We start from the raw sequence: 67957 nt of genomic DNA, 5'->3' as shown, positions 1-67957 counted from the left end.
GAGCACTGTATAATACACAAATGATCAAAATATAGTGCAATCACAATCCAAGCAGTTTTCTAAAGTACTTTGTACAAAAACCCGTAAAACAGAAATAAATGTATCTAAACAAACAATTCATCCATGTGAATAAGTTTCAGCTACCTGACTGATGACACTTTATGGCAGTTCTCTTCACAAGTGTGTAAATCAAGAATGCTTTAGGCATGAGGTACAAATCAAGTTGACATGACCCCAACCTAACTGACAGAAAAAAAGAAATTGAAAGTAAGGATCTCCAAAAATGCCATGTGCAGCCAGAAAAGAAATTCTAAAAGAACCTAACAAGTCCTTTAACATGTCAATAAAGCTAATAGCTCTATAATAACCAAACTTCTATAACACACAAACTGTAATAAGATGTTGTTGATGTTAGTATTATAACTAACTTAGTAGCAATATTTAAAGTGTGTATAAAGGAAAAATATCATTGGCTGATTAGTAGGTGTTTCATCAGTATTGACCAATGAAAAGGGAACTAAAACCAAGTAACTTACTTTAAAAACTTCACGTGGTTAATGTAATTTCTGCATTAATTTACAAAATATTGATTTTTTGCCATTTAAGGCCCCAAAGAAATCTGTACTCCATACTGGAAGATGGCAATGCAAAGTCATAACCACAAAACCTTGATGCTTTTCTATCAGATATGATCCTAGTCATCTAAAATGTATGCCTTAAATCAATGGAACAATGGATATGGGACATTTTCTGTTATCTTGAAACATCAAATATCCAAAAGATGCTCAGAAGGCATCTGGCCAAAGCCCCAACGACTTGCTACATCACCAAGTGATGTCTCCCCTGTCATCTATAAAATTGCTCTTCTTCCTCACTGTGTCTCTTTCTGAAGGCCAGCTTTATTATAGCTTGCAGTATTAGTAAGGATTGGGCGATACACTGTCTTTGCATATAGGGTTCAAGTCAGACACAGACTCCTTTGGTGAAATGTCATTTTAGATTGTTGACTGCAAAGCTCCATGGCAAAAACCTATCACCAGTTTCGCAATAGACTGTTAGAATTTTAACCAAATAACTGCAAATTTTTAGATAGCAATCTGACAACACGAGTTTAGATATATCTGAAACTATTAGGAAACCACCTTTTGATTTCTGGATCAGACTAGCATCAAGCCTGACTCTAACCTAAGCTGATGTAGTTAGAGAAGTTTGATATTACTTTTTCTTTGCCGCTATGGATTGATCTCTCCAAAAGCAACAGGAATATTTCTGATTTTTGTTAATGGTTTAAATGATGGCATTTTGTGAAGTCTATTATCTTTTAATTCCTATTTATTGCAAAAAGAGAAAAGTACATTTCAGGTAGTTCAGCTATCTGGGAGGAGGTTTCATGATTTGCAGCTGTTTGCATGTACCTTGGTTAGGTCACACTTTAAGCTGGGATGCATTAACACACAGAGTGTAGATTTTGCTTTGCTATCCAGAGAGATCTGATTGGATCTGTAGCCACAGCAATTTCATTCTGGAATCTCTATAACTCAACGGTTTGTGGGTAAATACATTGATAATTGCATAGCACAAAAGTGATGATTCTAGCAAGAGGAGGGGCTTAATTTGAGCATGCCTTCTACCAGAGGTGAAATAATATTGGTTTGTCCACCAAATTGTACTCACCTCAACATTAGTATTTGGATTGTTCTTGCAAATGCAGCAAGACCAGGAATTGAAAACACAATTGGATTGATGTCCTTGCACGAAGGGCAGGAATTTTAAACTTAGTGTTTAAACTGCAAACACTAGTCAGTCATTTTAATTATCTTTTGAACTTCAGTACATCATTAAAATAACTGACATTTCTACAGTTAATGCCGCTTAGACATGAAGACAATGAAGGTGTTTAATGGGCAAGAGTACAATTAACATCAGACACATCTAAATGCCAGCTGCCAGGAAAAAAAAACAATTAACCTTCTGGTTTTTAAAAGAAACATGCTCCTGAAATTTCTAAAACTGCTCCAAGTACAAGGTTGAACTCATATGTCTTGAGATTTTGTGAAAGAGTATTAACTGCCCCAGTTGTTAGAAACTCAAATAACAAATCTTCTCCAAGTAACAAATGCCACCATAATACATCGTTAGCCCCTTTCTCAAGCTTAAAAAGAGAAAATATTATGTAAAATTGAGATTTAGCTTGATGTCTTCAAATTGCTGTTTTCCATCCATAAAAATACAACGAAAGTCAAAACTAAAATTCCAACTTTTAAATTGGTCAATATCAAAGTATTGCACAGCATAAATCTGGTAGATATGTTTTTCCTATCTGGAATAGTTTGAAATGAAATTTAAGTGGCATTCTACAATCCTCCTCCCATTTCAGGAAAAAATAAAGTCACTCAAACCCTATACAACCAAAAGTCTGTTTCAAAATATTCTGGTCAATCGGCACAACAGCAAAGGCGCAAAGCTTCCAGTCTCTGCATCATTGAAGACTGGATATACGAGTAAGATGTGGACTGGACATTGGATCTCCTGACTTATTAACCCACATGGAAATTGACTGGAATCCTGTATTTGGCGATGATGCAAACTTTAACAGTCCATAAGAATGTCTCCAACTTTAAACTGGAGTCAGAGCCTTTGGGCCATTACATCTCTTGGGTAACCTTTTGGGTGAATTCACTAGAAGACTGATTAGAACTTTAGACTAAATTTCTGGGTTAGTCCTGAATGGACACCCACAACATGGCTTCTGACATTAATGCTTCCTCCCACTAACCTGACTGCCACTTCAGTCGCTTATTCACCCAACGCTCTATCCACCGAAGCAAGTGTTTTTGCTGTTGAGTACTTTGAGCTACTAACGTCTTACAGTACCAACTTAAAATTATTTTAAATATAAATCACAGAAAATAGGCCAAAAATCATTCAGCCCTTCAAGCTTGCTCTACCATTCAAAAAGATCATGGTTGACCATCTAACTCAGTCCTGTTTATGTTCTCTCCCCATATCCTTACTCCTGAGGGGGAGAGGGATCAATCTACAACACCGACTCTACTCTGCTTCAGAGCACTTAGGGATACTGCACTCCACACTTCTGGAGAGGATGGGCTCAGATGGTGGCATCAAGACTGGACAAAACTGAATGCTGCAGCAATCCAATTCTGACTGAACATCCCTGAAACTTCTGAGCCAGAGAAAAAACAAAACAAACATTTTATGTACCATAAACAAGAATTACAGCAAGTTTTGATCGGTAGAGCAAAACGATCTCCAGGTGACAGGATCGATCTATACAGATTAACACGGAGTGAGGAAACAAAGGAGTCATCAATAGATTTTTTAAAAATCAGCAATGGGTTGAAGGGTTACAGGGAGTGGGCAGGAAAGCAGAGGAATTCAGTAATGACCAGAATGGTGGAGTAGGCTCAAGGGGCTAAATGCTCTATTTCTTATTAACATTTCAACTCCAATAGCATGGGTTAGTTTCCCTGCAAATATGAACTTGCACTAGGATGGCAAAAGCTTCAAAAATAGGACCAAGTGTGCAGCAAATTGTTAATTTTCAAGTCAAGCAAGATCAAATCCCAGTCTTTGTATGTGCATACAAAGGTGAGTCTGATCCTGTCCAGACAGCATTGACAATCAGCCTAACTGATGCTATACACTCCCCTCCAAAAAGCCAAATGGAACATTTTTCAGCCATTTTGCAAAAAAACAAGTTATGACATTTAGTCGGAGTGAAGGAAAACATTGTGTTGTGTTATAACCTTATTGCACTTCGCATTCGCACAAGAGATCACGGAAATAAGGCGAGTACAGGAGAAGACAAACTTTCCCCAGGGTCATCAGAACAGCTGAACGCAAACAGTCAAAACGGTTTGTATGCAACAAAATGAAAGAAAAAACATGGAGTTGCATGCAAGGTTGGAGAAAAGATTGTGAATAATTTCAACAATCTACATTTATATAACACTTAAGGTAATTGAGCATTCCCAGGTGTTTCACAGTATTATCAAACAGAATGGGACACACAGAGCCACAACCCAAACGTTTGAAGCAATTTTACTGTTAGAAGACTAGGGTGGGGGAGGGGGGGTAAAAAAAAGAGGGGGAAGAAGAAAGAGAACAAGAGATCAAATTGAGGTATTCAAGATGATTAAAAAAAGGTGTGGATAAAATAGATGTGGAGCAGATGCTTTCTCTAGTGGGTCATTTTAGGACGAGAGATCATAGTCTTAGGATAAGGGGCAGCAAATTTAAAACAGTTAAGGAGAAACTACTTCTCCCAAAAAAAAAAGAGTTGTGAATCGGTGAAATCCAAAGTGCAGCAGATGCTAGGACAGTGTGTAAACTTGAGGAGGAGTTAGACAGACTTTTAAATTGTTAATGGGTTGAAAGGTTATGGAGAGAAAGCAGGAAAATGGGGGTGACGAGCATATCAGCCATGATCGAATGGCAGAGCAGATTTGATGGGCCAAATGGCCTAATTCTGGTCCTAATGTCTTATGTACTTTTTTAAAAAAAAGTTATCAGCATGTGCAGCCATCCAGAGTCAGAGAATAAACAGAGAACCTGGAGATTGAGAGGGGGTTAACATCATACATTAATTTGGATTCAAAGATGGGAATAAGAAAGGCCACAAGTTAAACAAAACTTGGTGAAAGTTATACAATACAGACAGGGATTTAGATGGCCATTAGATTTATGGGGGGGGGGGGGGGAAAGAAGGTGTGTAATGGAATGTCTACAAGGAGAAGATTAGAATCAAGTTCATTTTCAGTAGATTTGCCTACCGTCAAGTCAGCGCCTGAATGACTGGATCCTGTGGTGAGATTATCAAAGATGTGCGAACTGATCGGATTTATCAGCCATGATTGAATGGTGCAGCAGACTCAACGGGCTGAATGGCCTCTGGTCTTATTGGGAGGGGAGAGCAACAGTTGATTGGGATTATTAATCTAGAGATCCAGATAATTCTTGGGGACTGGGTTTAAATGCTCCAAAGGTGGAAGTTAGATTTATGTTTAGAACAAAATCTGGAGTTAAAGGTCTAACAATGATAATGAGACAGTTGTCAATTGTCAGGAAAAACCCATCTGGTTCACTAATATCCTTTTCATTAAATATCCTTTAGAGACATTCTTACCTTGCCTGACCTACATGTTACGCCAAAGCCTTGAACACTTAACTGCCCCACCCCTTAGAGATAGACTCTCAGTGTTGGCCTAGTCAGTGGTGGTGCCCACATCCTGTGAACAAATTAAAATCTCCTCCAAAAACTGCTACTTATATCATAACTTTCAGCCATTCCCATAACACCCCTGTGCTTACTGACCAATATTAATTTCTGATCAAATAACATTTTGATTTTTGAATTCTCATCTTTGTTTTTAAATGCTTCAATCTGCTCAGATTCCAAGAAAGCCATCTTACAGGATGGTGTATGCTCCTATAATTCTGGCCTCTTCTGTACCAGACATTTTTAAAAATCACTGCACCTTCTCGTAGTCAGTTACCCAGCAGCCAAATCTCTGGATTATTCTTGCTTCTTTCCTTTAACAACTGCTGACAAAGACCTTGCTTATTTGGCCCAAGTCAGAATTCAGGGCAAACACAAGGGTGTTCCAGAACCTAGGGTCACAAAAGGATATAGGGTCAGCCATTTAGGACTGAGATGAGGAGAAATCTCTTCCCCGAGGAAATGAGGAGCCTGTGGCATTCTCTGCCACAGAAAGCAGTTGATGGCAAAACATTGAACGTTTTCAGGAAGAAGTTGGATTTGGTTCTTAGGGCTACAGGGAGAAAAAGGTAGGAGCAGAATGTAGAGTTGGATAATCAGACATGATCATATCAAATGGCAGAGAATGGTCAGTGGGCTGAATGGCCTACTCCCGCTCCTGCTCTATGTTTAAAGGTGTTTTATATTGTTGGTATTGTAGAGAGGTTAGCAATTCAAAATACTCAAAACAAAAAAACTTCCTATACAATTTACAATGGTTTCTGGGTGATATTTTACCAAAGAAGATGCTGTAGCTTTTGTTATTGGTATTAGTCGGCTCACTACCAGAATCAATCCACTACCACACACGATAGTCATTAGAAATAGATTCAAAATGCAAATTCTTGTCAAATTGATTTTAAATTGCACAGTGTAGCATAAACTGGGTTTGCAGTGGATTTCAAACCTTTCCCAAGAGTACAGTGAAAAAGTTGAAGATTAAATTTCAAAATTAAAAAAAAAGCTTGTCGACATGGCATTTACACACATCTTTAATGAATCTAAAACGTCTAAATTTCAATTCATGAAACAAAAACCCACTAAGCACAATTGAACTGAAAGCATCTTGCAACACCTCAAAAGCACCATCATGCTGCACAGGACTTCTGTTGCAAGCTACTTCAAAGAAAATTACAGTCCAATGGAGATGAATTATAAGTCAACTGACATTTCAATTTTTTGTTTCAATCCTACTATACAGAGCTCAAGAGAAACAATCATGCCAGCGTGTGGTGTACTGCAGTCCAACTTAAACATCCCGTTAATCTTTAGATCAGTCTGTAAACAATTTGACAATTATTAGAACTACATTACCATCCAATTAAAGCATAGTTTGCCAATTCTACTTCAAAAAAAAAGGTGATCACAATGTTAGAAAGTGGAATGGTAATGGGAGGTAGTTTTGGTTCACATTTCGGTAGATTTGGGAGTTTAAATATTAAGAGCATCGTATGACTTCAGTAGAACCAGTTTGCAGTAAATGGAGCAGAAAAAGGACAATTTGATTTGAAGTTTTGAGAGCAGTATGAAAATCTTCATAAGATGATCAGGGAAAGGGATTGGGAATTGGAGTTGGAAAATCAGCAATTTCACGATCATTTAAATGAATAAACCAAACAAATACATAACAAACATGCTGAACAGCAGAGGTCCCATTGTGAATATACTAGACAATATAATTAAAATCGCAGTTAAAGAAATTTTACACCTCCCGCAATCCATGACGGATGGAGTGTTATATGCTAAGTCCTGTGATGGTGGCCTCGCATTAAACAGATTGTCAACCTTCATTCCAATTCCGATTATGAGGAAGTACGGGATGCTACATAAATCAGAGGATGAAATTTTGCATGCCTCGTTTCGGTTCAAGGGTGAAAATGTGGCAGTGAAAATGAATAAGTTGAGCAAACTAAAAGTGTTGGAAAAGATCTGGAACCCGAATATTAATCGGCAATTGGGTGAAGACGGTATTATCGTGGAAGATAATGAGGATGAAATGGGAATTTACTCGTATTAACTACGCCAATTGGAGAGCCACAGAGGTACAGAGGTGGATGGCCCTCCCCGGTCAAGGGGCAGGTATTCATTATTATAAAAACGATAATATATCTAACAACTGGTTGACGAAATTACAATTTATGAAGACGTCCAAAGTTGTTAAGTCGATCTTGTTGAGAACAAATTTATTTCCAACACGGGCATCGTTGTCCTACGCAAGGCCGTTCAATATCAAAAGTTGCAGAAGGTGTAATGATATTTTGGAGATGTTTGCACATATTTCTGGGTGGTGCCCATACGTTAAAAACATGAGAATTAAAAGGCATAATAGGATAACAGAAGAATTAGTCAAGTTTGTTAGGAAGAATGGGCATACAATATACGTAGAACCGCGAATTAAAGATGACACCGGAAATCTTTGGATATCAGATTTAATTTTTAAGAAAGAACATCAGAGTGTCGTGGCGGATGTAACTATTAGAACAGACCTACAGATCAACTCTCTTGAATTGGCTTGGGAAGAAAAGAAACAAATATAAACATCTAGAAAAAGAGATAATGGACCTCACTGGTGGAGGAAATATATCTTTTTACAGTTTTGTGATAGATGCCCGCGGGAAGTGGTTTGAAAAGAACACAGTTAATGAAAGACCTAGGGATCTTGAAATTTAAATCCTTTGCACAGAATATCACAACCCTGGTTTTACCTTTGACCCTTGAACTTTTACCGATTTTAATGGACTCTTAATATTTCCTATTGATATAATTTAATAAGATTTTAGGTATTTTAATGATTTTTGATTTTAATTAGTTTTAAATTTTAAGTATTTTATTAATAATAATTGTATTATTTTAGATCACATAGTTAACTGGTGGTGGGTAATTTGGGTGATAAATAATTAAAGTGCATGCTTCACACAACAGGTGATGAGCAGCAACCTAGTCTAACAGTCAAAAAACCCAGCTCATCCCTCGCCTCGCTGAAATTCGGATTCATGTTGTTTTATACCGTCCCCTTAAGATCATCTGGCTGTGGTTTTGCTAGACAGGGGTATTCATTCGTCGACGAGTGACGTTAAAATCTCAAAAAGGACACGATCCATTGTGTATGGCGAGTGCATAAAATAGCCGAATGCCTTGTCATCTAATTAGTGACGCGCATGAATGGATGAAGGAGATTCCCACTGTCCCTACCTACTATCTAGCGAAACCACAGCCAAGGGAACGGGCTTGGCAGAATTAGCGGGGAAAAGATGATCCTGTTGAGCTTAACTATGGTCTGGCACTGTGAAGAGACATGAGAGGTGTAGAGTAAGTGGGAGGTGTAGAATAAGTGGGAGGCTTCGGCCGCCAGTGAAATACCACTACTCTTATCGTTTTTTCACTTTCCCAGTGAGGAGAGCCCTGAGGGGCTCTCGCTTCTGGTTGGAAGTGCCCCGGCGCGACCCGCTCCGGGGACAGTGTCAGGTGGGGAGTTTGACTGGGGCGGTATACCTGTCACACCGTAATGCAGGTGTCCTAAGGAGAGCTCAGGGAGGACAGAAACCTTCCATGGAGCAGAAGGGCAAAAACTCACTTGATCTTGATTTTCAGTATGAGTGCAGACCGTGAATGTGGGGCCTCACGATCCTTCTGACCTTTTGGGTTAAGCAGGTGTCAGAAAAATTACCAGAGATAACTGGCTTTTGGCGGTCAAGTGTTCATAGCAATGTCGCTTTTTGCTCCTTCGATGTTGGCTCTTCCCATCATTGTGAAGCAGAATTCACCAAGCATTGGATTGTTCACCCACTAATAGGGAACGTGAGCTGGGTTTAGACCGCCGTGAGACAGGTTAGTTTTACCCTACTGATGTTGTGTTGTTGCAATAGTAATCCTGCTCAGTACGAGAGGAACCGCAGATTCAGACATTTGGTGTATGTACTTGGCTGAGGAGCCAATGGTGCGAAGCTACCATCTGTGGGATTATGACTGAATGCCTCTAAGTTAGAATCCCGCCTAAATGTAACGATACCCTAGCGCCGTGGATCACTGGTTGGCCGAGGATAATTGACTTCGGTCAGTGCGTATCACCATTCGATTCTGGTCTGGAGTGAGGCCGTATGGATGCCACCTCTCTCTTTTACTTGCACCTCATGTTCATGGGGAACCTGGTGCTAAATCATTCATAGACGACCTGATTCTGGCTCAGGGTTTCATGTAAGTGTACTGGTAACATTAAATGGGACTTGCTAGCATACAGGAGTATGGTACATAAATTTCACTCTTCCAAATAATTTCTAAATGCACTGATTCTTAAAACTCTTTAGAATTATATCGGTCTGATCATCTTTACTGTTCTCAGAGCTTCACACAAACTTTCAGAAACCAGTATAAAGTGACATTTCATCTCAGAAGTGAATTAAACATTTACACATTTAGATCTTGAACCAAAAAAAAAAATCTCAAAAAGCCAAAAACAACTAAACAGGCTCTGCATCAAGATCTTTTATTGAAAAAAAAAGATGCCACTATAGTCTGGCCCATAAAAAGCACCAAACTATTAACAAGATCTTTTCACTTGATCTCTGTATACAAATATCATCTCAATACAGTGCTACTGAGGGTCATAGCACAGAACATCAGTCCTGGATGTTCTCTCGTATTTGTAGCCAATTCAATCCACCACGTCAAAGGCAAACAGAATCTTAAATCTCCTCCACTATAATGCAATATAAACGTGGCATTAGTGAAGACAGCTTCATTTAATAGTGTTTGCTGGGAAGTGAGCAGATTTATTTTGGCCACTTCAAAGCCATTCTTTCCATCCTTGTGATTATATCCTATTCCAACAGAAGAGATTTGTTTTAATTCAGCAAAACACATATCACAGCAGTGAAATATCTTAACATTATACACAATACTTTTGAAATAAAGACACAGCATTCTTTGCCTGTTGTTCAAAATTTAAATTTATAAAAACATACCCCAATCTTTAAAAAGTTCTCCAACTTCAGTATTAAACAATTACAGTATTCCCCCACCCCATCCTTCCAGACTGCTCTCGACTGGGAATACACTGAAAGCAATAGTTGTTACTGTGAATCCAAAAAAATGTCAATTACTAATCTACTAAATTTGCAAATATGAAATACAGCAGAAGTAAATCAGAAGGTCATACCAAATTTCAAGTGAAGTACATGGTAATTATTTCTGTGTAATTACTTTAGCTCCTTCTACAAACGTAGAGGGGCTCTGTTGGGAATAGGCGATGAACTGACATTATTAATACAACTTTATGACCGCCATCATGGGTGTTCAGCCTCAACTTTGTTAAACATCAGGCCAGCTGATCATACTTTGCTCGACTTGTGATTCGGCAATGAACTGGCTTTAAACAAATTTCTTCATGGAGAAATGGAGGGCTTCATGGAGTGCTCTATATTACTGGGAAAGAGGGTACGTGAGTCAGGGAGAAAGTGAACAGAAGGATTACAAAATGATAATGAAGCCAAAGGGGGAGGGCAACAGCTGAAATGTAAATTAAGGGATGGGCCTCAAATGGGCGTTGCTGAATGTCCAATTACAGAACTCTGGGGGCAACCATGGGCAAGCAAAATGGAAGTGCTGGGTTTGTTAGCACTGCTCACACCCCATCAGCAAATAAAATGATGACACAACTGGTGAAAGTGGAACAAGCAAGTCATCTTATGTTAGAAGAGGCAGTGTGAGTCACTAGTAGAATTTGTTGTAATTCCAAAACTAATTTGATATAGAAACATTCCAATTTAGCAATAAGCTAAATGTTCTGCTCGCTATCCCCAGTGAGTCATTAATTGGTCATCACTGATTTAAAGCTTTACATAAGGACTGTAAAATTGAACACTTATTTCTTCATTTTTCTGTCTTTATATTCTATGTTTTGGTTTACCTTTCTGTTTTTAAGACAGTACTAGTGTGGCAACACTACAAAATACATTGAAAAGGTTGTATCAAAATACACATGATAATAAAAAGTAGATTGGATTGGAAAGCATTGCCTGATAGTGGACATGTTTTTGGTGTCCAAAAAAAAAGGAACTTGAAGGAGAAACAAAAATAGGAGGATGCACTATGTATTTTCAAAAAAGAACCACAAATGGCTAAATTGCCTCCTCCATGAACCCTTAAGTGTACAGGCAGAAACAGTACATACTGTTCTATTGTGTTAACATTCTATATTTTGCTTCAAAAGTAACTCTTTTCTAGCTGTCATTTACCAGACTAGGTATTGCTCAACAAGAGCAGATAATGTTACTTCAAACCGCTCAATGCAAAATGCGAAGAGTACACAGTGTTTTAAAATATTTTAACATTGACAACAGGAGATGGCAGGAATGACAATTGCATTCTCACGTTACGCTGTAGCTGGATTTGATGATGGCATGATAATAGAATTACCACACTTAGTGACAAATGCAAAATAAGCTGACCACTTAGGACCTGGAATGGAGGGAGAGCTGGCCAATTTAATACAAAAATTGGCTCAACAGCAGGAAACAGAGGGTGCTGGTGTGGTGTTTTTTGGACAGGAATCCTGTGACCAGTGGTGTTCCATGGGGATCGGTACTTAATCCATTTTGCCATTTACAATTATGATTTAGAGGAGATTATAGGAGGTATGGTTAGTAAGTGTGCAGATGACACCAAAATTGGTAGTATAGTGAAGAAGGTTTAGATTTCAAAAAGATCTTGATCAATTGGGTCAATGGGCTGAGGAGTGACAGATAGTGTTTAATTTGGATAAATGCAGTTCAGTTTCATAATGTTGAAATTTGCATCACATACAGACAGTTAGTTCAGGCAGTGTTTAGCACACTTGTCTTCATTGTTCAAACCGTGGGGTATTGGAGTTGGGATGTCATATTGAGGTTGTACAGGACATTGAGGCCCCTTCTAGAGTACTGTATCCAATTCTGGTCAGCCTCCCACTAGGAAGGATATTATGAAGCTGGAGAGGGTCAGAGATTTACCAGAATGTTGCTGGGAATGGAGGGATGGAGTTATAACAAAAAAATAGGCTGGGATGATTTTCACTTCATAGGTGGTCGAGGAGAGACCTTTGAGGTTTATAATGTAAAGGGGTATAAATAAGGTGAATAGCAAAAAAGGTTTGTTCCCTGAGGTAGGTGGGGGGTGCTCATATACAGGGAGCATATTTTTAAAGGCAGAGGAGAAAGACTTAAAGTTATTTTAAAAAGACAATTTTTTCTTTAGTCGGAGAGTGGGGCGTGCGGAAATGAGCTTCCAGAGGAAGTGATGGATGCAGGTATGGATACAACATTTAAAAGATATTAATTCAAAATGATTGGAGGGATATGGGCCTTGCATGGGCAGGTGGGACTAGTTTAGTTAGGGATTACGTTTGGCACAGACTGGTTGGACTGAAGGGTCTGTTTCTGTTCTGTATGACCTGCTTAATTCAGTGACTGTAAAGATCAAAGTGGAATGACATGGTTTCTGACAAATTCTCCCCACCACACAACAGTATACCTGGTTTGCACAGTTTAAAATCTGATTGAGATGTTACCCAACACCCCCAAATACACAACTGTCAGGAACGAAAAGAACGAGCAAGAGATGCTCTACAAAGGTCCGTTGACAGATTATGCTAATCTCTGCACAGACCGTGGCAAGGTATACTGGTCGGAGTAATACTTTCAGAAAAACAGAATCACAATATTAAAATAATTTCACTCCTCACACTGCTACTTAGAACAATCATCTTTCAAACTATGATTCTTATCATTTAATAGATCAAGGCATTCTTCAAAAAAACAAAACCACAATACAGGTTTGAATAACCGGCTGCTTGAACCATATTAAAAATGCTGTTTCTTTAAGTTATATTTGAACAATGTGTGCAAACAAAGAAGGCATAAATCAAAAAAATTGGGTTGCTGATCACTACTGTCTGCAACACATCACTTTTAGACAGTTCAAAGCCAACAATCTAAATGTTCAGAGTCCAATACCATCTGTGCTTATCAAAAAAAGAGAAAGCATATGGGTTAATGGTGTGATGAGACATGCATTTGCATCAAAAACTTCATCAGGGTGCAGACTACATTAGAAAGACACAAAGTAAAGACAGGACTCTGTTCTATCGAGAGACTATATTGAAGCACACTGCAGACAGATAACAGCAACACTGGTGATGCATCCACACGAGCTCATGAGCAATAATTAAAACACTGGACAGGAGTCTATTCTCTTTTCATTGACAACATTTAGACAAAAAAAAAGAGGAAGCTCTCAGGCTTTTGCTGGGTCATAGGTGCCAAACATTGCCAACATCAATTATTGTAGTTTACTAGTACAAAGGTCAGGCCACTATTGGCACAGTTGATAGTTACTGCAAAAAAAGACTGTACCAAATTGTAGAAAACTAGAGTTATTATGAATCTAGATATACAAAGCTCTCATCCTCTGGCTAGCAGGGTCAGACTTTAGGGTTAGCAAGCTAGATTTTACAAGAGACAGATAGGAACATATTGAATCCAAAAAAACAAAAATATCCCAAACATCTTCAAACTCAATGCTCAGAATTACCTCCTGGTTATCTCCCAGTGTAAGTTTTGAACCCAACTCAAGCAATAGAATAGAGAAAGGAATCTTGGGGAGGCGGGTGGGAGAAGAGACGGGGGAAATCTAATTTATATATTCATCCCAGTTTCATTTTACTGAGTGACTCAAAAAGATATCAGAAAAATTAAACTTTTATGCCGACAACTTGGAGAGTTCTCATTTCACAGTTCCAATCAAGACATCAGGAATAAAAACGCAGATTTTTAAAAAATTACATATTAACAGGACATCACCTTTTTACTAGTCTAACATTGGAGCAATTAGCAGTATCCAAAATGTATGATCTCTCCCTGCATTTATTAAAATCTCTCAAATTTAAATGGTGAATCATTGTAAACAGAATCGTGACAAATGCACAACACACAAGTAAAAATGCACTGAAGTGCATGTTATAAAGACATTAAAAGCAAATGAAATTTTGTTTTCTTGTTCATGTGAAGGGCAAGCTATTACTTCCTTTATAGGCGAGTCATGTTGTAGCCAGACCTTACACAATCTACTGTGGCTCCTCACTATTTGCAGCATGTGTTAAGATGAAACAAAACAAAAAAGACAAAATGAAGCAGACAATGCAAACCAACAAACAAACTGTAGCAGTACCTTTACATTACAAGCATTTCTTGTTAAAGATGTTAATCTTGGCATCAATGAAGGAATGAAGGGCAGCACAGTGGCTCAATGGTTGGCACTGCTGCCTCAGTGCCAGGAATCTGGGTTCGATTCCAGCCTTGGGCAACTGTCTATGTGGAATTTGCACATCACATTCTCCCAGTGTCTGCATGGGTTTCCTCCCACAGTCCAAAGATATGCAGGTTAGAGGAACTGGCCATGCTAAATTGCCCATAGTGTTAGGTGGATTAGTCAGATAGGTTGATCTTTGGAGGGTCGATGTGGACTTGTTGGGCCGAAAGGCCTGGTTCCACACTGTAGGGAATCTAATCTAAATCTTTGAATTAATGAACTGAATTGCTCATTGCTCAAGTAGTGAGAACCAATCTCACCCCCAACTGTCTAGTAAAGATTTGATAAATGCCGCCCAATGGAAACAGAACTGGATAAAGTAAGATTTCTTCATATTTCCCCACCCCTCCCCGTTGAAATGGTAGTCAGGTAGCAATTTTTTAAGCATTAAAATAAAAATAAAAGCCCACATCACCCTATGCATGCATCCCTCCTACTCCACTCCCATGGAATTTAAAAATAGAAGAACACATTTTTAAAAACAAATCTTGTCAGGGAAAGTTATCAAGGGGTTTTGAGCAATTTAAAAAAAAAGGGGTGGGGATTGGGGGAAAAGTGTGGAGTACTTGGGGTTGGGCTAGAAATCAGCCAAAGTGGAAGGATCACCTCCTAATACCATGTGGGAGCCAAAAGCCAGTGATCATTATTGGAGTCTCGGACAAGCCATTAAAGAGGAGTTGCAAGTGTAAATGGCCATTTTTAACCTGTGGTCCAAGAGCATATTTCTAAGGAAGTGGCTGAACAACACTCTGTCCACCTATCCTTTACTCCTGACCCATTATCTTCTGCATAAAGGAAACCCAAATTTTTCCTAGTTAACAGGAGATCTGAGGAAGGGTCACAACCTGAAATGTTAACTTTGATATCCCTCCACAGATGCTGCAAGACCTGCTGAGCTTTTCCAGCTATTTCTGTTTTTGTTTCCAATTTCTAGCATCCGCAGTTCTTTCGGTTTTTTGAATGACTCTGGTAGATTGGAACCAAATACTAGCAAGTTGGAACTCGCAAAGATATTGAGTATTTCTTCAACTAGCTTATGAGCATCATCACACACACACACACACACACACACACAAAACAATTCAACAGGTAACTAGCTGGCAAATAACAAGAGGGAATTCCACACATTTGGCAATGGTCTTCAGAATGAGGGGAGCAAACCACACAAACATGCGAGAAGGTACACAGGTGAAGGCAACTTTCAATTAAAGTAACCAGAGTTGTTCAAACCCACAGGCTCCTGACAGTCTCCCAGTCAAAACAAAGTGGTGGGCAATACTCAAGATTTAGCAGTGCAGGTGCAAACTCAATCTTAGGCGACTGTTTTTTGTTGCAATTATCTTTGCACTGAAGATTTTTTGGATTGAATGAATAAGCCCAATGCATAACACGGTGCACAGAAGCAATACGGCACATTAGGGAACTGCGAGATAACACTGTTTAACTAGTTTATTAATCAGGAGGCAAAAGTGAGGAGGACTGCAGCTGCTGGAGATCAGAGTCAAGAATGGGGTGCTGGAAAAGCACAGCAGGTCAGACAGCATCCGAGGAACAGGAGAATTGATGTTTCGGGCATAAGCCCTTCATCAGGAATACCCTGATGCCCTTCATGAAGAAGGGCTCCTACCCGAAACATCGACTCTCCTGCTCCTCAGATGCTGCCTGACCTGCTGTGCTTTTCCAGCACCCCATTCTTGACTCTAGTTTATTCATTAGATTGTCTAGATGTCAATCTGAAGCTATGGAAATGGATGGTAGAAGCCACTTGTGCTGATCAAATTCTTAACACTGCATTCGAAGGACCCACCAGATAATAACAAAGGGCTTTTAGTACATTTGCAATGCCTCAATGTAATAGGACCCTCCAGTCTCATCACAGCAGTTCTATTTCACTTCTTTCCAAATTTCAGAGGGACCCCACCATACTGCGTTTACGAAAGGCTCTTTCAAATGCTCATTCCAAATTTTCCTTTTCTTTCTTTAAAGCGGTGCTGTTTTTGATCGAGTCCAGTGTCCCTTAATCAGGGTCATTTCCTGAATTTGAAACATTCACTGTTTCTCTCTCCACAGATGTTGCCAGACTTGAGTTTCTCCAGCAATTGCTATTTTTAATTCCAATCTTTGGAACACGAATACCTGCAGTTGTCCTGTTGTGTTAGAGATTTCTCTTGCAAATGAAGAGGTTGTGCTGTGTTTACTAAAACGTCATTACCCACTGAAACCCGAGTGGAGAGAGTTAACACTTCACAACTGCATTGGTGTCACATTTAAAATTAGTCATCTACATTTTTTTGGTTGACTTAAATTCTATACCTTCCAAACCCTGACCTCCTATTCTATCTCCTCTCAGTTTAGCCTGGTGTATAAAAACAGTTTTCCTAACATAAAATTTGAAGGTAAAGGATTAATTCCTCATGTCCCACTCACTTTTAGGCATCTCCAACTGTTCTGATCAATTCCAAGAGAGCTTTATCCTGAATTCTCACCAAAGATTATAAAATATTAAAACTTTCTTGCTGTTTAAAAAAAATACAGAACATAAGTCAAGTAGAAGGGATTCTTCAGGAGGAAAATCTTTCAATATAAGAAACTTTAACAGCTGCACTATTTTTTCTGACACCGACTGTAAGCCTATTTATAACCTGCTCTTTTCTGCACCTAATGAGTGATTCAATACGTTTGAACAGAAGACAAGTGACAACATTAAAGCTTTAGCCGTCAGCAAACAAAGCATGCAGGAGGGGGCACATGCAACATGAACATTGGAAGAAATGGCAAACAAGGGGTTGGGGGTAAAACAAGGTCCACAGCAAGACAACAATGATCGGCACGCCACATTCAGAAGGCAGATTAAATGCTTACAGAGTTTGGTAGGTTCCATCTCGTGCCTTGAAGAACTTGACTGCAAAGAAAAATGCTGCCTCAGCTCCCAGAACCAAGACAATTCCTCCAATGAAACTGGCTGGGTCAAAGCTGGAGGGTGAATACACAGGAGTAGTTGTTGGAATCTCAGTGGTGATATCAGATTCTGTAATGAAAGGAAAACATCCACCTTTTAAAAAACACAAAAGAGCTCCACAAACAGTTTGCCCAATTGAAGCCCCTGCGGTCTTTTCCCCCATCCCTGGTCATCTCCACCAGACTATCACCAGGAGGTATTTCACAGTGACCAATCCTCCTGGGTCCTGGAACCAAAAAAAAAAGAGAAAATGCTGGAAAATCTCAGCAAGTCTGGCAGCATCTGTAAGGAGAGAAAAAGGGCTGATGTTTCGATTCTAACTGACCCTTTGTCAAAGCTCCTGGGTCCATTTAGTGATTAATGGTACACCACCGTCTAGTGAAGATACACTGTTCTTAGATAAAAAGAGGACATGTTGCATGACAGCAGTAATAGGTTTGTTCCAGCATAACTACTAGGATCTTAGCAAGCTGTTACACATACACCTGCTCCATTGGAAACAATAGGGCTCCCTGTCATGTCTCGCACCACCTGCATGTGGGCTATCAGTAGGGTGGTTGGAGCCAATGTAATAAAAGTTGCTCACTTCAGAGTCAAATCATTGCCTTATACAAGAACCTCTCAATTCACATGTCACAGTATTGTATTGAAGGAGTGAGCAATTGATTATGCAAATGAACCTCTTTTCCAGAGACGTCGAGTGAGTGTGGAGCAGATAGCTGAGCTCAGGGACAGGTGCCCTTCTGAAATCTGGCAATTCCCTGCTCTAGGAAAGCCCTGGCTCAAAGTTTGCCAGATTACAGAGGTACGGCCTGGACAGGCTTATAACAAAAGCATTTTGAAGATGGCTACCCTTCCAGTGAGTCCATGTGGAGTGTCTTTTCTCAGCACAGTAGATCAGAGTCACCTTGGTCTGGCTTACAAGTTTAATTTGTGCATGGACAAAAACAAAGCTCAAATCATTCCTTCCTATCAAAATTATTAAATAAATGTTACACAAAAGCATGCATCTGAAAAAAAAAGTTTCCTAGTGTCCACCCCTGAACTAGATTAGATTAGATTAGATTAGATTACTTTACAGTGTGGAAACAGGCCCTTCGGCCCAACAAGTCCACACCGCCCCGCCGAAGCGTAACCCACCCATACCCCTACATCTACATTTACCCCTTACCTAACACTATGGGCAATTTAGCATGGCCAATTCACCTGGCCTGCACATTTTTGGACTGTGGGAGGAAACTGGAGCACCCGGAGGAAACCCACACAGACACGGGGAGAACGTGCAAACTCCACACAGTCAGTCGCCTGAGGCAGGAATTGAACCCGGGTCTCAGGCGCTGTGAGGCAGCAGTGCTAACCACTGTGCCACCGTGCCGCCCAACTAAACCCTTTTCCTTTCAGTACTCCCACATAACAATAAAGCAAGTAAATAGCTAGTCAGGTATGGGTTCCAACAAGTTGAGTTAATTAAATCAAATCAGTGGAGAGATGGATTGCCCAAGGCTGCTTCCAGTATTTACAACAGAAACCAACACAGAGCCACTCTCCTCCAGTCTTTATCACCTCCTGCAGGCTCAAAATCTTCATGAAAAATGCATATTAAAAGACAATATAATTCAAAAAAAAAGGGGGAAAAAAAAAGGATGAAGGCTAATGTAAAGAAGGATTTCCAAAAGCAAAACATAGGGGATAAAAGCAACATTTCTCTAAAAACATCTAACAGTCTATACAGCACGTGTGAACTTTGTAAAAACCTGCCTTCGAGATTAAAAGTGTCAACGAGAAATAGATTTGTGTAAAGACTTAGTGTCAAGTTCCACAATTCAGCATCCAGTTTGCATTAAAGAGCATGGTCACTACCTATTCTGCAGAATAGACAGATTAGAAGATTACATTAAAGAAAAAGAACGAACTGCAGATGCTGGAAATCAGATATTGCTAGAAAAGCTCAGCAGGTCTGGCAGCATCTGGAGAGAAGGCATGTTTCAGGTCCAGTGACCTTTCTTCAAAACATACTCAATTGTGCAACTGCTGCAATAGCCACAGTGAGAGGGCTGCTCTCAATAGAGAGGGGTGACTAGTGGTGGTTTAACCAGAGGGTCACCACACCTCAGGGGCAAGGAGACGTTAGAAGGCAAGGACCTTAGTGTACAACAGCTACAGTTGGCAGGATGAGCTGAGATTGGAGGCTGAAAAACTAGAACTTATTAAAACCCTTGAATATCTTAAAGCAAAATTATTCTATCCTAAACACCTCAGACCATTTGCCTCTAAAATTTGAATCAAACCTGGATTACAGAATGTTTAGACTCGGATTTCCATGCAACCTAGTTACTCTGAAAGCTTAATCAAAAGATCACCAGGCGTGCCCACAGAGTCCATGATGCTCATTTTTGATCACTACTTAGGAATATGGAGTACTCAAGATTTGGCCATTTCAGTAACCTGATGCAGACAAATTAATGAAAGTCATCTTAAGTGGTAACCAGTATCCAGTTTATATCAGATTGTCAGGGAAACGGAGATAAACTCCTGCTCTCAAACGTTTAGAAAGGAGGGAAGGGTGGCAGAGAAATGGGGAGCAAAGTGGAAGAAAAGTGAACCAAAATGGAATCAAGACAACTGTCCATCCTAGCCAGGAGAAAGAAGAGAAAAGTCAGTGTAAAATGCACTACTTAATAACCCCAAGCAAGGTTTCTAGAATAGGCCTGTTGTTCTGGTGCTTCAGATCCCAGTATCTCAGGGGTCATCCTGCCCATGTGGCCCACCTGGAGATTGGACAGTACTGGCCTATCCAGACAGATCTACAGCAGAATCCAGTGATCCTTAGCAGACAGCAACTCTGAATCAAAGGCAAACAATAACGGGTATACTAGATCCAATTTATTTTAATTAACTGTATCAACTTGAGAGAGAGAGAGAGAGAGAGAGACAAAGATCCTAAAACCAGCAATTGCCATAACTGGGGAATTCTTTGCATTCAGTCAAAAGACTGACTGATTTTAAGGCCATTTTGACCCAGAATGGTTGAACATTTCCTCAATACAGTGTTAAAAGGCTACACAGTTCAATAGTTAGATTTACTAAAACATTGTGCAATTGAAGTGATTCCCAACTCTAAGCCAAGCCATGTTAATTTCTTTAAAAATGGAGTCAATACATAGCAACAATTTCTTAATTATGGTACCTTCAAATTACTGCCAGTGAATAAAAGGGTATTCAATTTAAACTTCTAGAATTGAGTGATTTTATACATCTTAGGTCTTTTCTCAATTAAAGAAGAAGTTTCTCAGAGTGGAAAATATCTTTCTCAATGCAGTTTAAAGCTGTGAAGATTAGTTAGGGCTGTGGTTAGGTATTCCTTTTACCTCTTTCAAGAACAGAGGATCAGATGAGTTGGGGATGCAACATTGAGGGCGTGAGCAAAGAACGAACCTCCACCTGGCTCATTTAAAAAGTGAGAGAGGTTTCTGGTATTCTCCACAAGAACATGAAATGAACGATACTATTTTATCCAACATGCAATGCATTGGCAAATATACCTGCATTAAAATTACAAAAGCTGTCCTAATTGGTGATAGAAGCCCCTTCTTTCCACACCCATCCCCAGAGAAGCAATATCTGGATTTGACTACACAACTTCACACAATTAGTTTAAATTGTCCACTAAACTATTGATTAGCAGGTGGTTAACACCATGGAAAGAAGAGGTTACCAATACAGTACAGCCTAAATTTTAAAAAGTAAAAGGCTCGTCCATTCTAAAGGCAAAAAACCCTTTATGAAATTTGCAGCTTTCTGAGCAGCATAACCATTTACAGGTTTAGGGGATGCTATTCCATCCAGCTATTACATTTGCATCTGAATGGTGAAAATTTAAATAAGCATTTTTCCTAAAAATGAACAATAATACTTTTTTACAAAGACAATGCAAGCACTCTTTATGCAGTCGGTTTTCACCCATCAACAAGATGAAAGGTCAACTTCTCCCAACTGTGCATCCAGCAATAGGATGAAGTGAAAGGATTACAATTCCTCAAAGTTAAAATATCTATCCTGATGAAAACAGTTCAATAATACGTTTACAGCATAAAACAAAAATGCAAAAAACAAGCTAGTGTTTCCAGTGGAGAGTTAGTCATACATCATGCAAAGTACCTCCTATTGTCAATAGCAGAACATATCACTGTTAGTGAATATACTGTACCTGCAGTGGATGAAGCTTCTTTAGCAGTAGTGGCAGCTGTTAATGCAGCAGGAACAGAAAAAGTAAAAAAGTCTGATTAATGTAAAAATTAAATCTCAATGATTAATACACATTTCTATTTTCACGATTGAAAAAAAAAGGTGCATACACCTTTAACCCAGCTATTTTGTTGAAAAACTAGAGAATCAGATGTACATGGTGGAAGCGAAAGGAATAGAATAAAAATGGCACTACAATTCTTCAAATAATTTCCAGATATTTTACATCAGATCAAAATCACTGGGGCAGCTGAAGCCCATCACTCAGACCGCGTGATCCTAATGTTGTTTACAGGACACAGTATGAAATATTGAGCCACTGCTGCCTAAAAGGGGATTGATAAATCACCAGCTCTCACATTCTGCAGCGCACAATAATCAAATACAAAATGATTCCAAACATTAACAGGTTAGAGAAGTGCGGGATTCAACAGGAGGGTAGATGAAATAGAATATATCGGTTCATACTAATAACCCAGCTGATCAAGAGGTAAAGTCATTATAGTGCCACTCGGACAGGGGGACACAGGGGAGGGTAATGTTGAGAAGACATGATGTTCACCAAGTTCAGCTGGTATAGGAGTTGAACCAGTGCCATTGGAATCCCACTGCATTGCAAAGGGGCAGTCCAGTTAATGGATCCCCCCCTTCCCACAGCCAACGATGAACCATTACACCATACAGAAACTGACTACCAATTTTAAGGAAGAAAAAAGAAACTTTCACTGCTCTTACAATACAACCAAGCACATTGAAATGGATTCAGAGAGCAGAGAGAAACAGAAAATTTAGTCAAGTCTTTGACTGAGGTTGATACCTCTGCTCACCCAAGTTCAAACCACATTGCAGTGTATTGGAACCAGTTTGTGACCAGAGCGTTATCATCTCTATTATTTTGTTAATCAATTATCTCAGTGTATGGAGTTTGGGACCAAGAATGTATTTCAGCTCCAATATGAAAAATTCTTGAAGCCCTTGCCATGAATACTTTAAAACCCTCCCACACACTAACATTGCATCTCGGACACAGAACAGTACAGCACAGGAACAGGCTCTTTATCCCACAATGTTGTGCCAAACATGACAAATTAAACTAATCCCTTCTGCCTGCCCTCAGTCCATATCCCTCCATTCCTTGCAATAATCATGTGCTTATCTAAAAGTCTCTTAAATGCCCTGATTGTATCTGCCTTCATCGCCACCCCTGGTGTTCCAGACACCTACCACTCTTCATGTAGGAAATGTGTCCCTCATCTCTTTTCAACTCTCCCCTCATCTTAAATGCAGGTCTCCTTTGTAAATTGTGTCAATGGGATGCGGAATAACAAAATTGCTAACGCCACCACCCCCCCCAACCCCCACCCCCCACGGAACAAGTTCTCACAGCAAACTGATAAGTTGTGTGCCGTTGCATTAGAGTTTTACTACTTCACACAAACAGACTGCACTGTACAGCCTGAAATCTGCACTCAATACTTACCCTATGGGCATGAGCAGAAATGATAGGTAATGGAATTCAAAACTCAGTCCTTCAGTGTTAAATTGCATGGTACAAGAGTTCAAGGACTGAAAAACACAGTCGTAACCATCAAAATTAAACTTTAAAAGGAAACCATCTAATACTGTAGTTGATCCCACAGAGTGTGTGTGTTTTAGTGAATAATTGCTTTCATTTTACCTGCAGAAATGGAGGTAGTCACAGCATTAGTGGCATTGAAGATAGGAGTAGCAGCAAGGAAAGATAGAGCTGAGGAGACAGAACAGTAACATTTACAGGCTTATTTCAAAACTGAGTGGACAACGTTCAAGTTGAAATCACATTTCCTTGAAGGAGCATGCCTCTACCAATCATTCCTGCTTAAAAAAGGCTTGTGTAACAAATCAAAACCTAACTAAAATAAAAAAAATACACTAACATTTTTGCACCATCTAGTCCACCTCTTGCAAAATCCTCCTTTTCTTTTTAATTCCTTACCATTATAAACCATTCCGACTGACAGTAACTCAGTGTGGAGGTGTGTCACTGACTTATTTTATCATCTCAGAAAGCCAACATTCTAACACTATTCCATTCTTGGCGAACCATTCACTCGGACTTCACAGCATCAATAAAAGAGATGACCAGCTAATCCTTTTAGGAACATTTACTAAGAAAACAACTGTACAAGAACGTTTTCTGAAAATGAAGCCATTTTGAGCTATTGTAGTACAAGAGCATTCTGATCCTTTTTCAGATGCAAGGGTGACTTTTATTGAAAAAAGGATTCTTCTCGGACTTAAATGATAGGATATGTATGGAAGGAGCTGCCAGAGGAAATGATGGAGGCTAGTACAATTGCAACATTTAAAAGGCATCTGGATGGGTATACGAATCGGAAAAGGTTTGGAGGGATATGGGTCAGGTGCTGGCAGGTGGGACTAGATTGGGTTGAGATATCTGGTCAGCATGGACAGGTTGGACCGAAGTTGTACATCTATGACTCTATGTGGAGAGATTATTGATTTCCCCGTGTGGGGAGCCTGGACAGGAAGACTTACTCTCAGAATAACAGGTTGCACATTTATAAACAGACAAGGAACAACTTCTTTCAGAAGGTAGTGAATCTGTGGAGTTCTTCACCACAGAAAGCTGTAGAGACAGAGTCATTAAAGTATATTCAAGATGGAGATTTTTTTAAATCAGGAAAGGATTGAAGGGTTTTAGGGAAAGGCAGGAAAAGTGGAGTTGAGGATTAACAAATCAGCAATGATCTTACTGAACGGGGGAGTAGATTTGATATAACAGCAGGTCACTCAGCCCACGTCTTATGTGCATCATAGGACATTACAGCACAGTACAGGCCCTTTAGCCCTCAATGTTGCATTGACCTGTGGAACCAATCTGAAGCCTATCTACACAATTCCATTTTCATCCATGTGTTCATCCAACGGTCATTTAAATGCCCATAAAGTTGGTGAGACTACTACTGTTGCAGGCAGGGTGTTCCACACTCCCACTACTGAGTAAAGAAGCTACCTCAGACATTCGTCCTACATCCATCACCCCTCAATTTAAAGGCTATGCCCCCTTGTGCTGGCCGTCACCATTCAAGGAAAAAAAGCTCTCACCGTAAACCCGGTCTAAGCCGCTGGTTATCTTATGTCTCAATTAGGTTCTCTCTCAACTTTCGTGTCTTTAATGAAAGCAGCCTCAAGTCCCTCAGCCTTTCCTCGTAAGACCTTCCTACCATACTAGGGGAGAAAGTGAGGACTGCTGATGCTGGAGATCAGAGCTGAAAATGTGTTGCTGGAAAAGCGCAGCAGGTCAGGCAGCATCCAAGGCACTGGAGAATCGACGTTTCGGGCATAAACCCTTCTTCAGGAATGAGGAAAGTGTGTCCAGCAGGCTAAGACAAAAAGGTAGGGAGGAGAGACTTGGGGGAGGGGTGTTGGGGATGCGATAGGTGGAGGGAGGTCAAGGTGAGGGTGATAGGCCGGAGTGGGGTGAGGGCGGAGAGGTCAGGAAGAAGATTGCAGGTTAGGAAGATGGTGCTGAGTTCGAGGGATTTGACTGAGACAAGGTGGGGGGGGGGGGGGGGGGGGGGGGGATAAAAGAGTGGAAATGAGGAAACTGGAGAAATCAGAGTTACCATACTAGGCGACACCCTAGTAAATCTCTTCTGAACCCTTTCCGAGGCTTCCACATCCTTCCTATAATGCAGTGACTAGAACTGCAGCCATACCTGAGTTTTGTACAGCTGCAAAATGACTTCATGGCTCTGAAACTTAATCCATCTACCAATAAAAGCTAACACATTGTGTGCCTTCTTAACAACGCTATCAGTCTTGGTGGCAACTTTCAGGGATCTAGGTACATGGACACAGATCTCTCTGCTCATCTGCACTACCAAGAATCTTACCATTAATCCAATACAGGTGTTCCTGTTTCTCCTTCCAAAGTGAACACCTCACACATTTCCACATTAAATTCCATTTGCCACCGTTCAGCCCAGCTCTGCAGCTTATCTATGTCCCTCTGAAACCTACAACATCCTTCAGCACTATCCACAACTCTACCAAACTTTGTATTATCGGTAAATTTACCAACCCATCCTTCTGTGGCCTCATCTAGGTCATTTATAAAAATGACCAACAGCAGTGGCTCCAAAACAGATCTTTGCAGAACACCACTAATAACTGAACTCCAGGATGATCATTTCCCACGAACCATCCTGTCTTCTTTCAGCTAGCCAATTTCTGATACAAACTTAAATCACCCTCAACCCCATGCCTCTGTATTTTGTGCAACAGCCTACTTGGGGGGGGGGGGGGGGGGGGGGGAGAAGAACCCTTATGAAAAAGGTCTTACTGAAATCAATATGCACCGCATCAACCACTTTACCCTCATCCACCTGCTTGGCCACCATCTCAAAAGAACTCAGTAAGGTTTGTGAGGCACATCCTACCCTTCACAAAACCTTGTTGACTATTCCTAATCAACGTATTCCTCTTGAGATTATTACAAATCCCATCTTTAATAACATTTTCCAACTCTTTACCCACAACCAAAGGAAGGCTCACTGGTCTATAATTACCAGGGTTTCCTCTACTCCCCTTCTTGAAGTGGACTACATTTGCTATCTTCCAGTCTTCTGGTACTATTCCTGTAGACAATGATGACACAATGATCAAAGCCAAAGGCTCTGCAATCTCCTATCTAGCTTCCCAGAGAATCCTAGAATAAATCCCATCTGGCCCTGGGGACTAACCTATTTTCACACTTCCCAGAATTGCTAACACATCCTCCTGGTGAACCTCAATCCTGTCTAGTCTAGTAGCGTGCATCTCAGTATTCTTCTTGACAACATTGTCTTTTTTCAGTGTGAATACTGACAAAAAATATTTAGTGCTTCCTCTATTTCTGCAGACTCCATGCACAACTTCCCATTACTGTCTTTGATTAGCCCTAATCTTACTCTAGTCATTCTTTTATTCCTGATATAGGTATAGAAAGCTTTTGGGTTTCCTTGACCCTACCTGCCAACAACTTCTCATGTCCTCTCCTGGCTCTTCTTAGCTCCCTCTTTAGGTCTTTCTGGTTAATTAGTAACTCTCAAGTGCCCTAACTGAGCTTTCACGTCTCATCTGAACATACATCTTCTTCCTATTGACAAGAGAGTCTACTTCTTTAGTAAAAGACTGTATCCTCAAACACTTCCTCCTTGCTCGACAGGTACATACTTATCAAGGACACACAGTCGTGTTCCTTGAACAAGCTCCACATTTTAATTTTGCCCATCTCCTGCACTTTCCTTCCCATCCTATGCATACTAAATCTTGCCGAATCCTATCAATTGCCTTTCCCCCCACCTATAACTCTTGTCCTGGTTGTAAATACCTATCCCTTTCCATCGCTTAAGTAAACATAGCCAAATTGTGGTCACTATTACCAAAGTGCTCACCTACCTCCAAATCGAACACCTGGCCTGGTTCATTACCCAATACCAAATCCAATATGGCCTCGCCTCTTATCAGCCTACTGGGTCAGGAAACCCTCCTGTACACATTGGAACTGACCCATCTAAAGTATTGGAACTATAGTATTAACTTTCAAAATATTGACTGGAAAAAGCCCCATAACTCCTTGTTACTCTCACTCCTATCCAGGATCATCTTTGCTATCTTCCTCTCTACATCTCTGGAGCTATTCAGAGGCCTATAGAAGTTTGACCTCTCCTTTCCTGTTTCTAACCACACCTCCCCCACTTTTACCATCTCCTCTGTTCTTACTGAAACATCTAAATCCAGAAACGTCCAACCTGCTCCACCCATGGCTCCGAAATGGCCACAACATTGAAGTCCCAGGTACCAACCCATGCTGCAAGTTCACCCACCTTATTCTGGATTCTCATTGCATTGAAGTAGATACCCTTCGAACCAACTTCTTGCATACCGGTGCCTACTTGTGACCCTGAAACCTTATTTCTGACCTCTATACTCTCAACCGCCTGTATACTCTAACTACAATCCAGGTTGCCTTCCCCCTGCTGAATTAGTTTAAACCAACCTGAAGAACATTAGCAAATTTCTCCCCCAGGAGACTGGTAACCCTCTAGTTCAGGTGTAGACCATCCGGTTTGTAGAGTTCCTACCTACCTCAGAATGAGCCTCAATTATCCAGGTATCAATCCCTCCCTCCTGCACCATCCTTGAAACCAGATGTTCAACTCCTCTCTAATCGCTATTCCACACCTTGCTAGGACATGGCACAGGTAACAAACCAGAGATAACAACTGTTTGTTCTAGCTCTAAGCTTCCACCCTCGCTCTGTGAATTTCTGCCTTAAATCCCCATCCCTTTTCTTATGTAATTCGTGCCTACGTGGACCATCACAATGATGTCAGTGATCACCTGATAATTGCTTCATCCTTAGCCTTTGAAGACAGGCACGTCTTAAGTACCTTGTGAAAATATTTGTAAATATCAACAATTCAACAAAACCAATAAACCCCACATAGCTGTTTAAAATACAATCTGAACAGTAGATAGAAACAGTTTCTATTGGCTGAAGGACCTAGAACCTGAGGAAACATACTTAGAGCAACTGACAAAAGGATTAAAAAGAGGAACATGAAAAATTGTACATTAAAAAATAAATCAGTGTGAGGTTTGAATATGGAATACACAGATGACCATTAGACAGATTCAATTGTTGCTTTTAAAAGGGATTTGGATAAATGGATTCAGTGTGTCAGATCCTTCGGTCCAACCAGTTCATGCTGACCCTAATCCCAAACTAAATTACTCCCACCTGCCTGCTCCTGGGCCAGATCCCTCCAAACCTTTCCTATTCACATACTTAGCCAAATGTCTCAAACGTTGTAAGTGTATCTGCATCCACCACTTCCTCTGGAAGTTCATTCCATACACGAACACTTTTCTAAGAAACAAATAATGCCTTTCATGTCTTTTAAACCTTTCTCCTCTTACTTTAAAAATATGCCCCTATAGTCTGGAAATCTTTCACCCTTGACACGTGCCCATTCACCTTTCCTTCACTGAGGTATAGATAAGAAATTTGCAGTCTAATGGAAAAAAAGAGGCAGGAGAGTGGAATAATTAACTGCAGAAGCTAGAGGCACTAAATGGCATCCTCCTGCAACGTAACTAATCTTATCCTTCTATAACCAATACCTCCTGGACTCCAGGGAGGGTGTGAGGAAGTCCAACCAATTGCTCCATTCCTAAAACATTGGCCATTAAGTAATTCCTAGTGCTGAGAGATTTATGGGTTATATCAAATGGAAAGAAAAAGTAAGTACCGCTATGAATGAGTAAATTAGAAAAGAACACAGCTCACTCTCATTGTCTGTGATACTAGAAGTAAGACATTTGGTGCCGTGCGATGATAAGAGCCTGGGAACAATTAGAAACAAAGCAATGGCAAAATTGAGAGAAAGCACTTTGTATTGGTCTCACTGAATCATTTCTAGATTAGTAGAAAAGGGCAAACAAGTGAGGGAAGAAAAGGTCCTGGGAAATCTAACAGAACCAAAAACTCTGGAGTCTCTTTGACAGAGGCTCCCTATATTTTAAAATTCCTGCAGAGATGCTGGATGCAATTGTTGGACTGCCAAAATAAAGTCAGAGATGTACAGCATGGAAACAGACCCTTCTATCCAATCCGTCCATGCCGACCAGATATCCCAAACCAATCTAGTCCCACCTGCCAGCATCCAGCCCATATCCCTCCAAACCTTTCCTATTCATGTACCCATTCAAATGCCTCTTAAATGTTGTAATTGTACCAGCTTCCACCACATCCTCTGGCAGCTCATTCCATACATGTACCACCCTCTGAAAAAGTTGCCCCTTAGGTCTCATATCTTTGCTCTCTACTTCTAGACTCCTTGACCCCAGGGAAAAGACTTTGCCTTTTGATCCTATCCATGCCCCTCAATTTTGTAAATCTCTAAGGTCACTCAGCCTCCGACGCTGCAGGGAAAACAGCCCCAGCCTGTTCAGCCTCTCCCTGTAGCTCAGATCCTCCAACCCTGGCAACATCCTTGTAAAATCTTTTCTGAACCCTTTCAAGTTTCACAACATCTTTCAGATAGGAAGGAGTCAAACTATGTACAACAAAAGAGGAAGGGAGGGAGACAGAATCAAGAAACCAGTCTAACATCTGTTTTTGGACAAATGCTGGAATCCAATGTTTTAGGAATGGAGCAATTGGTTGGACTTCCTCACACCCTCCCTGGAGTCCAGGAGGTGTTGGTTATAGAAGGATACGATTAGTTACGTTGCAGGAGGATGCCATTTAGTGCCTCTAGCTTCTGCAGTTAATTATTCCACTCTCCTGCCTCTTTTTTCCATTAGACAAATAGCAGGGCATTAAGAGTCAACATGGTTTCGTGAAAGAGAAATCACGCTGGACTAATTTATTGGAGTTTGAGGATGTAGCAAACAGGATGGATAAGGGGAACCAGAAGATGTACTGTATTTGGGATTTCTAAAGAGCATTTGAAAAGAAGTCACATAGAAAGTTAAATACATTAGAGTTGGCAGCATCAGGGCAAGAGATTCATGAAGATGGTTTACTAACTAAGAGGGAAACAGAAGGTCAGGATCATTGGCCATCTTCAGATTAACAAGCCTTAACTTAATGGGATAGTGTAGGGATCAGTGTAGTGAGCATCTATTTACAATCTATATTGTAAACTTGGATGAAGGGGTTGACTGCCCTGTAGCCAAATGTGTCAAAAAGGTATAAGATAAGTATGAAGGTAAGTTGAGGAGAGAATACAGAGGCTGCAAAGGAATATAGATAGGTTGAGAGAATGGGTAGACAAACAGCCACTTCCATCTAGAAAGACAAGGGCAGCAGATACATGAAAACACCTCCCCCTGCAAGTTCCCCTCCAAACCACTCACCATCCTGACTTGGAAATATATTGCTGTCCCTTCACTGTCACTGGGTCAAAGTCCTGAAATTCCCTTCCCATTGTTCGTCAATCTATAGCAATTCAAGGATAGAGCTTTTCACCACCTTCTCATGGGAAACTAGGGATGGGCAATAAATGCTGGCCAGCAACACTCAAACCCCAATTTTAAATAAAAAAAGCAGTTTCAAAATAACAGCCTCCAATTTAAGACTGGAGAAGGAAGCATTTTGTCAACTAGAAAGTTGTGTCTTTAGAATTCTTTCCTCCAAGGATCAAGGTGGGAGTGAAGTGGGGAGTAATGTTTCTACATCACAAAAAAAAACCTTGCTCACAAATCTATTGTCAGGATACAGTGACACAAGGAGCAAAGTTGAAAATTAAACAATACTCCACAACTATACGCTGGCATCACCACATCACCAAAACAAGACATCAGGAATCCCCCCACTGAGACAGTGTGGAGCTCCCACTGTACAACACAGTCTTCCAGTCTAGCAAACACAACAGATTGTTCTGCAGAAAGCATGGCTTTCCACAGCAATTCACTGCATCCAGCCATCCCAGGGCAGAATCACTCAACACAGGCAACTACTGATGAATCCAAATCACACAATGTTCAAGTAGTCCCGTGCTGGTTCTGTGTCCCTTGATGGAATCCAATTCCAAAGCCTGTCCCCCAGTCAGACAGACAGGATATTGCTTTGAACCAGTCTCTCAAATAAACATACAAAACAAAAGCCAACTTTCAAACAATTTTGAACTGGAAACAAATCAACCTGTGAACCCAAGGTACAGAAAACCAAAATGTTCTTTTTCATTGAAGAACAGGTGTAATACCTACAGTTAAAATTCCAGGATCATCCATAAGTTCAAAATGGAAGCAATACTGAATTATTAGTCAGGATTCACACTGAAATAGAATTAGACAGCAATCTGACAGGTTGCGCTCCCTGGGACTAAAATAATTGCTTCCTTCTAGTTGAGCATTTTGAATGTTGCGCATTAGAACGTAAAGGGATGATTTTCAGGTTCTCTAAACAATGCACGAGTACACTTTCTTTACAGAATTAGTTACAAGGTCGGTCTCAAATCCGGAACACTGACGTAATGTGGAGAAACATGTCAGAGAGAATTAGCACAACAGCAGCAGCGTTACATTCTGCTGACAGGAGGCAGTGAGCAATTCACATTTTGGGAACAGTAAGACATGAGTCAGGCAGTTACAAAGTCAAATCATTTCTCGTACCTTCACACATTGAAACTTCATCATGTGTAGTGCAGTCAGTGAGATTTTCAGATGTCTTTGCAACACAAAAGATTTCTGAAAAGAAAAACAAAGAAGAGTCCAGTTTTGGTACTTTCCTGGGGTGTACAGATTTAAGAGATGCTCCTTCCAACATGTATAAATTCAGAGTAATGGTTATTCCAAAACAGTAATTACAGCTACTTTTCAGAATGAAAAAGAAATGCAAGAACCCTTCCGAAGTAGGGTCACTAGAATTGAAATGTTAACTGTTTTCTCTCCAAGCTGCCAGACCAGAGTTTCTTTGAACAGAAAATGTATTTGGAGCTTAAAAAAAAATTACTGCAAGAACTATATGAGTCAGATCTGCAGCACAGAAAAAGGCCCTTTGGTATATCATGTCTGCACTGGTCACAAACAACCACCTAACTATTCTAATCCCAATTCTAGCACTTGACCTGTAGTCTTGTATAGAAAGGAAAAAATGGTTCAGAAATTCGCAGTGAATATTTCATATGCCCCTTGTCAAGATACAGAGATGGGGGCAAAACACGTTTCCCAAGTTTATGACAATAGGAGGAGATCCACTGCACTGGTTAGCTTCCAGGGAGCTGTTTACATATTGACCAATTGGCTTCCATTCCTAATTCTTCTTTCCATAAATCAGGGGCCAGGGAGGACAATGATCCAAGGGACAGAATTAGGTTGACCTTTCAAAAAAAAACAAACAATTAAAATTTTCACTGGGCAAAATTTGTCAACCTGGCTCAATGCCCCCAAGGGAGCAGCTTAATTTTAGCACAAACCTCCCAGGATCAATGGTCTGGAAGACCTTTTGGTCAGAGAGCTTCATACTGGTCAGTAGTAGACAAGAGCCTTCTCTGGCATGGAATCGCTAAAGTTAAACAAGGGACCTAAGAATCAATGTTTTTCCCTTCTACATAGTGTGATGGGATGAGCTGCTAGAAGAAATGGTATAGACAGGTACAATTTATAACATTAAAAGACATTGGGACAGTTACATGATTAAGAAAAGGTTCAGAGGGATATGGACCAAACGCAGACAAAAGGGACTAGTTCAGTTTGGAAAACCTGGAAGAGTTAGATTAAAAAGAGTCTGTTTCTGTGCTAAGCTGACTTTTTTTCTTTCAAACCATAACTGTAAATAAATTAAGACATGAACCTCAGATACAGAAAACTCAATATTCTGTATTGAGGGGGTGGAGATCCGCCAGGTAGAATTCCAGAATCATCCTAAAGCTCAAAACAGAAATAAATGCTGAATCATTGGACAGGATTCAGTGAAACAATGTCAACAGCAACCTCAGGTTACACTCACTGGGAGTGGAATCACCTTTTTTTTGTTTAAAGTTCAATACATCTCATTCAAAATGATCAACCAGAATCCAGAACAAAAAGGATTCTAGCTGAGCAAGTTCCATATTTCACAGGGTCAGTAGCATTAATTCCTACATCCAGCTCCACCCGTACGCACCCTTGTCCATTCCTTTTGCTACATATAGAATTGACCACTAATGCTTTCCTGCTTGGCATCCCATTTTGCACTCTACATAAAGAGAAGCTCAGACTCTATTTGAACCCCAACTCTCACCAGGTGGATAATAAGCACCCATACCAGTGAGATCACTGACCCAGTGAGAGCTGACACCTCTTGGTTTTAAATTTCTTTGCCTGTTTCGCGCCCTGTATCCCTATTTTGGATTCCCCTTTCATCCAGATGTTTTTATTACTTATTAAGCACTGCCTTCATTGAATAAGTTAAGCTTTTTGTCTTAGGACTTTATACCCAAGGTTTTCGTACCTAGGTACCTTTGTAGCAAAGATAGTGCCTTTTATGGCGATATTATACACTTTCCACTGGACTGGAGTACACATTACAATATCCAAGATCTGCATTTCACCAATTAGGGTTAAAAGAGACATTAACTGCTGGAGATTTTTTTTAATATCTGAAGAGAGACTCCACACTTGGAGGGTGTTATGTTGCAGTGCTAGATGCAATAACAAACAAGATTCAACCATTTAAAAAAAGGTTATCACAAAACCTTCGACCCCAGCTTGTTTTTTTGAGAACAGTGTTTACTGTGGTCATTGAGCAATAACTAGCAGCTTATGCTTTGCATTGGTTTTTCTTCAGAGTCTCTTGGCAAGCTACTGCTTTGTACAACATTGGAGGAACTGCAGATAGCAACTTCTGACCTGTGTGCTTAACTACATGTATAGATGCTAGATTTAATCTATAGTGACAGTGTGCAATAGCAGTTCAGTTGTTATTCTTTGTGCAAAATTTGGAACCATTATAAATACAGAGTTGGCTGCACTGCTGTTCTGGAGCAGAGAACAATCAGCCACTTCCATTACAAACTTTGAAACAAGCTTTTTTGGACTGTGCATGCTGCAACTCAAGAAATCAAAGCTGGTTACATCGCTGCATTTGTTTGCAAAAAAATGTTAAGCACTAGGATTACATTACTGAACAAACAATGGTTTGCCTGTGTGCCTGCTGACTGAAAAACAAATTAGACTAAGTCAGATTTACAAAAGATCTTTCAGACATAACATTTCAGTTAACGTAAAGCATTGTGTGTTAAATTCCTATAAATCAGGGGTTAACAAATATACAAATTGGCAGGGAAAGACATCAGCAACGGACAGTTGCAACTTATCATGAAGTTAGGATTTTGGAAGGAAGCTCTCAAAAAGGGCTTCCTTTTCCAAACGGAGGCACCTACAATTTGAAAAAAAATTTGTATTGTGGTAATTTGTAACATCGTGACCAAAGGCAGAAATGACCAACCATTCAGTTCCTCCTGAAGCAAATCAAGCAAGTCTCTTTTGAGACAAGCTGAAAAATGTGTTGCTGGAAAAGCGCAGCAGGTCAGGCAGCATTGACATTTCGGGCATAAGCCTTTCTGAAACAATCCTTGCCATACTTGCAATACAATACTTGCAGATTCAACTCTATTGAACCTCAGGAGATGGGAGAGATACTAAATGAATATTTCATGTCGGTTTTTACTGTGGAGAAAGAAATGGAGGCTAGAGAACCCTGGGAAATAAATATTGATGTTTTGAAAACACTGTTCAGATTACAGAAAAGGAATTGCTGGAAGGGCTTAGAAAGCAAAAGGTGGATAAATCTCCAGGATCTGGTCAAGTGTATCCCAGGACATTGTGAGAAGTTAGGGAGGAAACTGCAGGGTCTCCAGAAGAAATACTTGCTTCATCTATAACTATTGGTGAAGTGCCAGAGGACTAGTGAGTGGCTAATGTTGGCTTTTTATTTAAAGCAAGGCTGTAGGGATACGTGCTAGTCTGACATCAGTGGTGGACAGGTTGGAGGAGGGATTCTGAAAGATAGATTTCTATGTATTTGAAGAGGCAAGGATTGATTAGGGATAGGCAATATAGTTTTGTATGAGGAAAATAAGTGTGTCACAAACTTGATTGAGTTTTTAAAATGAAGTAACCAACATTGGGGGGGGGCGCGGAGAGCACAGAGCTGTAGCCATTGTTTACTTGGACTTCAGTAAAACCTTTGACAAGGTTCCTCAAGGTAGGTTAATTGTTAAAGTTAGATCACATGGGATTCAGCGAGAACTTGCCAATTAGATACAAAATTGGCTTGACGGTAAGATACAGAGGGTGTTATAGTGGAGGGTTGTTTATCAGACTGGAGACCAGTGACCAGCAGTGTTTCATAGCATGGTACACTGCTTTGTCATTTTAATAAATGATTTGGATGAAAATTTAGGAGGCACGGTTCATGAATTTCTGGATAACACCAAGATTGGTGGCATACGTGGACAGTGAAGAAGGTTATCCACGATTAGAGACTTGATCACTGGAGTCAGTGGGCTGAGGAGTGGCAGATGGAGTTTAACTTGGGTAATGTGAGGTATTGCATTTTGGTAAAACAAACAAGGGCAGTTTTATACAGTAATGGGAGGGCCCTGGGTAGTGTCGTAGAATAGAAAGACCCAGGTGTTCGGACATCTAATTCTTTGGAAGTTGCATCACAGGTAGACAGTGGCATTCAGCATGCTTGCCTTCATTGCTCAGACCTTTGAGTATTAGAGTTGGGATGTAATGTTGTGGTTATACAGGATGTTGGTAAGGCCTCTTCCAAAGTATTGTGTGCACATCTAGTTATCCTGTCATAGGAAGGATATTATTAAATTGGACAGGGTTCAGAAAAGATTTACCAGGATGTTGACAGGAATGGAGGGTTGAGTTAAAATAAAAGAGGCTGCGACTTTTCTTTTCAGCGCAGCATAAGAGATGAAGGGAAAGGGTGACCTTACAATGGCCTATGGCCTTCATGATTTTGAGGTGAATAGCATGGATCTTTTCAAAAGGTGGAGAGTAAAAAAAAAATGCCCTGAGTTTTGAAAAGGAGAGAGGAGAATTTTTTTTTTTAAAAAAAAAGGACAGGAGGGCAATTTTCCTTTTTTTAAAAAAGGAAATGGTTAGTTTGCAGAATGACCTGTCAGAAGTAGTGGTGGATGCAGGCACAGTTATCAAATGTGTTTAATATTATAAGTAGGAAAGATTTGAAGGGATATGGGCCAAAGCAGGCAGGTGAGTCTAGTTTAGTTTGGGAACATGGTTAGACGGAAGGGTCTATTTATGTGCAATATGATTCCTGCTTCATAAATTCAGTGCACAGACTCGTGAACACTGTTGGAGGTGCGCTCTCTTGATTAAAACAGGAAACTGAAGCCCTCTCCATCCTCAGAGAGGGATTATTTTGAAGAGTACACGACTTGCTTTGAAATCTTGGCCAATATATCCACAAAAGAACATCACATATACATTGTCATGTCATTACCAATGATTGTGGGTGTCCATGCAGTACAATGAACTGAAATAGTTCAAATGACAGCTTACCCTCACCTTCTCTGGGGCAAGTAGGGGCAGGCAAGAAATACTGGCTCAGGGAGTGGTACCCATGCCCCAGGGCTGAATTTCAAAATAAAATTATACATTGCCATTTGAGGGGTGCAAAGTGGGCGGCACAGTGGTTAGCACTGCTGCCTCACAGCGCCAGAGACCCGGGTTCAATTCCCGCCTCAGGCGACTGACTGTGTGGAGTTTGCACATTCTCCCCGTGTCTGCGTGGGTTTCCTCCGGGTGCCCCGGTTTCCTCCCACAGTCACAAAGATGTGCAGGTCAGGTGAATTGGCCGTGCTAAACTGTCCGTAGTGTTAGGTAAGGGGTAGATGTAGGGTATGGGTGGGTTGCGCTTCAGCGGGTCGATGTGGACTTGTTGGGCTGAAGTGCCTGTTTCCACACTAAGTAACCTAATCAATGGTACAGGCAGATCCCAGATTGCAAACAAGTTCTGCTCGGTCCTTCATTCTTAAGACTGCTTGTTTGCAAGTTGAACACAAAAATATAAAGTACTCAAGCACAGGGATATAACCGTTCACGAGTACAGGAAATGCTCATACAGGTTTTGAAAAATACGCATCTGTATGGGGTCACATACAGAAGTATGGGTGTTCCTAAGTCAGACATTCATAAATTGAAGAGCCCTGTAAGACCACTGGCTACAAAAGCAGGTGGGAGGTTGAAGTAGTGAAAGGCTCTATGTAAATGCAACTTTTAAAAAAATTGAGTACTTCAAACCTGGAAGGTAATGTAGTGTTTATCCCACAAGCAATCCCTGTGCTTGAGTATACGGACTTATTTTTAAATTCGGCAAAAAATCCCACAAAAGAATCTACTAAATTTTACAGTGCATTAATTCAGCACTCAGTGTTACTTGGTAACAGTGATCTGATACTGGAGGATAACTAACCGATCTCAAGGTTGGATTACATGCAAGGTGATGTTACTGCAACTGAATTAGGTTTGGGCTGCTGATGTTATAATTGAACAAACAAGGCATCAGTTTACATATTGCAAACACTTACTGTGTGTAACCAGTCACTAGAAACAGATGATACACTGTATCCACCTGTTGCAGACCTCCAGTGCTAAAAGTGACAACCCCCCTGGATTTTAAAAGATGTTTCACAAACTACATTTTGAAATCAAACTTAATTTTTTTTTAAAAAATGCACTTAAGCAGGAAGTTTGAACAAGGATCTATGCTGAGCAAAATTTATCCAGGACTTACTTCTTGACTGGCAGAAAAAAAAAGAATGGAAATTTTCAAAAAATAAAAAGCAAGTATTGACACCACCACTAAAATTACAAAAACACAGCTTAGGTTAGAATGATGCCAAGAAAAGAGTTTACAAGTGGTGCTGTTTTCAGTGTTTACAAGGGTCAGCACTCAGTGGTGTGCACTGCTGCCAGGCACCCAGGTTCGATCCCACCCTCAGGTGACTGTCTTTGTGAAGTTCACACATTCTCCCCGTGTCTGCATGGGTTTCTCCGGTTACCTCCCACAATCCAAAGGTGTGCAGGGTAGGTGAATTGGCCATGGGAAATTGCCTGTAGTGTTCAGAGATGTGTAGGCTTGGTGAAATAGCCGTGGGAAATGCAGGGTTACAGAGATGGCTCTGGGTGGGATGCTCTTCAGAGGGTCAGTGTGGACTCAATGGGCCAAATGGGGTTCTAAGGTTCAAGTCCTTCCCGGGACTGCAGTAGTTGAGCGTAAATCAGGATCAAGGCTTTGCACTCATACATTTGCTTTCATAGAATCTCAGAATCATCCAGTACAGAAGAGATCCTTCAGTCCATCAATTCTGTAGTGCCAAAGCTATGCTAAAACTACACGAGTCTCACATCCCCACGTTACCTATAGCCTCAAATGTTATGACATTTCAAGTAGCTTCTCCAAGTACTTAAAGATTGTGAGGGATCCTCCCTCAACTTCCCCTCCCAGGCAGCACATTCCAGACTCCCATCACCCTCAAAGTATTTTCCTCAAATCTCCTCTAATCCGCCTGCCTTTCATATTAAAATTATGCCTTATTAATTTTTAAAAAAGATTTAACCTATTTTTCTAAATCAACTTGTTCAGTGATGCTAATACACACCACTGGAGCAGGTCAGACTTGAACCCACAGCTCCCTGGTCCAGGGGCAGGGACACTGCCAATGCACCACAAAAGGGCACCAAATAATTCTGACCACCTACCCTCATGGGATTTGGGCCCATACCCCTAGCATATTAATCTGATCCTCTGGTTCACGAACCCAGTGATATTTCTGCAATACCACAATCACACCTTAAAAAGGTGCAGGCTAGGATTTGAATCCAGGATCTCATGTTTGCTAAACAGGTTCATTAACCAACTAAGCAAAAAGTGTGGACTGCAGATGCTGGAAACCAGAGTTTACATCAGCGGTGCTGGGAAAACACAGCAGGTCAGGAAGCATCCAAGGAGCAGGAAAATCATTAACCAACTAACAGCATTACCATGCCTCCTCATTACTGACCCTTCAACCAATGGGAAACAGCTGCTTCGACTATGCCCCTCAATCCAGTCCCCCGCCCCCTCTGCTCCAAAAAGCTGATAACCCGAGCTTTTCCAGCCTCTCCTCGTGGATAGTGCCCCACCCCAGGGGACATCCTGGTGAATTTCCTTTGTAAATCTTTCCAGTGCACTCCCATCCTTGCTATATAGTGCAGACATCAGATTGCTCACGGTATGTCTCAGACTTTGGTTAGGCCATGGTCTCCTTGCTCTTACAGTCTATGTTTCGACTCGTAGCAGAAAGTGTCCAGTACAGCTTCTTAAATACCCTCTTAACCAGCCCCTGCCACCTTCTGGGTTTCCTAGACCATCAATCCGCTGCAAACCATCTTTAGAAGGTGATTTTACAGTCAGGAGATAGATTCCGACTGCACAAAGACTTGCAAGAATTGCAGACACTATCAGGTTTTTTTTTTGAAAATAAAACCTTAAGTTATCATCTCAGGAATGTGACTTGTAAGAAATTCTGGGATTTACATATTAATGAATCAAAATCTATAACCCATGCTACAAGATGAAAGACTTAGTAGCAGTCTAGGTTTGTTCAATATATCATCAGTTGCATGACACTGATCTTTTACTATAAAATTCTGTGTCCTTTAATCCTTCCTCACTAACTACCTGACAAAAGAGCAGTGTTTTGAAAGCTAGTGCTTCCAAATAAACCTGTTTGACTGTAACCTGGTGTTGTGCGATTTTTAAAGACTTTAGACAATACAGAGCAAGTTCGATGCTGAGTGTGGCCAGGGTTTGAAATGCAGCATTTGGGTAGTGGATACAGATTCAAGAGTAGTCTTCCAAAATATAAAAAAGGAAACTTGATAAAGACTAAGAATAAAATTCCAGGGATACGGGGTTTAGAGTGGAGGGGAAACTGCCTGGATTGCTCTTCCAAAGGAGCAGGTCTAGTACACAGTCACTGAGCTGAATGGCCTCCTCACGTTCCATTATAATGAGACAGATGCATCATGGAATCTCACCAAAAACCCCAGATTTATGTTACTGTTGTTTATATTATTGTCAGTCAGTGCAGCCTACTGTCTTACAGCCAACGGTCACTATAACTAAACAAAAAATGTCACATATGCGAGATGGACAGATTGTTCCATCAGATCCTTCATGTTTCTGGTTCTCTCAGGCCCAGAGATCACAGGCTCTGGCAGTGCTCCTCCCTGGGACCAGAGGCTCGCATAAAAGTCCCTGGCGTCTGTCCAGAGACCCCTCTGTCCCAGGCCCTATGTATATTCACCACAGAATCCCTACAGGGCAGGCAGAGGCCATTCAGTCTGCACCGACCCTCAGAGCATCCCTACCCCCACAACTCTCCCTTTTCCCATAGCTAATCCCCATTACCTGCACATCTTTGGACACTATGGGCAATTGAGCATGGCCAATCCACCCTTAACCTACACACCTTTGGACTGTGGGAAGAAACCCACGCAGACACAATGAGAACATGCAAACTCCACACAGTCACCAGAGGGTGGAATTGAACCTGGGTGTCTGGTGCTGAGAAACAGTGCTAATCACTGAGCCACTGTGCTAACAATCTTGCTGCTTGCTCTCCCAGCTGCAGTGATTCCTAATTTTAGCAGGTTGGTGCGGACTCACTTGCTATTGAGAAAAAAAAAAGTCCTCACAACCCAAAGGGGCTTCGTAGCAATGACTCCCTTGGAGATTGTGACCCCAAAAGATTTGGCTGGTGACTCAGAGTGGGGTCATGACCCACAGTTTGGGACATCCTGCCCCATCGTTTAACAACAGTGGCACGATAGGATACCACAGCATAAGTTTTTTATCCATAAAGCCACATCCTCTGGTGGAAAAGGCAGCACAATTCACTGCATATGCTTTGGCTAAAACATCATAGACAGCAGTGTACCTATTCTGACTCTCCCAAAGTAGCATTGCCTTACGGATGAATGTAAACTTCAAGGTTGGTTATTTTGCTGTACTGATCCAGGATGCTTTGTAAAGTCAACCATAGGAAACAGAATTTAGGAGTAGGGTGAAGGGAGCATCTGACACACTTGCCTTCATTGGTCAGAACACAGAGTATAGACATTGGGATGTCATGCTGCAGCTGTACAGGACATTGGTTAGGCCAATTTTAGAATGCTGCCTCAGTTCTGGTCACCTTGCTACAGGAAGGATGTTGTGAAACTTGAAAGGGTGCAGGAAACACAATGACAAGGATGGTGCCAAGACTAGAGGGTAAGTTATAGGGAGTGGCTGAATAGGCTGGGGCTTTCTTCCCCTGGATGGAGGCTGAGGGGTGACAATATAGAGGCTTATAAAACCATGAGAGCCATGGATAGGATAAATAGACAAAAGTATTTTTCCCAGAGAAGGGGAATCCAAACCAAGAGGCCATAGGTTGAATAGGGAAAAGAAATAAAAACAAAAAAGGACCTCAGGGTCAACTTTATCATGTAGAGGATGGTGCGTGTATGCAATGAGCTGACAGAGGAAGTAGTGGAGGCTGGTACAATTACAACATTTAAAAGGCACCCGGGTGTGTATATGAATAGGAAGGGTTTAGAGGAATATGGACCAAGCGCTGGCAAATGGGACTAGATTAGTTTAGGATATCTGGTCAGCATAGACAAGTTGGACCGAAGGGTCTATTTCCATACTGCATGACAATGACTCTAGGATTAGGCCACTCAAGTCATTCAATGAGATTATGGCTGATCTAGTCGCAGTTACCACCCGACGTTCCCATTTACCCACCACCATAACCCATCACTCAAATCTCCAGCAAAAAAAAAATCTAACTTGACCTCGAGAAAAGTCAATGACTCAGCCTCCCCTGCTTTCATGGAATAACAGGCATTAATCTTGAGCAACAGAATTCTCATCTCAGTCTTAAAAGCAAGACCCTATTCTTAAGCCGAGTCCTAATTCTAGTCTCTCATACAAGATCCTCTGAGAATCAGCCTTATCAAATCCACTCAAGATCTTCAATGCTTCAGTAAGACCTCTGCCTGTTCTTCCAAACAGCAAAAGGCCCAAACTGTTCAACCTTTCTTCACAAGACAAGACAAGACAAGTCCTTCACTCCAGGATGGAGTCAAGTGAACGATATAAAATACAGAATAGTAATCGCTCAATGCTGTTGGATAATTTAATAACTGGGATCTTCATGGACCGAAATGGTTTCTAAAAGAGATTAAAAGAACAAGATTTAAAAATGGCCAAATTCCATGAAACCAACATGCATTAGACAACAGTCGAAAGGAAAGTGAGTTTTTTTAAAAAAAAAAGCCCCCCTCGTCACATTTGATTTATCTCATTGGGAAATCGGCTGAAATGATCAAACCTGAGCAATAACGTCAGTAGATATGGAATATAGAGGCAGGCTGTTTGAAACAATTGTTTTTCATTGACCAGAGGAGATAGATTGAAGAATGCAAAACTGAACTCAGTTAAAACAGGCTCCCAGGAGGAAAATGGATTTGATTTTAATCAGCAAGATCTCAGGCACAACTGCAATTTTTCCAATGCCAGAAGCAATAAAAATTATTGAAGCAATAAAATTTACTTCTTCCCCAGTATGACACCATAAGATGCAGCAAACAGATGGTGTTTCAATAGCTAGTGCACCAGACCTCCGACAAAAGAAAACAGCACAATTTGATATGACAGCACTTTGGGTACAGTGCAGGGTGTAAGACATGACTTTGATATGATTATTCTTCATCTTACCCTGAGACAGAGACACTAGAGGAATCCAGTAAAATTCCCTCCTTGTAAATACAATGAAATTTCAATACTTTGGGATTTAGGAAGGTTACCTTTTATTAGGCCATAATACATAGGAGCAGAATTAGGCCATTTGGCCCATCAAGTCCACTTCACTGTTCAATCATGGCTGAAAGATATTTCTCACCCCCATTTTCCTGCCTTCTCCTGTAATACTTATTGCACTTACCAATCAAGAACTGATCTCTGCCTTATGTACACTCATGACTTGACCACCATAGGCTTCTCCAGCAAAGTTCTGCAGATTAATCAGTCGCTGACCAAAGAAATTTCTCTTCATCTCCATTCTAAAGGGTTGTCCTTCCCTCTGATGCTGTGCCCTCAGGTCCAAGTCTCACCTATTGGTGGTAACATCTCCTCCATGTTGGCTTTATCTAGGCCTCTCAAGGTTCTGTAAGTTTCAATTTAATCCAATCTCTCTTATCCTTCAGAACTCCAAGTACAGACCCGGAATCCTCAACCACTCCTCATGCCAAGTCTTTCAGCCCCAGGGTCATTCTTGCAAACCTCCTCTGGACCCTCTCAAATGCCACCACCTCCCCTCTTTATATAGAGAGGGGGCCCAAACATGCTCACAATATTCTTAATGTGGCCTGATCAGAGCCTTATACAGCCTCTGCAATACTCCTCTGCTCTTGTATACTAGCCCTCTTGGAAAACAAATGAATGCTAACACTATATTTTCCTTCTGAACTGCCAAATAAACATGCATGTTAACCGTAAGGTTATCCTGAAGTAGAACGCCTCAGTTCCTTTGTGTGTTTTAGATTCGGAAGCCTTCACCAGTTTCGATAATAATTTATACCTCCTCTCTTCTAACCAAAATGCATAACCTCACACTTTCCCACATTGGGCAAAGAACAGACAGATGAAACTGTCTCTAGCCTGTCCAAGTCTTTCTGCAGCCTGCCCACTTCCTCAACACTATCTGTCCTGGTCTCGGCTACAAACTTAGCAATAATGCTCTCAACCCCTTTGTCCAAATTGTTAATGTATAATGTGAATAGTTGTGGTCCCAACGCTGATGCCTGTGGAACTCTACTACTCACCAGCTGCCATCCTGTAAAAAAAAAACCCCTTTATCCCCACTCTCTGCCTTCTGTCAGTCAGTCAATCCACTATCCATGTCAATATCTTGCCCCTCTAACACCATGGACTCTTACCTTATTCAGTAGCCTCCTGTGCAGCACCTTGTCAAAGGCCTTCTAGAAATCTAAACAGGTCACATCCACGGGCTCTCCCTTGTCTAACTTGCTGATTACATAGTCAAAATATAATGATTTATGGGGGGACGGTCATGCCTGGCAAAGCCTTGCTGACTCAGCCATATTTTACCACACTAAGTACTCCACAATTTCATCCTTAATAATGGTCTCTAAAATCTTATCGACAAGAGAGGTCAGGCTAACTAGCCTATGGCTTTGTCTTCTGCTTCCCTCCCTTTTTAAAAGTTATTTCACTGGCCATTTTCCAGTCCTCTGGGACCCTCCCTGACAATAGTAATTCCTGCAAGAACACTAATGTCTCTACAATCTCTTCAGCTATCTCCTTCAGAACTCTGGGGTGCAGTCCATCTGGTTTGAGTGATTTATCCACTTTCAAACCTTTCAGCTTTCCCAGCAGATTCTCCTTAAATGGATGGCCACCATACTCACCTCTGACCCCTGACACTCTCAAAGTTCTGGTATGCTGCTGGTGTCTTCCTCCATGAAGACTGATGCAAAATATCTATTCAGTTCCTTTGCCATCCCTTTGTTCTCCAGCCTCATTTTCCAGTGGTTCAATGTCCATTTTTACCTCTCCTATTCCCAAGAGGAGTTATTATTTGTGTGGTTTGGAGTATAGAGGTGATTTGAATCCAGCAGCTCAAGTTTATCAGTGGTTTTTATTTGAAGACTGTGCTCTGATCTGTCACAATATCAGATGGGTGATAAAAAAAAAAACAAAATCAAAATCAAAATCAAAATCTATGCAGCATCAGATCCTTATGAACAGTTTTTAGTTGAATAAAAGTTTTAAAAGCCATGTTAAGAAAATCAAATTTTGCAACTAAGTCCATATATTCTTGCATCTTCAACAGTCCAAGAGGATGAAGATGAAAATAAAAATAAAAATAAAAAGACCACTTTTGCATTATCAGACAATTATAAATTCTCTCTAACTATAGTAAAGCCTTTAGTGGATAGGAAACCGCAGTAACTCTACATTAACGTATCACAGAAACTGCTAGGAAACACCAGTCTATCACTTCAGTGATTGCAAATGGGAATTTTATGGCTTTAATACAAATATTGCTCATTAAATCAAACTAAGTATGCACTTTTCATGTTTGCACATATAGGGTTTCAGAATCAGGAAAGTGAAAAATAGCTTTCTTTCCCTCCTAATAGAGAGAAGTTTTCTCTGGGTCATTGGACTGTGGCCAATTGCCCATTTATCACCTAACAACTCAAAAGGTGAGCAGCAGCACGCTGGTGATCAGCTTCACTGTATGAGCCATAAAGATCAGAAGTCTACTGAAGTAGTGAGGAACTCATGAATCAGATAGTACAGCTTAAGTACTCCAGACAAAAGTTAGAAGCCAGTTAACAAATGATTTAGTGGCATATCATACCCAGTAATTTTGCAAACTCAGCACTGTACCAAACTAAAATTGGAATCTGACGTGCTCCATTACTCACTCAAAGTTCTATTAAATATTTAAGTTACTCGCTTACCTAGGCAACCTGCAACGAATTGCAAAGAGCTCTTCTCTGGAAAGAGATTATATAGTCAGGAGTCATAATCTAGATGCATTAACCACATTCATAGAACATAGAACAGTACAGCACAGAACAGGCCCTTTGGCCCACAATGTTGTGCCGAGATTTAATCCTCATGTCGAATATAATAAATTAACCAACGCACCCCTCAACTCGCTGCTATCCATGTGCATGTCCAGCAGTTGCTTAAATGCCCCCAATGACTTTGCTTACACTACAACTCTCTGCCAGCATTATTCAGTCACCAACAAAGGGACAGGACTAAGTAGTTCAGCCCTGTTCCCCTCAGCACCTCCATACCAGCCTCGATGCCTGTACCATCATTCAAATGAGATCACGGTTGACCAGTGACCAAACTGCTCGTCTCCATTTGTTTCATAGCCCTTAATCTCTCTGGTTAAGGGAAACTCATTAACCTTGGGTTAAACAATGAACAACTGATCTAGTATCAACTGCCACTTGGAGAGTTCCAAACTATTAACCTTTAGGTTTAGAACCGTTTTCCCATTTTACTTCTGAAAATAAAGTCTAACTCCAATTGAAGTTTCTGTTTCCATGCCGTATAACTAATCGTTAGAACCTCACCAACAACCCCCCCTCCTTACCCACCATTAGAAGTGGTTTCTCTCCAGCTACCCAGTCTTTTTCTCCTTAATATATTGAAAGCTTTAATAAAAATACCATTCAAGTTTAATTCCAGAGAGATACAGAAGGCTTAGTCTCTCTCTTTTTAGATTAACATAAACTCCATGTTTCATGATTACAAATCTACACTGTGCTCCCTCCAAGGGCAAAATATCATCCCCAAGTATATAGTGCCAAGAACTAGAATTTTTGACACTTTACTCTGTGGTGGTGTCTGGGGTTCAGTTAGTAGCACTCTCACCTCAACCACAAAAGGTTCCCACTCCAGAAGTAGAGCACAGAACAATAAGGCTCGCTCCAGTGCAGTACTGAAGTAGTGCTGTATTGTGGAGGAACCTGTTGGCTGAGATATTAAATAGAGGTTCCATATTCCCCCTCAGGTGGGTGTAGAAAGTTATCCCATGGCACTATTTTGAAGTGCAGGGTTGTTATCTCCAGTGTGTCAGTGAATATTTATCCCTTGATCAACATCACAAACAGATTTCCCAGTCATTACCATGCGCTTCTTTGTGGGAGCTTGCTGTACATAAATGTTTTCTACATTAAAGTACTTCTGACATGTCGCCATTATTTTGGCTTTAGTGCCCTTTAGGGCGTGTGATGGTTGTGAGAAACTTCATTGGAACAGGAAATATCAAAGGGTTGAAGGAGAGGAAAATCAAAACCCATCACTTTTAGGAAATAATTAAAAATGTCAAATATTTATAGAGAGGAGGGAGAGATACACAACTGAAATAAAAGCAAAATACTGTGGATGCTGGAAATCAAATAAAAATTGGAGAAACTCAGCAGGTCTGGCAGCATCTGTGAAGACAGAAAAAGAGAGTCCAATAATCCTCTTCTGAAGAAGAGGAGTGAATCTGCAAGGGTCCAAAGTTAGAAAAGCAGTTGTAGAAATAGTGGCTTTTATTCAGGTGAACAAACACAAAACAGATAACACAAAAGGATCCTGTTTACATTGGATCAACTGCGATCAATATCTATTGTTTCCAAATCTCTCATCAAGAATGATCATTTTTCAATTCTACACCTGCTAAACCTTATCGACCAGTAGGAAGTTACAAGATGATTGACAGTTTGAGATCAGTACCTGGGAACAAAGCATGCTGAGCTCTATATTCAGAGAGATGCAGCCTACAGCTGATGTCATCTCAAGCAACCACCTGAGCCAAGACACTGAGTGTCCCCAGGTAAAAGGCAGCACTATAATTAAACTGCTTGACAGATCAGTGATGTTTGCCTTATATTTGATGATACAAACAGAGAGGGAAGCTTTCCCCCCCCCATAGAGAATTCTCCCCATTAAAATAACCAAAGCAAATTGTGTGGCAGGGTCATGCATTAACAAATCAGATAGGTTGAGAAATGAACAATGGTACGCAATGAGGTCACAGAAAAAGCAGCTGACCACCCTCCTCCCCTGGCTTCCACTACCAACTATAATCTGGACATTTCAACCACAATAATTATCACAGCAGCATTTAATTTGGGAGGTACGTAGTTGGTAAACACCCACTAAGGTTGCCTTGGAGCTCTGACTACACCTGACAAAACCATTTCGTGCCCCTCCAGAACAAGAACTTGATGTTGGTCATGCCGCTGAATAGAAAAGTTTGAATATCTTTCCATCTTTGAGATGGAATATTGGAAAACAGCCTTCCTATAAAGAATTATCAACTAAGAAGACTGCTCCAGGCCAGTGTGTTGGATTATGTACAAAGCACTTACCTGACTTACATTGTGCCCATACGCAGTCTGTTAGGTTCAGCGAAGTATCACCAGTGATACAAAGTTCACATGTCTCCAACTCTGCACATTCTAAATGAGAAACAAACCAAAAAAAAACAAACAAGTCTAATGCAATTATTTGAAAAACGGTTAATGTTCAGCTCATTGGTATTAACACCCTTGTACTGCCCTGTGGAAACCAATTGCACTTTGGATGACAATACTCTTTTGCCTGTTTATCAGAGGTGAGTTTAACTCCATGATAAATATGAACTCCAATAGGTGAACTATTGCAGACTGACCCAATAAACGCAGGGTAAATCGCAGTCAGTAAAATCATACCAGCTGACAAACATCCCATCAGAAGAACCAACATCAACACAAATTAAGTAATCAAGATAAAATTGCCTCTCATACTGACTTCTCAGTCCTTGGCCTCTTGCTCTGTTTCAAGGAAGAGCAACACAAGGAACAGAACCTCATTTTCTGACACTTGGACTCCCACCCAATTTCAGATCTTAATTTAATCTGCATCAGCACTACAATTATTGGCAACAGGAGTCATTACTATTTACAGTTCCTCTCGACCCAGTTTTGGTCTATTGGTCCCATTGGAATCATTATACAAAAGAGGTCCTTCAGCCCATCAAAAAAATGTACCACCTACACTAGTCCCACTTTCCTACATTAGGCCTATGTTCTTGAATGTTATGACACTAAGTGTTCATCCAAATACTTTTTAGAAGGTTTGAGGTTTCCCACCTCAACTACTCTCCCACACCCCCACCACTCTCCAGAACTTCTTTCCTCAAAACCTCCTGCCTTTCACTCAAAGCTCCCCTCCTTTGTTCTTGATCCCTTCGAAAGCAGCTGTTGCCCTTAGCCATACAGCATTGCAAGGCAGTTATTCCTTTAACAATTCAACCTCTTCTGCCTTCACCCAAATCTCCAGATAGTGAAGCAATCCCCTTTTGAACGCCTTGATTAAAACTACAGCACCACAGAACAGAAAGCACAGAGTTCACTTTCATTTTTGACACTTCACCTTTTATAAATCTAAAAGTATTTTGTTTTAAAATTTTGCTGTCAAGATATTTGCCTTACTTGCTTTGCTGCCTTAAGGTCATGTCAATCCTGAGGGTCCGTAAAACTACTGAATGTATTATGATCTAAAGCTTCCTTTTACCAATCTTTCAAATTCTGAATCATTGGAAGCAGCTTCATCTCTCTCTGCTGGGAGAGGGTTTAAAAAAAACAAAATCTCTGCCATAAAATGGCTCACAGCCCAGCTGTTTTTCAAAAAAAAATCCTGTCTCTTAGCACCTGCTAGAGAACGGGGTCACATCAGAGAGAGTCTTCTGTACTGTGGTGAGTGAGCAATTTCAACATCAACATTTACAAACCATAAATTTAAAGATGGCTAAACTAAGCCAGTGAGGCTGGACCCTGCACTTTCACAGTCAGTGATGCTACAAGCAAAAAAACAAAATATCCAAACTAAAAGAAACAAAAAAAAAATCACTAGCAGCATTGGACTCACTCCAAATGGTCAGACACAGAGTTCCTGCACATTGGGAATTTTACTTTTCAAATTAGACACTTAAATATAGAATAAATGTGAAAGCAGTTTCAATATTCCATTTCGTACCCAGTGCTGCCAACAATATAGGGCAAGTTTTTCCTCTTAGAATTCAGAACCCGGATATCAGGATGAAAGAAGGGTCAGAGATGCACAAAGCAAGGGGAACGATCGCTCGACTATTATTTTCTCTGAATTGGAGTGAAAGGCCAGAGGGTGGACTAACGTATTATTAAATCCAGTGGGAGCCTCCAACACCCGAGGAGTCGAAGAGGGTGGTGCTAGAAAAGCACAGCCAGCCAGGCAGCATCCGACGAGCAGAATCAGCATTTCAGGCATACGTCTTTCATCAGGAAAGAGACCAGGAGGCAAAGGGATGGAGAGATAAATGGCAGGAGGTGGGGCTGGGAGGAGAAATGAAGAAGGTAGCAGAGAGCTCAATGGGTAGATGAAGGGGAGGGGGTAGGTGATAGGTCAGAGAAAAGAGGGGAGTAGATAGGTGGGAAGGGAAAATGGACAGGTAGGATCATTTCTGCCTCAGGACATGGCTGAAGCACTTTCTCCAACACCTGAGGAGGAGATAGCCTTTCCAGGTAAGGGGACAAGCACACAATACCCCCCTCCCCCCCCCCAAAACCACGATTGGCCACATCACCTCCCCAAATTGTCATCAAATTTGAAGATTACAGCTTTTCCCTTTAGCAACTCAGCCTTAATATGGAGAAAGAATCTCTTGCCCACAATAGATATGGGACTTCTCTTTCTTTTCTCCCCCAACCTCCACCCCCTCCTTAACCAATCCCACCTCCAGGAGAACAGTGCAGCATTCTCTTCCTCAGAACTCAGACTTAAAACATTCATTGTTTCTCTCTGTCTCTCTCCAGCCACAGATGTTGCCAGACTTGCCGAGTGTCAGAATACTGAACGGTCTGGACAGAGCGGATGTTAAGAGGTTTCCATTGGTAGGAGAGAAAACGGGCCTAAGGGCACAGCCTTAGAGTAAAGGGAAGACCCTTTAGAACGGAGATAAAGAGAAATGTCTTTAGCCAGAGAGAGTTGAGTCTATGGAATTCACTGCCACAGAATGCTGTGGAGAGAGAAGTTCTTGATTGTCAAGGGGATCGAAGGTTACAGGGAGAAAGCAGGAAAATGGGGTTTAAAACAAAAAGAATTGTCAGCCATGATTGAATGGCAGTGGGCTGAATGACCTAATTTCTGTTCCTATGTCTTCAGTCCCTTTGAAGATATTATTGTTTCATTCATTCATGAATCGTATGCATGTGTGACTAGGCCAGCATTTACTACCAATGCCAAATTCCCCTCAAAGGAGGTGGTGATGAGCTACTTTCTGGAACCACTACAGTCCATCATGTGTCGGTACACCCACATTGCCATTAAAAAGGTGGGAGCTCCAGGATTATGACTCGGTGACATTCAGACCACCACAAGGGAGTGAGAAACACATCATCTTGTTGTGCTGAGCATCTCATCCCACATCACGCCAAAAAACAAACAACTGAACACTCACTTCACTAGTGTTCAAAAAGCCAAATGACTGCACCTTAACCAGACTGAAATACAGGACTAACCAATTCGTCATGTTAGCTATATAGTGTGTCAATAAAAAAAATGATAATTGCTCCTTTACAGTCAGTAGGACTGTGAGCTTTGAAGGGAAATTAATTGAGCTGAGCAATGTATGGAATTGACCAGCTCAATACACTAAATGGACAGGCAAGCTTTTAAATAGAGTCATAGAGATGTACAGCACGGAAACAGACCCTTCGGTCCAACTTGCCCATGCTGACCAGATATAGTAAATTAATCTAGTACCATTTGCCAGCATTTGGCCCATATCCCTCTAAACAAGTGTGACACAGATTCAAATCAATGTCATCTGACAGAAACCAATATCCCTTTAATGGCATTAGTTAGATGACCAAATAAGTGATCCAATTGAACTAAAAGATGACTAAAATAAAAACTGTGACTCAGTGAATAGGATGCTTTTCCAGGTTAGAATCAGAGGGTTCAAAAAATCACTCAACCACAGAATCTAAGTTGAACTTCAGGGCAGTACTGAGAGAGTGCCACAATTCAGATGAGACATTAAATAATGTCTATGCATCAACGCAAGAGATCCCATGACACTGAGGAAAAGGAGGGGTTCTCCCTGGTGTTGTAACCATCACATAATCCCTCACTTGACACGACTGAAGCAGATTAACTGGTAACTTTAAAATATTCTTACTAAAGAACCTGGTCAAAGCAAACATAAACCTTATTAAGGCACTGACTTCAACCAGTCAGAGTGCTGCAGGAGAGGTGGTAAGATCATGACTAAAAGGATGTTATGTAATGCCATGTGTACTATCATTAGCACATTAGTCAGACTTAACCCCTTATTGTACATGTTTCAGTGAGAGTTTCCTGTGCAGACATTCCACATTTTCCACATTACTGCAGCAGCTACCCTTCAAAACATTTCTTGGGCAGTAGAGTACTTGGGGGTATCCTGAGTTGAAGGGTGCTATGCAAATAGCAGTTTTTACCGCTGTCTCAGACAATTTTATGCTGCCTATCTTTCAATGAAACACTGAAAATTAACCTGCCACTGACGTCAGGTTGAAATTGAGGGGGTCAAATAGCACAAGTGTGTCACAATTCCTCTCAAAGTTCAACAGGACAAGATCACCTATATCCTCTTTCACTGTTGTGTTTTAACTACAATAAAAAGGGTTCTGTTCATTATATTGGCAGTTTTGTTGATTTATTTAAACCCCAATCAAAAAAAGGTAAAAAGGGTAAAAATTCCAACCCTTTAGTAGTCTAAGCTGAACTGGAAGCAACTACATCTACACCAGCCCTAAATCCAAAAGAAGCAGTGAATGAAATGCAAGATCTTCAATGCATCCTGGAGACTTGTACAGACAAAGGAGTGGATTTCATCTGTTAGCCAACTCCCCCTTTCTGAACAATTCTCACTTTTTGCTCAGTAGTTCAACAATCTCAGATCAGCAGGTTTGGGCAAAAAGGAGTCTCAAAGTCTGTCCCACGCAGAAACTGCTTGATGATGTGTGTAGGCTCTTCCTGTTTTAAACAGAATAAAAAAAGGGCGAAGCAACTAAGAGAGCTTTTTCATTCAGTATTTGAATCCTTCAGCTTCTTTATTCAGTATCTGATGGATTCAGATTGACCTTTGGAAATCTCCACTTGGGGATCTGTCTCATTCACTCAGAGCAGAATATACTCAAGTAAAGAGGTTGATCGAATGTTGGTTAAGGTAACAAATGGATGGGGTGGTTGGTGAAGAGAGACAGCAAGACATAAATTTATGCCATTCGTTAATCCAAAAAGGGCTTGAAGCACTGGAGATCTAGGTGTCAAATTTATTTTATCTAAATGTTCCAGGTTCCAAGCTCTTACAGAAACATCCTGTATAGTTGTTAACTCAGTAATAGGAGAACTTTGACCATGGTGGACAGAATAATCCCCAACTCTGAGGATTAATAAGCACCAATATTGTTATAATTTAAAATATGCATAAGCAATACTTAATACATTTTACCTGCAGAAACAATTTAGAAGTTTTCAAACTTACATCAGATTTGAATATTGCAACATGGAGGGTCTGCTTGTCTTTATGCTTCTATCAGGTTGTTATATATATATATAAAAAAGGTCAGTTGAAACACCAATTGACATTCTGCAAAGCCCAGCATTGATTTTTTTTTAAAAAAGGAGATATTCAGTCACTTGGTGCTGTTTACTTGTACACTTCAGCATCAGTATTACTCATCAGGGCAAATACTAGCAGGCTGCTAGGATATTTGATTGACCTGAATATTAAATATTCAAAACTACCAGACAGCAGCCAACATAGAAAGGAGATGAGAGTTTGTGTTTTAAATTCCCAAGTGCAAAATGACATTACCTTAACACTGGAGGCAGTACCAGCAAAACAATGGAAAATTCCACCTTCACTGCAAACCTCTCCCACAGAGGATTTAAATTGTACTCAAACTGCAACCGCGTTACTGAAACGTTCACTGGACACTTGCATCAAAACACTGGTACCTAGGTATTTGTACACACACGCTGCAATAATTTATAACAAAAACAAACAACCGTTATCGCTGCCATTCACCCCAACTGCCCCAGTTAGAAGAGGCAAGAGTACGAGAAACGCAAAGCCAGCAACCAGCTCCACTCAAGAAGTTCGCCAGCCTTTATTAAAATAAAAATTCCACGTTAGCACCGTGACCTGTGGGGCCAACGGGGGTCAGTACCTGCTGCCTGTCCCCCACAAACTCCAGAGAGTAGCACCAGCAGCGAAATTCCTACCGCAATCTCTGCCCACTTCATCTTCTGAAATCTGAGTTGGGGGGGGGGGGGAAGAAACACAGCTTGCAATTGACAGGGGAGGGTGGGGTGGAATTAAAAAGTTATTAACACTGAACAGCGACAACAAAAAGGAAGGGGGAGTGAAAGCAGAGAGGCTGTGAAGTTTCCCAGCGAGGCAAGAAGCTGCGATGCTGCAGGAAATTCACCGGGAGACCACGTGAGCGAAATGTATCCGAGCGCCTGTAACAAGTTATTAAAGGGACAGGTCACATGACCGCCCCTCATCACATTTCATACAAAAGTGATGCCAGTCTCTGTTTACCTGACAACCAGCACTCTGGAGACTCTGCCTACAGTCATTATTTTTATTATATATATATAATGGTCTGGTGTCACACTGGAAGGAAAAAGCACCTATTATAAAATAGGAGCCAAAACAGAAATTGCTGGAAAACTCCAGCAGGTCTGCCTCAGCAGCAATTTCTGTTTCTGATTTACAGCATCCGCAGTTTTAATTGTAAAATAAAGGCCTAACCAAACCCCTCCTATAACAGGTGGTAAAGTGGCTAGCAGTGGTGAGCACTGCTGCCTCACAGTGCCAGGGACCTGGGTTGATACCAGCCTCGGGCAACTGTCTGTGTGGAGTTTGTACATTCTCCCCATGTCTGTGTGGATGCTCTGGGTGCTCCGGTTTCCTCCCACAGTCCAAAGATGTGCAGGTCAGGTGAATTACCCATGCTAAATTGCCCGTAGTGTTCAAGGAGGTGTAGGTTAGGGGCATTATTCAGGGGTAAATGTAAAGTAGTAGGGGAGAGAATGGGTCTGGGTGGGTTACTCTTCCAAGAGCTAGTGTGGACTTGTTGGGCCGAATGGTCTGTCCCCACAAGCCCTCCATCTCTCCCAACAACCACCTTCTGCTCCATTTTGTCAGCAAGGGTTATGATGCAGTGCCACTGGGTTTAATACAACCGAGAGCAATGAATGAACGTGGTTGCCAAGTGCCAGCAATGGAATGAGTGGACTATCGCTTCCAGAATATCACCTCCACTCACATTGCAGAGGACATGCCAGTAATTTTCGGGGTTCTGGTTGAATGCAGAAGTGGTAGTGTCCCTACCTCTGAGCCAAAAGACTTGGGGTCAAGTCCTACCTGCATCCAGAGGATGTATCATAACATCTCTAAACAGGTTGGTTAGGAAATATCTGAACGTAATCTCATGGCTTGAGGTAAAACAGAAATTGTTTGTGAAACTCAGCAGGTCTGGCAGCATGAGTGGGCAGAAAGCAGAATCAGGGTTTCATTAAAAACCAAAAGAACTGTGGATACTGTCCATCGGAAATAGAAATTGCTGGAAAATCTCAGCAGGTCTGGCAGCATCTGTGGAAGGAAATCAGAGTTAATGTTCGGGTCAAGTGACCCTTCTTCAGAACTAAATTCTGAGGATCAGTCACTCAACCCAAGATGTTAGCTCTGACTTCTCTCTACAGGTGCTGCCAGACCTGCTGTTCCAGCAATTTCTGTCTCTGTTCAAGGTTTCATTCTCTGGGGTACTCCTAGGTTAGAGAATTCCAAAGGTTCATCACTCTCTGAGGGAAGAAACATTAACTCTGCCTTCTCTCCATCAATATTGCCACACCTGCTGAATCTCTCCATGATTTCATGGCCCTTATACAAGCCTGTGGTTTCTAGGATTTGGGGGAATTATCTGAACTCCTTGGGTATGACATCCCAGGCATAGCAGATATTCTCAAATATCACTTGATATCAAATTCTATTGCTATGTCAATCAGACATGTTAAATGATTTTTATGCGTCACCTTATGTGCTTTTATATTTGTGGAATGGTTTTCAATATTGCCAAGACAAGTGAGGAAAAATGAGATATACGTGCTACCTTTCACAATGGCACGGTGGTTAGCACTGCTGCCTCACAGCACCAGGGACATGGGTTCAATTTCAGGTGACTGACTGAGTGGATTTCCTCCCACAATCCAAAGATGTGTAGGTTAGGTGGATTAGCCATGTTACATTGCCCAAAGAGTCCAGAGAAATGCACAGTTACAGGGATAGGGTAGGGGGGGATGCTCTTTAGAGGGTTAGTGTGGAGTTGATTGGCTTGAATGGGTTGCCTCCATACTGTAGGGATTCTATGATAAAATTTGCTCCAGAAGGTTGCTTTTTAAAAAGACACGAGTAATTCAAAAAATACTGAGTCCAAATAAATGCACTATGAAAGCAGCTTCATAATTTCTTGAAATAGCTATCTGTAAGAAATCATAGAATGCCTGCAGTGTGGAATCAGGCCATTCAGCCCAAGGGGTACACACCAAACAGCATCCCACCTGGACCCATCACCCTATATTTCCCATGGCTAAGACACATAGTCTGCACATTCCTGTGACACAATGGGTAATTTAGCATGGCCAATCCACCTAACCTGTACATCTTTGGACTGTGGGTAGAAACCAGAGCATCTAGAGGAAACCCACGCAGACACAGGGAGAATGTGTAAACTCCACACAGACAGTCACCCGAGGGCTGGAATCGAACCCAGGTCCCTGGTACTGTGAGGCAATAGTGCTAACCACTGAGCCACTGTGCTGCCCTAAGCAAACACAGTCACAAAGAGATGGGCATTAATATAGGTAGACACTATGTGGTCAGCATTGGTAAAGTTAGCATTTATTGTCCATCAATAATTGTCCATGAGAAGCTGGTTGAGAGCCGCCATTTTGAATATACCTGAAGAGCTTGCTGGGTTATTTCAGCATGCATCCACTTCACTGTCAGTCTGAGTTCGCACATGCAGCAGACCAGTCAAGAACAGTCGGTTTATGTTGTTGTTTGTGGAAAACATGTGGGTTTTTATTACAAACTGGTAGTTTCATGATTATACTACTGATCATAGGAACAGTTGAAGGCCATTCAGCCCATCAAATTATCTCCACCATTCAATTAGATCATAGCTGATCATCTACCTCAACACCACAGAACTGAACTATCTCCATATCCCCAAACGTCACCAGTCCCCAGCTATCAATTTTTGTCTTGAACCAAATCAATGTTTGAGCTCCCACAGTGCTCTGTGATCAAGAATTCCAACGATTCATCACACTCTGAATGAAGAAATTCCTCCTCATCTCAGTCTTAAATGGCTGACCTCTTATTCTGAGATTATGTCCTTTGATTTTAGACTCACCAGTCAAAGGAAACATCCTATGAATGTCCAACCTGACACTTGCTGAAAAAACTTTGTAAGTTTCAATGATGCTAACTTTTTATTCCAGATATAATTAATTGAAATTAAATTCTCCAACTGCTGTGGTAGGATTTGAACTTACGTGTGCAGTTTATTAGTCCAGGCCACTTGACGATTCATCCAGTAACACAATTCATGGGTCTGGATTTAGGTTTGTTCCCTCAGCTGGAAAGTTTCATCTTCAACTGTTTCATCACCGTACGAGGTACCATCATCAGTGAGCCTCCGGGGAAGCACTGGCGGTATGGGCTGCTTTTTATTTATGTGTTTAGGTTTCCTTGAGTTGGCGATGTCATTTTCGGTGATGATGCCATTTCCTGTTCTTTTTCTCAGGGGGTGGTAAATGGAATCCAAATCAATGTGTTTGTTGATAGAGTTCCAGTTGGAGTGCTATGTTTTGAGGAATTCTTGCGCATGTCTTTGTTTGGCTTGTCCTAGGATGGATGTGTTGTCCCAGTCAAAGTGGTCTCCTTCCTCATGGGTCGTAATTCATGTGTCATGGGCACTCCAAGCTGGGCAAGCATTTATTGCCCAGCACTGGTGCCCCTTGAGAAGGTGGTGGTGAGCTGCCTTCTTGAACCGCTGCAGTCCGTTTGATGTAGTTAGACCCAGAATGCCCTTAGGGAAGGAATTCTAAGACTTTCACTAAGTGACACCAAAGGAATAGAGATATGCTTCCAAGTCAGGATGGTCAGTGGCTTGAAGGGGTTGGTGGTCCCATAACTACTGCCCTTGTCCTTCTAGATGGTAGCGGTTGCGGGCTTGGAAGGTGCTGTCTCAGGACCTTTGGTAAATTTGTGCAGGGCAACTTGTAGTTCATACACACTGCTGCTACAATGTGTGAAGGGAGTGAATGGTGTAGGTGGTAGATGTGGTGCCAATCAAGTGGGCTACTTTATTCTGGACGCAGTCTAGCTTCTTGAGTGTTGTTGGAGCTGCACCCATCCAGGAAAGTGGGGAGTATTCCATTACACTCCTGACTTGTACCTTGTAGATGGTGGACAGGCTCTGGGGATTCAGGAGGGGAGTTCCTTGCTGCTCCATGCCAAACCTCTGATCTGCTCTTGTAGCCACTGTATTTAGGTATTTTTCAAAATACCTAAATTGTACTTTAGTTACATAGTACTTAGAGGTGATATCAAGACATGTGTGCATGCTTGTTCTGTGGTGAGTTAGCTGATTACAACTCAACTTGCAGTGGGAACGTTGTAATTTTCAGTAAGATTCCTGAACTAGCAAAGGAAAGGACACACAGCCAGCAGCCGAGGGAACAGCACCTTAACGTGAAGTTAGACACTTTACTGCCTCATGACTCAACACTAAATTCAACAATTTCTGACCGTGAACAATTTCTGACCGTAATGCACAGCTGTAATGCAGGGCTGTAACGCAGTGGTTGCAATAAAGAAACCAAATCTTTGTCCAGAGTAACAGTACAGGCAGTCCCTGGCTTCTGTATTGGAGTCTGTTCCTGTAATGCAGGGATGTAATGCAGGGCTGTAATGCAGGACTGTAATACAGGGGTGTAATGCACAGCTGTAAAGCAGGGTTGTAATGCAGGACTGTAATACAGGGGTGTAATGCACAACTGTAGTGCACAGCCGTAATGCAGGGCTGTAATATAGGAGTATACAAACCAAGTGTATAAACATTTCCCGCACTTAAAAGATGGCTGCTTTACATTGTCCTGCATTGTGCTCCTAATTACATACAAATCGACTTAGGAACAGACTTCAATACAGAAGCCAGGGACTGCCTGTACTGTTACTCTGGACAAAGATTTGGTTTCTTTATTGCAACCCCTGCGTTTGTCTTTTGTTCTGTGGGATCATTGACATTTGATCTTTCCTGGCCTCTACTCTATCGCAGACCTTCCCTTGTGTTCCACCTCCCCCTACCTCCTCTTAATTGCATCATGTTTCCACCTTGTTTCAGTTCTGATGTGGAGGTGCCGGTGTTGGACTGGGGTGGACAAGGATAAAAATCACACAACACCATGCTATAGTCTAACAGTTTATTTGGAAGCACTAGTTTTTGGAGCGCTGCTCCTTCATCAGGTGTTGAAGAGGCAGCGCCTTGAAAGCTAGTGCTTCCAAATAAACCTGTTGGACTATAACCTGGTGCTGTGTGATTTTTATCTTTGTCCCAGTTGTAAAGAAGAGCCACATTTGACTCAAAACATTAACAATGCATTTCTCTTCCCAGGCGCTGCCAGACTTGTTGGATTTCTCTGGGTACTTGCTGTTTTTATGACAGACCGCAACATCTGCAGTTTTTTGCTTTTGTCCAAACAGTAGCTCAATTATTTAATTATTATCCACTGCAATGTTAAATATATGGGCCCTGGAAGAGGCAGGAAGGCTATAGACAATATAAACAGATATTCTAAACATCTCCATGATAGAAGAAAGTTTGATGCTGGATAATCGATGATAAATCTATGGCCACATAGCATAAACAATTATATCGAGGTGATAATGTATTTATAAGAATGCACAATATGTTGAATTTCCCCATCTGACTACTCACTCTGCCCCAGTGAACATGTATACAACGCTAATGATAGATTCTCCATCAAGTTCAGTTAATTTCTTTTTCGTACTATGTAAGGTTATAGCTAAAATAATAGATATCTGCATCATGTCATAATGTGACTTTATGTTAAATGATTTTCAACTTTGGTCTTAAACACATTGTTGCTTTTCATCTCATTCTGAGTTTTGGAGAGTTATTTAAGCAGCTGACAGATATGGTGGACATGGGAAATGCAATGTATGTGGCATACATGGACATTCAGAGAGCTTTTGACATGGCACTACAAAGTGAAGTAATTATTGATGAAGATTAAACCGTATAACTCTAAAGGAGTGTTGCAATATGGAGTGAGAATTTAAAGAAGGGGTGGTTCACTGGTTTGCACTGCTGCCTCATAGTACCAGGGACCTGGGTTTGATTTCCACCCTCAGGTGACTGTCTGTGAGAAGTTTGCATATTCCCCCCCTGTGTCTGTTGGATTTCCTCTGGGTGCTCCGGTTTCCTCCCACAGTCCAAAGATTTGCAGGTTAGGGTGGACTGGCCAGGGATGTGTAGGCGAGGTGAGGTAGCCATGGGAAATGCAGGGTTGTAGGGTAGGTCTGCGTGGGATGGCGTTCAGAGTGTTGGTGTGGATTTGAATGGCCTGCCTTCACACTGTAAGGGTTTTATGATTAAGTGAGGGAAATATTGAAGAGCATTGCTACTGTAATATATGACCTAGTTACAGAGAGCACTAGGCAAGATTTAAAAACTGCCTGTGTAATTTTAGCCAGCTACGTATGCACAAAAATTTCAAAGAGGAGGAAAGAATATTTGCAACATATTTTAAAATGAATTAAAATAAAATAACTCAAGACAATTTTAATTCAATATTCTGAGAGTCTCACACGCTTGTAGGTTTAATTCAGAAATTTAGTTGACCACCATAATTAGGAGCTGAGGATTCTCTCTGTGAGTTGTTGCAGTTAAGCTGTCACAGTTTACCCTGCAGTCAGTCATTTTCCATTGTAATGAATCTGCGGGCAGAACATCACAGAGATTAAAATAACAAGGCTGATGTACTGACCGGTATGGTGCTGTACTGAAGGAGTACTGTACTGTCAGAGGTGTCATTTTCAGATGAGAGGCTAAACTGTGATTGTATTTGACCCCTCAGGTTGACACATAAGATCAAAGGACAGAGGGGCTATTCCCAGGGTCTTGGATCAAAGGACAGAGGGGCTATTCCCAGGGTCTTGGATCAAAGGACAGAAGGGCTATTCCCAGGGATTTGGCTGCTAATGATCCCTAAATCAACAGTATTTAAAAAAAGGATTATCCAATCAGGATCAATATACTTTGTGGGAGTTTGCTGTACACAGATTGGCTGCTGCATTTTCTACATCACAGCAGTGACTTCTCTTCATAAGTATGTCATTGGCTGCAAGATGATTTAATCTGTCCTGTGATTGTGAAAGGAGCTATTTAAATGCATGTCTTTATTCCATTATGGGCAACAGAAAAAAAACTTGCCAAACACTTGATCTTGTGGCTTTTTGTTTTTCTTTTGTATTTTAATTCCTGCGACACTTGCCATACATTGAAAATGGAACGGAATTAAACTGGCTACTCTTTCACCTTTCTGTAATGTACATCCCTTGTTAGATCTTCCACTTACGCTCGTAATCTTTTGGAGTGCAAACATAAAACAATATATACAGGAATTACTGCAAAAGAATTACAGAATAATTGCTTTCATATTTCACAAGTATGCCCAAATGGCAATCAAGATAATTGATGTTATCATTATAACATATGCAATAAGGATTATATTAACTTCATTTTTTTGCAAAGAATTCATTTCATTTTTACAAATATATTGTATTATAACTGCATTCATTAGCTGAAAGATACATGGAGCTAAACCAAATATATACAAAATTGAAGAAGATGTGGTTAGAGCAGAATAAGATCTCGGAAATAATCTTCAGGAGCCCATTGCAAAAGCCACAGAAAACTATGACCATGTGCACTGAGTGCTGGTGAACCCTACCACTGATTTAAAGTATTATTTTTCCTGAAAACAATTTTTCCTATAATTTAGTCAAAAGCGAAATCTTTTGCAAAAAGTTGCTACGTTGAAGAGACATTTCCATGCAACATTATATTGTTAATGAATGGGGACATTCTCATTGCTATACCAACAGATATAATGTAAATAATTACCGTGCATTGGTAAATTTCTACAAAATGGTGTATCACAGCATATAGAGATAGCACTTCCTGAGGATTGTGCAAACCTGTGAAAAATTAATGTTACACTATTACATAATGTGGTGCAGCACTGTTATAATCCGACCTTGCTTTTTTTTGGCAAAAATGGAATATTGCAAAGCCATGTGTTGTTACAGATTTGCATCTGGTACTGCTGAGAATACTTGGACAAAGCAGAAAACCAGCCTCTAGTAAAAATATGAATACTGGATTGCAAAGTGTAATAATTTAATGCTAACAAAAAGTGACCCTCAATAAAATAGCACTGGAAATTGGTTACCCCAAGACTATTAAAATTGGGGAAGTGTCTATTGCACCATAACTAATTCTCATGTTCAGGGATATTGGAGAACTAGAAGTCAATTGGGATGAAATCATGTTTTGCTGTCAAGATCGTAATATGATAATTTTTCTCTTTGATATTTTAATGGTATTATCTCATCAGACCTGACAAAATTGAATATGTTTTTTGACAGATCCTCAACAGCCCTCTGCAGTAAAGAATTCCACAAATTCACGATCATCTGAGAGAAAAAAAAGTCCTCCTTTCTTGTCTTAAATGGGAAACTCCTTACTCTGAGGTTATACCCTCTAGTCCTAGACTCTCCCACAAACAGAAACAACCTCTGAGAAGTTACCCTGTTAAGCTCCCCCCAGCCCCCTCAATCTCTCTTGTTTCAAAAAGGTTACCTCTCGTTCCCCTAAACTCCAATAAGTATAGGACCAACCCACTCAACCTCTCCTCATAACACAATGTTTCCATACCTTGTATCAATCTTCTCTGGACTTTGTCCATAGAGTCATAGAGTCTTACAGCACAGAACCAGACCCTTCGGTTTAACTAGTCCACACCCACCGTGTTCCCAAACTAAACTTGTCCCATTTGCCTGTGTGGTGCTGGAAAAGCACAGCAATTCAGGCAGCATCTGAGGAGCAGGAGCATCCATGTTTCGAGCAAAAGCCTTTCATCAGGAATTCCTGAAGTGTTCATTTCACAGACCAAGTACTCTCTGTGTAAAAACATTGCCCTCAGGTCCCTTTAACAACTTTCTCCTCTCATTCTGAAAATATGCTGCATTGTTTTGAACTCTCCCACCCTAGGGAAAGTACCCCTACTATTCATATTATGTATACCGCACCCAAGATCTCCCTATTGTTAATCCTTATTCCCTATGAAATAACGGCCACCATTTCATTTGTCTTCCCTATCACCAGTTGAACTGGAATAGTAGTTTTTGTGATTCACGCACTAGGACTCCAAATTCTCTCTGTACTATAGCTTCCTCTAGTCATTCTCCATTGAAACAATATTCAACTCTTCTCTTCCTGCCAGAAGAGGCGGGGGCAGGGGGGTACAGGAACAGCCACAAGTAAGTCTTAACAAGAAGAGGCTTTTGTCTAGACAAGATGTAGTTTATTGCATGATAATAATTTGGTAAATCAAAGCAAATCAAGTTAGATTTTCTAGGTTGAAATTGTTACTAAAAATATTGGAAGTCATAGATGACACATCTTCCCCCATTGAGATCCATAGCTACTCTTTCTATTACTCCAGTCAAAATCCTTGGGTTGGTGCAAGGTTTGTGAAGGTTTGTAGCTCAGGTTGAGATTTAGGGTGTAGGTTTGCTTGCTGAGCTGTAGGTTTGATATCCAAACATTTCGTTACCTGGCTAGGTAACATCATCAGTGGTGACCTCCAAGTGAAGCGAAGTTGTTGTCTCCTGCTTTCTATTTATATCTTTCTCCTGGGTGGGGTTCCTGGGGTTGGTGGTGATGTCATTTCCTGTTCGTTTTCTGAGGGGTTGATAGATGGCATCTAGGTCTATGTGTTTGTTTATGGCGTTGTGCCAGGCCTCTAGGAATTCTCTGGCATGTCTATGCTTAGCCTGTCCCAGGGTAGATGTATGGCCCCAGTCGAAAAGGTGGCTTTTTTTATCCATGTGTAGGGCTACGGAAAGAAAGGACAACGGAGAACTACAAACCTGCATATACAGAAAACCGACAAACACTGACCAAATACTTAACTACACCAGCAACCATCCCAACACACACAAACGAAGCTGTATCAGAACACTATTCCAATGAGCCACCACACACTGCAGCACAGACAAACTACGCAAAACAGAGGAGAACCACCTATACAACGTATTCAAGAAGAACGGATACTCAAAAAATACAGTGCGCAAATTCCTCAAGAACAAACCACGACAAGCAGACCAAACACAGCCAGAAACCCTAATCACCTTACCATACATCAAAGAAGTTTCAGAAATGACAGCCAGACTACTAAGACCCCTCGGAATCCTAGTAGCACACAAACCCATCTATCAACCCCTCAGAAAACGAACAGGAAATGACATCACCACAAACCCCAGGAACCCCATCCAGGAGAAAGATATAAATAGAAAGCAGGAGACAACAGCTTCGCTTCACTTGGAGGTCGCCACTGATGATGTCACCTAGCCAGGTAACGAAATGTTTGGATATCAAACCTACAGCTCAGCGAGCAAACCTACACCCTAATTCCTTGGGTTGGGTGGAGCTTAATGTGGTTGCCAACGTTAACCCATTCAGATTCATTACCTCATCCACCATCTCCCCAAAACCCTTTCTCTCATAGTAATTTTGTATTTTCATGTATATAATTACAACTGTCTTCCTGCTATTCACCATATTCCTCCTTCATCTCTAACTTTCCAAATTCAGGCAGACTAGAACATGTGAAATTCTGTCAGAACATGTTCGCCATCATATCGGGACATTTGGAGGAGAGGTATTATCAGTTCAGTCCCACTCCTCCATGGGTCCCAATGTAAAATTAAAAATATCACATCCAAATTCTAATATGGCCTATTGTTTATGTTCTTTATTGGATTTGAAATGAAAAAAAGCTATTGGGTTTCTTTTGTAAATATAAAATTATTGTTTTATTATTAAATAAAACCAATTCAATGGAAGATGCAAACTTGTTTAACACACACAGTTGGCAAGATGAAAATAGAAATGTTTACCCCACTAAGCGTGCACGCGTGCGCGCGCACACACACACACACACGAAAAGAAATTATTTCGTCTGCAAAGATTCATTTCAATAGGAAAAAGAAACTCTTTTTGGCCACTGACTGTTATTTTTAAAGACAAAAACAAACAGAATAATCTGAAGCCTCTTAATTCGCAGTTCTTATTCTATGGTCAAGTCATCAATCACATATGGTTGACTCTGGGGTCTTGGCAGATACTGCTTACTCAGGATATAAAATATTAAGAAGTTCTTGTAGTTACTCTTTCAGGAGAACAATCAGGGTTTACTCCAGTCTTACTGTTTTTAGAAACAGGAGGTATAAGCTGGTCAACCTTTCTTACGAGCGTATTGTCTTAAACTAATTCCATAGGCTGAAAATATACTCTAAGTCAGTCACTGTTCAAATAAGTTATCCACAAAACCCACACAGGCTGATATCTAAGCCAGTCAGTGAAAGAGAAACAAAGACACTTTACTTTGTGCATAGAGTTTATTAACTATTCAGTCATTTGGCTTTTTCCCCAAATCAGTCCAATCTATTCCTGCTTTATGTTGACCTAACACACTCAATTACTTAACCAATTAACCCAACCAATTACTTAACTATCTGCTACAGTAACATTACAGATGTAGCATTCCTTTGCCAAAGCTTGGCACAGCTTCTGCCTATGAGGCTATTTTTGTTCAACAGCACAGCCGTTGGCTGTTAATATCTGCTGTCTGGTTTATACTTTAAATTGGGTTTTTAGGTCCATCTTTAAATTATTAATACCTTATACAATGAATAGATTCCATTGCTCCTTTGTAATAAGTTTATCCTCCTGTCAGAATTTGTCTGATTCTTCCTGGTTTCAGCACAGTCTGGATATCCTTGTCCAAAATGAAATCTTCTTTAAACAATAATAAATCTGACAAAGACTCGTCAGTAATTCCAACAATATAGTGATCTCTCCTGAACTGTGATTTCAAACCTCCATGATCAGTTTCTCACAAGTTCCTGCTGACAGTTTGTTTGTTCAAACACTTGCAGATACTGACAGTCTGAGTGAATAATAGTTGTTCAGTGGTAAAGTGTTTTAAAGCTGTAAACTCATTTGGTTTTCTGCCAATGTCTTATCCTGGATTTTTGTCACCATTGTACTTTGCTGTATTAAGGAATGGTTCACACTGCTGATCACCATGTGATATTAGTGGATCGTGAGATGCTGCCACTAATCCTATTCCCTTTGACTGGATCTAAGGCTCAATCACTACTGAGGACTAACGAGAAAACACTATTATCTGAACAAGATGTAGTTTATTGTATAATAACTTTTAGGACCTATTTATATTAGTTTGATAGACATTATTATTTAGACAATTGGGAGACACAAATAACACATTTATCCCCTTTGAAATACAGGGCTTTTTCTTTGCATTTCCCCGCTCAAAACTGTATGATATTTTTAATTAGGGTGAAACTTAATGAAGTCTTCAACATTAACTCTTTCAGGACCATTACATTATGCAGTAATATGGGAGCAAATTACTACAGATGCTGGAATCTGTGCTGAAAATAACAAATGCTGGAGATCACAGTGGGTCAGCCAGCATCCATGGAGAGGGGGAAAGCTCATGTTAGGAGTCTTAGACTCGAGTCAAAACATTAGCTTGCTCACTCTCCATGGATGCTGTCTGACCTTCTGCAGTAATAGCTTTTGATTGTTGTTAATATTGTATAGTGTGGTTTTATCCCATTTGTAATCAGCTGCACATCACAATTGGAGAGCCCCTGGGTGCAATACCAACCCATTGATTCGATAAGTTACCACAGGAAATTCATCGGCAAGAAAAAACTGAGAAAAGAAAAGATTTGAACAACAGATTTTTTTCAAGATTTAGGGTAAGATCAATTGGTATAACAATTCTATTACCAAAAATTCTTGGGCTATTCAATATAAAAATGAAAGCTATCGTTTTTGAAATAAATTAAACTGTATGAACTGCTCTGCGTATCAGTGAAGCTAATCATTGTAGCTATGTTTTTATCATCTTCAAGTGATGTCAGCTACTCCAATTAGCTTAGAGACTGAACCTCAGACCTTTTTGGTCTGTATGACGCATCTCTTTACAGCAGTCCATGTCAAACTGATGGTGATATTGAAATTTAACGTCTAACTTTGTTCTGCATGAATGAACAACTGCACAGCTGATGTCTCCTGAAGCTAAGTCTGATTTTTTTTTATTGACTCCATATGTTCCGGGGGTTTGATGCAGAACACACAGAACATTTTATTGGCCTGACTTAACAGAACGTCCTCAGTTTCCGTTGTTCACATACAGTATGTAAAATCACTTCACTACCGTAATGTGAACTGCGCACTTTATCAGTAATGTTACAACTGAGCAACACACGTGTGTGTGCGCGTGCACCTCCCACAGGTAGGTACACACACAGGGGTGCATGCACACATATATACACACACATACGGGTACATATACACACATGGGTAGATTCACACACACACACACACACTCACATGGGTACATGCATATACACACACACTCACACACATAGAGTCATAGAGATGTACAGCATGGAAACAGACCCTTCGGTCCAACCCGTCCATGCCGACCAGAT

The 67957-nt window shown here is 40.8% G+C and overlaps 1 protein-coding gene across 5 annotated transcripts; it reads right to left on the bottom strand.

Annotated features, from left to right (window-relative positions):
* Positions 1 to 9745: 9745 nt before the first annotated feature.
* cd164l2 (CD164 sialomucin-like 2) lies at positions 9746 to 54488 on the bottom strand. Of its 5 annotated transcripts, XM_072547833.1 has the most exons (7): positions 54213 to 54488; positions 48345 to 48434; positions 31995 to 32069; positions 23503 to 23571; positions 21787 to 21822; positions 17483 to 17648; positions 9746 to 10095 (listed from the first exon to the last, which is right to left on the bottom strand). In XM_072547833.1, exons 1-7 carry the CDS (start codon positions 54286 to 54288, stop codon positions 10089 to 10091), a joined length of 519 nt encoding a protein of 172 aa, XP_072403934.1. In that variant the 5' UTR covers positions 54289 to 54488; the 3' UTR covers positions 9746 to 10088. The 5 variants fall into 5 exon arrangements, with proteins under 5 accessions (XP_072403934.1, XP_072403936.1, XP_072403938.1 ...); XM_072547835.1 differs by lacking the exon at positions 23503 to 23571; XM_072547834.1 differs by lacking the exon at positions 9746 to 10095 and having other exon boundaries at positions 17479 to 17648.
* Positions 54489 to 67957: the final 13469 nt, after the last annotated feature.

Source organism: Chiloscyllium punctatum, chromosome 27 (assembly GCF_047496795.1).
Source record: "Chiloscyllium punctatum isolate Juve2018m chromosome 27, sChiPun1.3, whole genome shotgun sequence".
In the NCBI taxonomy this organism is placed as follows: Eukaryota; Metazoa; Chordata; class Chondrichthyes; order Orectolobiformes; family Hemiscylliidae; genus Chiloscyllium; species Chiloscyllium punctatum.
This window is presented reverse-complemented; position numbering and strand designations above follow the sequence as displayed.

Bases quoted from the DNA above. Each gene is read 5' to 3' on its own strand.
- cd164l2 (XM_072547833.1), bottom strand. From the start codon at position 54,288: ATGAAGTGGGCAGAGATTGCGGTAGGAATTTCGCTGCTGGTGCTACTC. The intron at 21,823-23,502 runs GTAAAATGAAAG...CTGCATTAACAG, and splicing joins GACTACCTCCATTTCTGCAG to CTGCCACTACTGCTAAAGAA. The intron at 17,649-21,786 runs GTACAGTATATT...CTTTCATTACAG, and splicing joins AGAAGCTTCATCCACTGCAG to AATCTGATATCACCACTGAG.